The 72,089-nt window shown below is 37.1% G+C and overlaps 2 protein-coding genes across 3 annotated transcripts; one reads left to right on the top strand and one right to left on the bottom strand.

Moving 5' to 3' along the window:
- The first annotated feature begins 14,235 nt into the window (after positions 1-14,235).
- On the top strand, positions 14,236-21,815 carry LOC125806138 (uncharacterized). Its single transcript, XM_049486076.1, has 2 exons — positions 14,236-15,170; positions 21,360-21,815. The coding sequence occupies exons 1-2, from the start codon at positions 14,346-14,348 to the stop codon at positions 21,693-21,695; spliced, it is 1,161 nt and encodes a 386-aa protein (XP_049342033.1). The 5' UTR covers positions 14,236-14,345; the 3' UTR covers positions 21,696-21,815.
- A 34-nt stretch (positions 21,816-21,849) lies between these two features.
- Positions 21,850-38,522, bottom strand: LOC125806136 (uncharacterized). 2 transcript variants are annotated; one of them, XM_049486037.1, is made up of 9 exons: positions 36,997-38,522; positions 29,581-30,370; positions 29,425-29,478; positions 29,283-29,336; positions 29,138-29,182; positions 28,461-28,517; positions 28,267-28,350; positions 26,414-26,497; positions 21,850-24,126 (listed from the first exon to the last, which is right to left on the bottom strand). In XM_049486037.1, the coding sequence occupies exons 1-9, from the start codon at positions 37,120-37,122 to the stop codon at positions 23,111-23,113; spliced, it is 2,310 nt and encodes a 769-aa protein (XP_049341994.1). In that variant the 5' UTR covers positions 37,123-38,522; the 3' UTR covers positions 21,850-23,110. The 2 variants fall into 2 exon arrangements, with proteins under 2 accessions (XP_049341994.1, XP_049341995.1); XM_049486038.1 differs by lacking the exon at positions 28,267-28,350 and having other exon boundaries at positions 36,997-38,521.
- Between the last annotated feature and the right edge of the window lie 33,567 nt (positions 38,523-72,089).

Genomic DNA, 72,089 nt, shown 5'->3' with positions numbered 1-72,089 from the left:
TGTTCTCCTCCACCAGTCTTACACACTGCTTTTGGATAACTTTATGCTGCTTTACTCCTGGTGAAAATTCAAGCAGTTCAGTTTGGTGGTTTGATGGTTTGTGATCATCCATCTTCCTCTTGATTATATTCCAGAGGTTTTCAATTTGGTAAAATCAAAGAAACTCATCATTTTTAAGTGCTTTCTTAATTTTTTTGAGAGAATATATATATATATATATATATATATATAGTCAAAGTCAAAGTCAAAGTCAATATATATTCAATGTGACAATGTCAAAATAACCAGCTAATTTATTTGCACAGGGCAAATACACTGAAGTTAGATGGCTGTAAATATTACATAATACACCATACATAATGGTTTAAATAATGGTTTAAGTAATGGTTTAAATAATGGTTTAAATAGTGGTTTAAATAATGGTTTAAATGGTGGTTTAAATAATGGTTTAAATAGTGGTTTAAATAATGGTTTAAATGGTGTTTTTAGGTTGTTTTTAATGAAATCCTGGGTGTTTTTCTCACACAGCGAGGGCTGCTGACTGCTGGAACGCTGTGTTTAGAGTTAAACATGTCGAGGGTCGTTCTGTCAGAAAACAATTCCATCACTTAGCCCTGCGTTTGAGACCCTGCTCGGGCATAATTAACAGCCCGCCCAGGAGCGGGCATCCATCTTCCTGCGTTAGCGTCCCGCTCATTCCTCATTCATGGAGAGCAGCTCGGCTTCCTGCCCGCTCGTATGGCGGCCGTCTAAAAATACTGCAGAGGTCATTTGCCATGCTTATTGCAATCAATAAGGAGCGTGTTTTTCCTGCGAGCTGCGCCGGCGTGACTTTGAGGCTGGCACAGCGCGAGCCTGGCAGAGATAAGGAGGGTGGATTAGTGTGAATGTGGGGCCTGGATGTTGTGACACAGCAGAATCGGGACGGTGTACCTGATATTAAAACACTGCTTATAGCTATCTATCTATTACTTGCACACAGTAAGAAGTTTACTGACATGCCTGCTTGTTTTTCTGCGCTTGAACTGCACACTCTCTCCGCTTTGAGACTCTTTGGCCCGTTTTTCTGCGCTAAAACTGCGCACCCTCTCCACTTTTAGACTCTTTGGCTCGTTTTTCTGTGTCACAACTGCGCACTCTCTCCGCTTTTAGACTCTTTGGCTTGTTTTTCTGCGCTACAACTGCGCACCCTCTCCGCTTTTAGACTCTTTGGCTCGTTTTTCTGCGCTTCAACTTCAATCTCGCCGCTTTTAGACTCTTTGGCCCGTTTCTGACACCTAGCGTTCAAACTTTGAATCTCACAGTATAATAACTTGCTTAACAGCAGGCCAACTTTTATTCTATTTCTAAAACACCTCGTGGGCCGCTCCAAAAAAGGAAACGGGCCGCAAATGGCCCACGGGCCGTAGTTTGGACACCCCTGATGTACACTGATGGGCGTGGTGTTCTGGAAATGAGGTGTGTTCAGGTACATTTCTCGAGTTTTGCTTGTTTATCTTGGTAACAGAAAACACAGGAGCTCCACTGACTGAATACAACCTAGACAGACGCCAACAGTCAGACGTTCATCGCTATCTCGGTAACACAGGCGCTGTGCCGAGCCGAGCGTACACCCCCACTTATTACACACACATGAACACACAGCAGCACAAACCCAACTTTTACATCAACAATAAACAGAATAGTAAATAAAATAACATTGCTGTTCCCGTAAATGAGCTGCTGGAGCTCCTTCACAGCGTCAACCAGCAGCTCAGTTTCCTCTGCTGAGAAGAGTTTGTTGAACACGTCCAGGTAGCTGCACCGTTACAATAGCAATCCCCTGGTTTCTTAAAGTCAGAGCTTACCTGGTTATACTCTTAAAGGGAATGATGAGCAAGAGACACTCTGGTTGGTTTATTTCACGTTACACCCAAAATTAACCACACCCATGGGAATGACTTGGTACATGACTTTTGCACAAATAGAATGCAAAAGCAGATGAGCGAATACTTTTGCAATATATTGTACCTTGGGTCATTCAAACCTGTGGTTAACCTCCATAAAATCTCAAAAAATGCAATGCAATTCCATTTTTAGAGGTAATGGCAGTGCATAAATCGAGAAGCCACTCCCATATATCTCATATAGATGTACTTTCCAAATACTATACATAAATACACTCTAGTGAGCACACTAATAATACATCTGGTGGTAATTAGGGTTAAGGATCTTGTTAAGAACTGACTGTGGCAGCTGGTCAAACCCAACCCTGTTATCAATAACCTGACCCTGCTTTAACTGCTGAGCCACCAAGGTTTTCATATTTCTCAGCTAAAGCCAGGGTCAGGGTTACAGGTTAAGGGTATTGCTTGAATATTGAACCCACAACCTTGTTATTAATGATCCAAGAACTCTAAAAACTGAATCTTAGCTGCCTTCATCAATACAGATTATATTCTAATAATATATAAGCTTTTATATACATGCATTTATTGTATACTTCGTAGATGTGTCTCCAGTTAATCAGATTAAATTTGGTGTATTGGTGAACATACTAGTATCCATACACACCTTGTAATTAGTGAATTAATCTCCCTGAAGGTGCATGCATTCATTTGTTTTACTCTGTAGAAAAGCGTGAGACTCTCTGAAGAAGCCACACGTGATCTGAAGGTGGTATGAGGGGTATTAAAGCCCCGCAGCACTGGACCGTGGATCAGTAGAGCCACGTTCTCTGGAGGTCAGTTAGAGTTCTGTTTGTAAGAATAGGGAAAAAAGATGACTAAATTAAAGTTTTCAGGTTAAGAAACACAGTTACTGGGGTGAAACCCTCAGGAGTATCCTCTCCAGTACCTTTTCCTGCAATAATTGGACCTTAAAGGCATTGTTGTATTATATTGTATATATATATATGTTCTATGGAAGGCGCTACCTGTTCCTCTGAGGGTGCAGAGGGGTACAATAAAAGCCCTCCTTAGCTTTGGGCAGTGGAGCAGAGTAAAAGCATCCTCTGTAGTGGTAAAGCCATGACCCAGAATCAATTATCCAACCCTGGTTAAAGACCGCGTTCACACCTGATCACTTTGTGCACATTTCGTATCAGGATTATATCTGGATAAGTTCAAACCATGTGCAAGAAAACACACCCAGATTAATTTAAATAGTTAAAATATTGGTAATACATTATTTAATTTCACTACTTCCTTCTCAATATGTAATGTCCATCTGTCCATCTATCTATCTATCTATCTATCTATCTATCTATCTATCTATCTATCTATCTATCTATCTATCTATCTATCTATCTATCTATCTATCTATCTATCTATCTATCTATCTATCTAGGGTAATGAAACAACGCTTTGTAAAGTGGGTAGACCAGACAATGCTCGACAAGGTGGTAGTGGAATTAGAGTGTGTATATATACTGGGGTGAATAGGTGAAATCAATATTCAGGTGATTGACTTCCTGGAAGCGCTGTGTGCAGTGTCATGTGACTTTCTGAAGGAAATTCTGGGTATTGTAGTCTGGAGGCTGGAGATTACAGGTAGAGCTGAGAGTGCTTTCAATACCAGGTGCAACATTTAGTATTGTCCTGTTGCAATATACAAGAGTTTCCCTAAAAAAAAGACATTTTTAGAAGAATTGCTTTAATCAAGTTCATATTTGAATGAAATGGTAAAATGTCTTGCTTTCAACAACGTCTAATATTTGTTTTATGTTCTACTGAGAATAAAATATGAGTCAATGAGGTTCGTCAATCATTTTCAATCTTAAATTTTGTGAACAAATAAAAATATAGAAGCATATATTAATATATACCAAACAAACGTATAGTGATTTTTCATTCTTTTCCTTAATAATTTTATTTTTTATTATTTTTCTACCATCTTTCTCCCAAATTAACTAATCCACCTATTCTGCTACTACTTAGCTGTAGTTGCTCCTCAACACCAGGAGGGTTAAGAAGACTAGCACACACCTCCTCCAATACATGTGAAGTCAGACTCCGCCCCTTTTCAAATATATAAATTGCCGAGTAGCATCACAGCGCTAACACTCTGAGGAAAGTGCAGCGACTTTGGTGGTTCTGATACATCAGCTCACAGACGCAGCCTTGTGCTGATCCACCTGACCCGTGGAGTGATGATGGGAAAGAAAGAGCGCCATCTACTGAACTGTACCCACCCAGAGAAAGCAAGACCTATTGTGCTCTCTCAGGGCTCTGGCAGCTGATTCAAACCAGTGATCACCCAGCTATATTGGCACAGCGCTTTAGACTGCTGGACACAATGCACTCTCTCTGGCTTTACTTATTATGTATTAATTCTGTGGTTGATATTCGGCGTGGGTGTGTTTAAAGAAGTTTGTGAATTTCAGGTGTGTGTATTCTCTCTAAAGCTTCTCTTCTCCTCTGTTCGGTGTCGGCGGCTGAGTGCCGGTCTCTGTCGGAGCTCTGTCCGGGTCTCTGGGGGGAGGCCATGCATTTTTAAACACTGTTCTGTTCCCTTTTCCCCAGAGAAATGAGCGCTAAAGGCGGCAGTGTTCACCACTCACAGCAGAATTAATACCCAGCCGCCAGACTCCAAGCCGAAGCTGCCGTGACCTCCAACAACTTACTCCAACACCTCCATGTAGAACAAGCGCTTACTGTAGATCTGTATTTCTCACTCCGTCGCGGTCATTTAATACTTTAAGCACTTTATTAACGGCGGAGTGTGACCGGGGCTGCTGCAGATTAATCTAAACCAGTTTAGAGAATAAAAAAATAAGTGAGATAAAAAAAGATCTGGAAGATTTGATGAGTTTAGTTGATTTTACCAAATTAAAAACCTCTGAAATATAATCAAGAGGAAGATGGATGATCACAAGACATCAAACCACCAAACTGAACTGCTTGAATTTTGCACCAGGAGTAAAGCAGCATAACGTTATTCAAAAGCAGTGTGTAAGACTGGTGGAGGAGAACATGATGCCAAGATGCATGAAAAAAAAAACTGTGATTAAAAACCACGGTTATTCCACCAAATATTGAACAACTAAACAACTTTACTACATTCTTTCATCGTTACCCTTGTGGGCAGAGTCTCTCTATATCCAACACTGATTGGCTCGTAGCATGTTGTCACTTCAGTTAAATTGCCTTTAAAGGTGTTTTGCCAAATTTTGCCTCTCTGCCAGAATGCAACTCCATTTAAGTGCAGGTGTGATAATCTACAGTTACAGTAGATACAGAATCACCAGCACTGTAATCTGTTGTACCCATACTGCTCTGTAATTAATCTACAGTTACAGTAGATACAGAATCACCAGCACCGTAATCTGTTGTACCCATACTGCTCTGTAATTAATCTACAGTTACAGTAGATACAGAATCACCAGCACTGTAATCTGTTGTACCCGTACTGCTCTGTAATTAATCTACAGTTACAGTAGATACAGAATCACCAGCACCGTAATCTGTTGTACCCATACTGCTCTGTAATTAATCTACAGTTACAGTAGATACAGAATCACCAGCACCGTAATCTGTTGTACCCGTACTGCTCTGTAATTAATCTACAGTTACAGTAGATACAGAATCACCAGCACTGTAATCTGTTGTACCCATACTGCTCTGTAATTAATCTACAGTTACAGTAGATACAGAATCACCAGCACTGTAATCTGTTGTACCCGTACTGCTCTGTAATTAATCTACAGTTACAGTAGATACAGAATCACCAGCAATACTATAATCTGTTGTACCCATATGTAGCTCTTAATTTCTATAATTAATATAGTTAATACATTGAATATATAGGCTTTTATGTGCAAATAAAAGAACTCCGGGTAGCATTATTTTATTTTTATTTTATTTATTATAGCATATTTTCACTCTGTGTGAGGGTGAGGGTGGGTGGGGGGTGGGGTTGGGTGAGGTCTGCTGCATGAATGAATATTTGATGCTTCTCGTGATAAAAGGTCTCGCAGTCTGAATTATACAGGAGTCTCCCTTCAGTCTGACCAGTGACCAAAATGTGTAACGTTAATTATTTACCCCTCGCTTAACTGCAAACAAGCTTAAGGGCTTACAGGAAGGATGAACTCTGACCTTTATAAAGGAGTTCAGCTCTGTGTGGAGGAGGCTGGAGGCTAACCTGCGCTAGCTATGGATTTACATGTATTCATATTCACGTAAAAATACAGTTACAGCTACTGTTTGCTGTGATGTTGCTCGTAGCCTAGCCTTTAGCTCGCTGAGAAAAAAGTGTTTTACATAGTGTGACAAATTACTGTATTATAAAAGTGATATTTTTCTCAGATTTTTCTAAATGGCTGATGCAATTGACAGTTAGTATAATTAAATTATATATATATATATATATATATATATATATATATATATATATATATATATATATATATATATATATATATGTACATGTATGTATGTATGTATGTATATATATGTATGTATGTATGTATATATATGTATGTATGTATGTATATATATATATATATGTATATATATATGTATATATATATATATATATATAAAATATACTTCTACCTACGGAGTAATAAATTGAGATACTTTTCACGACTTTTGCTTCTCACTCATAATAACTAAAAAAACAGTTCATAATTTTTATTTATAATTATGTATATATATATATATATATTTTTTTTTTTTTTTACTGTTTTAAAACTGTGTTCAGTTACATAAATATTTTATAACTTGAACACCATCAATTTGCATGCTCTAAAATCCAACTTTAGCTTAGAAGAAAAAAGCAATGCAGCACAATATCACATAATTTCACATAAAACAAGATCATTTCACTTGGTAAGACCATTAATTGCAGTTTATTTCACCGGACATTCACTCAACCTCTCTTTATAAGATAAAATAATATATAAAAAAGGTACCACTTTAAAATAAGACTACCGTTATAAAGGGTTTATAAATGGTTTACAATTAGTTTATTAACGGCTACTAATTAGGTTGTAAATTCCATTAATAATCAGTTATAACACATACGTAGAAAGGGCAACAATATAGACAGCTGTGTGATATAGTTCACTATTTGGCAAACAACAGGTCATTGTTGCCCATTCTACTGTACGTATGTGTTATAACTGATTATTAATGATTTTTAAGACATTTACAACCTAATTAGTAACCATTAATAAACTAATTGTAAACCATTTATAAACCCTTTATAAAGATAGTCTTATTTTAAAGAGGTACTGTAGTAAAATTTACAAAAGTTACTCAAATAGATACCACAGCATACCAGGGAGACCAGGCTATAACAAAACAATACTACAAAATAAGGAACCAATAAGGAGTCAGTGTAGCTTAAAACAGCATTTTGAGTATTTTCATTTTCTAAAAAAAAGTTAAAGCCAAGTAGATGTACGTGCACGCTCTCTCGAGAGGTGGTGCTTTTCCTGGCGGGGATGCTGAATTCAGCACAACACCGGAATGAAGAATAACCTCTGCAGGATGTAGTAAAGTTTACTAAGTTTATGTTTATTGTGCTCAGTCATTAAAACTGTGTCGTGTTTAGTGTGAAACTGAATCTAACTGGATTAAATTTACAGAATACAATGTAACACACATAAAGCCTTTGATCCAGCCTTTGATCTGGAGATTCAGGTGTGGAAACGACCATAGAAATGGCACAAAAAAACAGCTCTAAAGCCATGACGTGCATTTTCCTGGTACTGTGTGTACTCTGAGAGAGTAAAGAGTGAAGTTTCTGGGGAGGTGTGGGAGGTATATTTAGGCCACAAGCCTCAGTCACTGTGAGACGACTGTAGAACAAGCAATTATTTCTGACCTTTAGGGCAAATACAGGATACAGAAAAGAATAAAGGAGGAGTAATGCGTACCCCTCTGAAAAGAGTCGTTCTCGCTGTTCTACCTCTCTATATCTCTCTCTATCTCTCTCTCTATCTCTCTCATACACACATACAGTGTTCACTTCATTAATTAGACCTGTACCATCTCCAATTCAACAACCGGGATTGATGACATTTAATAACGTAATTATGAAGATACCAGTGAGCTTTTTAACATTTCACAAAGCGCCGCCTCTGGATAAAACCTCTTTAAACCTTTATATAATATAAACATCTTCATAAATCAGACTGTCTGAAAAATATACGCTATAAAAAGAAAACTTAAGAAGTTTAACTTAAGGCGAGTAAGTATAATTAATTATGCACTAATAAACTCCAGGTTTATCCTGTACTTAATATAAGGTTACAGGCAAGTAAAGTACAGATATGCTAATATTTAATCTTTAATATTTAACACAAATTCTAAGTGTAATATTGAGATTATATTGTAGTTAATTTATAACTTCAGCTCATCGTTAGACTTTGAGATGAACAGAACAGAATCAATGATTGGTTTATTGATATCAATTAAAAATATAGTAAAATAGTTCCATCAGAAACTGTACATAAGATATCCTATAAGATACACCTCTGGTATCCACCTGCTATGGACTTTAGATTCTCTAGATGCTCTAAGTTCTCTCAATAAAGACTCCATTTCCCAGGATGCACCTGCACTCAACCTCCCAGACTTGCTGAATCACATGATGCTTCAGCGTTCTGGCTCACCGTAATTTTGAGATTGCTTACACCTGGATTTATGAGTATAAATACCGTAGCCCCTGCTTTCACTTCATCGTCGCACGGTATTGAATCAATTTTTTTAATAAGCTCTACTACCTCGAGTTTCCTTTGTGTTTGGACCGTTTTTTTGTGTTTTCTGACCTATTTTTGTATCTCAACCACCACTTTTGCCTTGCCTTGTTTTGCCTTGTTATGGATTTTCTGTGTATTTCCTCATTTCCTACTCACTCTAGTATGTTGTTTGTTTATGTGGTTTTGGTTATTGACCCTGCCTGTCCCTGACTATTCTTATAAGCCTAATCCCTTATTTAATATATTGTGTGTTTGGTATTCGAGCTTCTCTGTCTTACGTTTGGTCACCATGACATCATTTTTTATAGTTATAGTAATTATTATAATTATATATTATTTATATAGTTTTTTTATAATTTGAATTCAAGTCTTAAATTCCATATATTCTTTTAGTTTTCATTTCTTTTTATTCTTTAGATTTGTTTTTACATTGTCCTCTTTTATGTGTTTAATCTCTCTGTAAAAAAGACTACTTTGAGTAGTTTTGAAACCAGTACTTTTACTCTTTTACTTAAAGAGTAAAAAGCTTGCACTGATTCTTCTTCAACTTCTATAGAAGTATTTTTATTAAACCCTAGTATCTAAAATATACTTCCTCCTACGGAGTAATGAATGGAGATACTTTTCACATACCTTTGCTTCTCACTCATAATAGCCAAAACGCTATTTTAATAAGTTTTATACAATTATTTTTAACTGTCTTTTGCCAATGTTTTAAAACTATGTTCAGTTATCTAAATATTTTATCATTCGAACACCATCAACTTGGATGCTCTAAAATCAATTTTTTAAATCGAATATCACATAATTTCACATAAAACTAGATAATTTCACTGTTTATTTCACCTGAAGTTCACTCAGCCTCTCTCTACTCACCCTTCTCCCTCTCAGGAACCTGTTTCTGAGCTCGGCGTTGGTAAAACGAGCCGCTGTGCCGGTTGTTCTCCTGACTGCATCATAAAGTAAAGACAGTGGCCTAAAGCTGTGCTGTTTTTAGGCCTCTATTTTAGGACTGCAAGGTCAGAAGCTGCCGGCAGCAGCAGCAGAAGGGTAGAGGGGAGATGGAGTCTGGGGGCGAGAGAGAGATGGAGGGATGCTGAAACTGGGCTGGTGGAGTGTGAGGATTAATACAGTGTACGGGTCGAGGGGGGGGACAGATGTCCCTGGGGAGGGACAGTTTGGGGGACCTTGAGTGGTCTGCAGAGTAAAGGTGGGACATTCATTCTGGAGAAGACGCCTCACACAGGTGGGAAGCGTCTCTGAAGACCGGTTGGGTCTCGTGTCCTTGATTTATCGTATTCTCTTTCCAGAATCCAAAAATATTCCCTAATCAATCATATTGAAACAGAAGGTCACTGAATGAATGGTCCCTGGCTTTATACAGGCTTTTAGCTCATCATACTAGAGGTGGGCGGATCAATCCAAATATCGATAATATCGATACCAACGCTGGTATTGGTATTGAGCAATACTCGTGTAAAAATATCGATATTCAAGCTTTTTTCTCTGCCGCACGCACTGACTGCTGCGCACGAGATTCACCACAGTCTACTCTCTGGTCTCTTGTTGCTGCACATGCGTCACATGGCTCAGCAAAGCCAGCCAAACCCAAGCAGGTAGGCTCAGCCTGGCCCCGCCCACTCAGCGCTCTCCTCGAGTGGACACGCCTCTACCTCAGGAGATTAGTGTTGAGTGATATTTTTTTACACTCTGTTTATTTAAGAAAAACTTGCATTTGAATTGCACTGAAAGGAAGACAATTCCTTATTTTTTATTGTTTTTCCAAATGACAATTCTATTTAAAAAAAAACAAAGAAACAAAGAACTAGAAAAGATGTCTAGTGAGGGGAGAATTTTTATTTTATTTTTTTATATTTTTTTACTTTATATTTAAACTTTGTTTTGTTACTGTTCCATTGTTTCTAAACAAAAAATGTTGATTGTGATACTAAAGTATTTTGTTATCACTTACAATGTTTGGTGAAATTATATCCTAGGTTTTTGGATCATTTGGATCTATAAAGCTTAAATATTAAAAAGTATCGGTATCAGTATCGATATCGGCAATACTGGCCCTGCGTTTACTTGGTATCGGATCGATACCAAAATTCCCGGTATCGCCCACCTCTACATCATACTACTACAATACCGTCTGAGTGTTACGTGAATTGGAGTAGGAATTGGGGAGGAAGATACAGCAGAAAAAGCAGGAATTGTTTTAAGATCAACTTTTATGTAGAAAGCGCATCGAAATCTGCACCCCCACCATGAAAAGCACCCTCTCTTGGTAGCATGTTTCTAATTAATGTTAGCTTAAGCAATTATTTCTGCTTTTATCAGGAAGACGGTGCGTATGCGCTGCAGAGAGAGGGTGCTTTTTATGGCGGGGGTGCAGATTTAGGCACTACTATGATGCCAAATTCAGCATCACACCTGCCGGGAAAAGCACCCCCTCTCGGGAGAGGCTGCAGGTGACTTTCTTTTTCCTTATTTCTTAGGAGTCAGCATATCTTAGAACACTATGTCACGGCTGGTTATACCCAACCGGACATATGGACACCCCTTTTTCCCCCGCCCCGCCTCCAGGGAAAAGAACGCCAGCAACCAAAAATATACATAATGTATACTCAATGTTTTATTTTTTTTAAGCAGCATTTTTCTTCAGGGATAAGTTGTTGGCCCAACATAACAAACAAAACGTAAATAACTAGGGCCTAATGCAATACCTAAACTATCAAAGAAAAATATAAATTAAATACAATCCTGACCTACCTCCCTCTCTAACAAAAACAGGAGAAAAAGTGATCAAATAAACAGGGCTTTATCCCCTACACTGCTAATCAGGCTTGTTTTCAAAGTGATGTAAAAATACAATAATAATAAGAGAGCTAGATTAAGTATAACAAGGAAAGATCTTACAACCACATATATATGTATACACAAGCAAACACTCTTGGCGGTTTGTCTGGCTGGCGGTGCGGGAGTGAAAAAGATGTAGCCGTGGGAAATTTCTCTTTCACCAATCCACAACAGCTAAGTATATGTATAAGTATATGTATATGTCTATGTACAATTATAAGTATATCTTTTCTTATAACAGTAAATGTAATGCGGAGTAACATGTTTAGGTTGTAAAGTCACCTTTTGATTTATTTTCTGCAAATGTTGTTATAAGTCACTATAGGTTGGGCTTTGATTTATTTTAGCAAATGTGATCCAGACCAAAATATATAATAAATACATAAATGTGACAAGAACACTGAGTGACAGTGTTGTAATATCGCCATTCCTAATAAAAATATACTTCACTGATACCTATTTTAAGTATTTATTCATTTTATTGTTTATGATTATGAAGCTTACAGCCAATGAAAACCCAAAAATCAGCGTCTCAAATTCAAATCAAATTTGAATATTATATAAGACCAACTGGTACTTTTGGCAGTGTGGGCAGTGTGCCAAGTCCTGCTGGAAAATGAAATCCTCATCTCTATAAAAAGTTTTTTTCTCAGCAGAGGGAAGCTGTAAGATATGAAGTGCTGTAAGATTTTGTGGGAAAACAAAACTGCACTGACTTTAGACTTGATAATAAAACACAGTGGATCAACACCAGCAGATGACAGACATGTCTCTCCAAACCATCACTGATCATCAGTACATTTTACATTTCATTTAAAGGAAATCAAGGGAGCAGAGTCTGGAGGAAGAGTGGAGAGACATACAGTCCAAACTACTCGAGGTCTAGTGTGAAGTTTCCACCAATCAGTGATGGTTTAGAGAGTCATGTCTGTCACCTGCTGGTGTTGATCCACTGTGTTTTATTATCAAGTCTAAAGTCAGTGCAGTTTTATTTTCCCACAAAATCTTACAGCACTTCATATCTTACAGCTTCCCTCTGCTACTGACAACTTTTATATAGAGTGCGGATGTCATTTTCCAGCAGGACTTGGCACACTGCCCACACTGCCAAACAAAAGTACCTTATACAGTATAATATTAAACTTTTCTGAGACACTGATGTCTTTTATTGGCTGTAAGCCATAATCAATCATCAACAATAAAATACATAAACATTTAAGCTACTGGTGTTGGACAATGAAACTGAAACACCTGTCATCATTTTAGTGTGTGATTTTAGGTTTCATGTCTAAATTGGAGCAGCCTGGTGGTCAATCTTCATTAATTGCACATTATTGCAGCAGTAAGAGCAGAGTGTGAAGGTTCAATTAGCAGGGTAAGAGCACAGTTCTGCTCTAAATACTGCAATGCACACAACATTATGGGGGACATACCAGAGTTCAAAAGAGGACAAATTGTTGGTGCACGTCTTGCTGGAGCATCTGTGACCAAGACAGCAAGTCTTTGTGATGCATCAAGAGCCACGGTATCCAGGGTAATGTCAGCATACCACCAAGAAGAACCAACCACATCCAACAGGATTAACTGTGGACGCTGTAAGAGGAAGCTGTCTGAAAGGGATGTTCGGGTGCTAACCCGGATTGTATCCAAAAAACATAAAACCACGGCTGATCAAATCACGCAGAATTCAATGTGCACCTCAACTCTCCTGTTTCCACCAGAACTGTCCGTCACCACAATCAATTATTGTGCTCTAAAACCAGGTGTTTCAGTTTCATTGTCCAACACCTGTAGATCACTCTGTGTGTGTAATATGTAATATAATATACAGTATGAGTTTCACATTTTCAACTGAATTACTGAAACTCTCTCTTTAGCACAGTTTTTTTTTTCTTTAATAAATATGGTTGAAATCAGGACACTTGCCTGCTGTTTACTCACAATACTTCCCTGCTGCTAAGAAAGGCCTCGCTTAATTTTTAATGTTCACTTTGAAAGTGATCTGCAGAAGTGGCTTTGCTTATTAGCCTAATTTGCCTATGCTAATGGAATATGATAAAGGAGGAAACTGACTGTGTTTAAAACCAGAAAACAGCCCGACAGAATCGGCTGCAGCCTTTAAAGTTGGGCTGACTGGGGGCTTAATGCGTGGTGACAGTTTCCAGTTGTGATGGAGGAGAACTTTAAAGTGGATCACAGCACTTTTATTCCTTCACTAGCCCCGCCTCCTTCAGCTACGGCCTGTCAAACGAGTCCTGAAGTTAGAAATTCTGTAGAACTGAAGACTGTAGAACTGGTGATAAGAGCTCACACTCACTTTAACCCCTTGAACTCTCGGCTGTTTTAGTGTGTTTTTTCTCTGTTTTTGTTTTCAGTTCCTCTTTTTCAGGTGTTATAACACAGTAATTATATCAGACAGACACATGCCCTGATCTACGGAGCCCCGGAGGGGCCGTGGATAAAAAAAATAATTAAATCGTGCTCACGATTTGCTATTCGTGCTCACGTTTTCTTTAAATCGTGCTCACGTTTTGCTATTCGTGCTCACGTTTTCTTTAAATCGTGCTCACGATTTGCTATTCGTGCTCTCGTTTTCTCTAAATCGTGCTCACGTTTTGCTATTCGTGCTCACGTTTTATTTTAATTCGAGTGAACGATTTGCTATTCGTGCTCACGTTTTATTTTAATTCGAGCAAACGGTTTGAATGCACATTTTGAAAAAAAAACTTTCCAGACATGCTTTCCTCCTGCACACAAGACGGCTAACTGACCCCTGAATGTGGTCTGTTTTGTTATAATGGACAGAGATTCGCTTATTCGATTTTATTTTGACTTGAATATGCCTTATGATGACATTGTATCTTCGCTTGCACAGCAAGGCATCTCAATCAGCAAACGGCAGCTGAAGCGGTTTCTTCGGGTCAGTGATCTCTATCGACGGCGGTATGACAATATAGAAGAGGTCATTGATTTTATAATTGATCAACTGCAAGGTTCTGGTAGAATGCATGGGTACCGGTGGATGTACACTAAGTGTGTCAGAAGAGGCATACGGGTCAGGAAAGAAGATGTGAGGATTCTTTTGGCTCTTCTCGACCCCGTAAGCTCTCAAGCTCGCCAAAGACGTCGTCTTAGTCGAAGACTGTATTTCTCTGAGGGTCCTAATTTCATATGGCATGTTGATTCATACGACAAACTCAAACCATATGGGATATGCATTAATGGATGTATCGATGGATTCTCTCGAAGGATTATTTGGTTGAAGGCATCCTATACCAACAGCAACTCCAAAGTTATTGGAGGATTTTTTGTGGAGGCAATAGAGCGTTTTGGAGGTTGCCCGCGGCTTGTACGCGCGGATATGGGCACAGAGAACGTGACAATAAAGGATATCCAGATGTATCTGCGGCGAAACAATGAGGATGACAGAGCTGGTAATGCAAGCTACATCACAGGAACAAGCACAGCAAACCAACGAATTGAGAGCTGGTGGGGACAGATGCGGAAGGCGGGCGTAGAGCACTGGATCCAACTGTTCGGGGAACTTAAGGATGAAGGACTGTTCAGCGGGGATTTCTTGGACAAAGCTCTGGTGCAGTTTTGCTTTATGGCAATAATTCAGGTAAGATATTGGATTAAGCCACATTCCGTGTAAAACGTATTTTATGGTAAAGAGTTGTAATGTAAATTTCATGATTCTTTTAGGATATTATGACATCTGTTCTGCACTACGAACATTAGTAATGTACATGCCCAGATAGAAAGTCTCAGGCCACATGGGCAAATACTGATTTGCAAAGACAGATCATTGGTTTAACATCCAAGCTGTTAACATTCAGATTCTTGTTTTTTTTAGTACTGCTTCAGATGTTTATATACTACAGCTAAGGAAATATGATAAAATAAAAAATCACTTAAAAAAATCAAACACCAATAGGCTTAGAACAATTTAAAAACAAAAATAGGCACAACATGGCATAAGGGTATTTTACAAAAAGCTGTAAAACTGTGATGTTTTATATATAACATATAAATCAAATTTGAAGCACCCGCAACACAACCAAAAGTATATGCTTAGATGTATGAAAACTCCTGAAAATCAGATTAAATAAGCTACGTTTTTCAGATATTATTATTATTATTATTATTATTATTATTATTATTATTATTATTATTATTATTATTAAATGTTTGCCACCTATATTTTTGTTCCTATTTGAATTTCATTAATGAAATGGTTCCACAATTAAAACCTAAATGCCAATGGTCAATACAATGTTCAATTGTGTGTGTGTGTGTGTGTGTGTGTGTGTGTGTGTGTGTGTGTGTGTGTGTGTGTGTGTAAAATAAGAAAAGAACGAAATTAATAATAAAAAAAACAAATAACACAATATTATGATACTAATATAATACTTATAATAAGCATGATGATAACGATAATAGTATTATTATTACTAGCGCATAGGCTTAATTGGACATAATGACCTGACTGGGATTTGTAAAATAGGCCAGACAGCGCATTTATTTTATGTATTTTATCTAATTATAAATTATTTTAGTCTATTTCATTTATTAAAGAAGAGTACATTAATAAACGAAATAAAAAACGTAATATATAATAATAATTAAAATATAAAATAAATAAAAATAATTTTATTTTATGCATGAATAATAAATCATTTAAATAATATAAAATAAACAATACAGTGCAATTTGCCCACACTTGCAGCAGTTATAGCCTAGATGGACTCTTTTACAAGGTAATGGATCTGTTTAGACATTTTGGGAAACTCATGAGAAATTTAATTTGAAGCAATGATTGAAAAAAAATAATTTTAATATAAAACTCTCTCTCTCAAAAAATGATGGGATTGCTATGGTACTATGTCACATAGATAATGTACTGCACAAAATCTGCAGTGAGGTGAGTTATTTTAATCCGTTATCTTCTCGTTCTTGGGCTTAATGTATGTCTAAATTAATATAACCGACTGAAACGTGTCGGTCTCCCCCTTCTCTGTGTTTTTCAGCGTGCTCTCCGCCTGCGCTTCTGTTTACCGTAATATCGCGAGTATAGGCGCATCTAAATTTAAAGCGCGGATGACTTGACTGGGAATTTCCGAAGCGCGGATAGCTTGACTCCGGTATAAATTGCGCTGTGCTACTCACCCGCTTGATGTGGATATTGGAGGTCTGATGGACCCAAAAAGATCATAAACTATTATTACAAACCCGAACACGATTTTAACACCACATTTGGTAGTAAGAAGTCTGATAAAATTGGCCCAAGTTCGAGCTGGGCATGGACCAGGATCACGCAGAGAAACTAAACTCCACGGCCATAATTCCAGCTCATGCATGTGCAGATCCCCATTATCTTATAAGAGGAGTTAATTTGTAAAAACGAAACAGCAGGTCAGTTTCCTCTGCTAGACACGACCATTTAACTGCGCTGCGGAAGCGCACCTGGCGCAACATCTGTCAAAATGACCCACATTTTCTATGGACCTTCATGTATGGCTGAGAGTTTTTATGATATATCTTAGCAATAAATTAATTCAGTCATTAATTATCCAAGGTATGCCTCAATTAACTTGTTTTTAATCACAGTACATCCTTATTTTATTTTTTCCTTTCTTAATTTTTGAATAAAAGCCATTCACTATACCCCTCTAATGCACACAAATCAAAATGACCCGCATTCATTTTATTAATTTAAAGAATAAAGTCCTTAAACAAAACAAATAGTAACGTGTTATATAGTACAACAGTTTATATACAACTGATTTTGTAAACAACAGTAGATTCTGATTTTTATACAGAGATTGTGTAAATAATAATAATTAGGGCTGGAACCGAATATTCGGGTATTCGGATATTCGCTTTGAGTAGGTATTCGTTTTTAATTTTGGTATTCTGATATTTGTTTTTTTCCTTTTCTTAGCTCCACCTCCCGCTAAGTCCAAGTCAAGTCTCAAGTTTCTTCTGGCGAAATAAAAGTCAAAGTATTACTCCGTGAGGCAGATAAGGGCCTGCTCTTTAAAATAATGGAAAATTAATAACAAAATAAATAATAAAAATAAATATGAAAATGGAAAATAACTAACCAAAAGCCCAATAAAATGTAATCAAACGAATTTCAAAAGATCAAAAACGAAAAACTCAGCAGAAGAGTAGAACAATAACATAATTAGGGGTGGGAATCTCCAAGCACTTTACGATTCCATTCGATTACGATTCAAAGGTCTGCGATGCCATTATAAAAACAATTATTGATGCATCTTGGTAATACATTCTCTGTAGCAATACAGAATGAATTAACTTCAATTTTATTTCCATTTGAAAACATTCCATTTTATTTTATATTTATATTAAATCAAATGGCAAGGAGAGCACACATTCCAGAGAACCGAACAAAGAAATAAAAACTAAAAAAGTACACCTGTAGCGCCTCTGCCAGCAGCTAATAAAAAAATGTTTGTAAAATATGTATCTAAATTAACATCTGCAGACAGGAGAGTCAAAATGCTGGGTCACTTCTTATTGCTGCATTAGACAAGATATACTCAGTGGAGGGCTTTGCTTCCAGAGTTTTTACAACATACTACAATGTTAAAGCTAAACAATAATTAAAGCATCTATAAAAAATGCAAAATAGACCACAGTGACATCAGGTCAGTGTGTGGCAATGCAAATGTAGCTACTACTGCAAGTTCTTATGAAACAACATACGATTCTGTGGCAATAGAATTTCCCGCGGTGCACGCCGGTCCGGCGAGCGACTGAAGCTAGGCTAATCCGCCGTGACCTCCCCGCGGCGCAGGGCGGCCCAGCCAGCGACTGAAGCGCGGCTGCTCCACCCCGGCGCACTCCGGCCTGACCACTCAGTGCGCCGCGGTGGAGCAGTCGCTTGCCGGGCCGGCGTGCGCCGCGGTGGAGCACGCCGGCGCACGCCGGGCCAACGAGCAATGTTCTCAGATAACGTTTAGAAAATCGATTTTTGTCATTTGTGAATCGATTCAGAATCGTTCATGTTTCGCAAGAATCGAAAATTTCCCGCACCCCTAAACATAATATTACAATATTATTGCGTCTGGACAAGTAAGCAAAGCTATGCGCTTTTTCAAATTTTGTTCTGCTGAACAGAAAGAGTTCTGCATACTAGAGTTTAGATTATCTGCCTGAAATGGAGCCTGAGCCCAAACCTGAACATGAGCATGAACCCAAGCCCGAACTCGAGCCTGAGCCCGAGCTTGAACGCCAGCCTGACTGACCCCCTGCATGCACTCGGACCGGCCGGACTGGCCGAGAAACTGATCCTGTCGGGTCAGAAAATGGTCTTTGTTTTAACGTAACAAATCACTGTGATTTTTGTGATGTTTCACCAGTTACAGCTCAGCAGCACGTTTAAAGCTCAATGCATGAATTAATTGGTGTGCTGAGCACGGCGCGTGCTCGCAGAGGGGAGGGGGGGGGGGGTTTAGGGGGATTTGGCGCATCTGTCAAGCAAGCTAATGGACAGTTTTGGGGGCAGAGATGAATAAGTACAGTAGGTACATCTCAGATTTATAGTTTAATGCTCCACTAAATTAGTGGCTTTAAAATGGGCTGCGGCTGGGGATGGTTGGGCAGACGTGCATGATCCAGTCAGTTCTGGCAGGATTTTTTCTGCCTACAGGCTGCATTTGACGAACATCTAGCAGCTCCTCAGTCAGACAACAGTGTCAGCATATAAATCGCATGTGCTTTCCTACAGGACAAACCATTCAAAAGTGCAGATGAACTCATTATAAAACACACAGTGTCTGTCTGGCTTAAAATACTTAGGTACAGCTTTTAAATTAATAAATCAACATTCATTAAAAAGATCAGTGAGAAGTTATGTATGCTAAATGACAAATAATTTAGCTAGAAGCTCATAAGCTAATAACATTTAATAATAACAGAAAAATAGATATGACATTGGAAAATAACCAACTAAAGTGAGCTCAAAATGCTATGAGAAATATAATCTAACAAATTCAAAAATATAAATTCTAAATATTGAACTGCAGGCAGTAAAAAAAAAAAGAATACTACAAAAAAACGCAAAGAAAATAACCGATAGAACATAACGAACAGAAAAAATAAATATGGAATTGGAAAATAACCAACTAATCTAAGCTCAAAATGCTAAAAGTAATAAAATCTAACGAATTTCAAAATATAAAATCGAAATATTGCACTGCAGCAGTACAAAAGCCTAAGTGCTTAAACAAACTGAATTAAGTGGGCCTTGAGTTGCATTTTGTTTGTATTTTAATCAGTCTTTTTAAAAACGAATATTGGAATATTGGCTGCCAATCAGTGCCGAATATCCGGAGCTCAGCCCTAATAATAATAATAATAATAATAATAATAATAATAATAATAATAATAATAATAATAATAATAATAATAATAAAAAGTTTTTATAAAAAGAACATTCCTGCATCACAAAATGGATTTTATGAGCTACGTAAATAATAAACACCATTGCACTTAGCTAAGTACAGTTCTTATGACTAATTTATTTTTTGTTATAGTTAGCTAACTAATACAGAGCAGTCAACAGCTAGCTTATAATTAAAATAATTACTTTTAACATTTTATTAAAGATGCTTCATTTAAACTCTGCCTATGGTGTCTGCATTTGGGTCTACCCGCTTAACCACCCTGTAAACCACCCTGTGTGTGTGTGTGTGTGTGTGTGTGCGTGCGTGCCTGTGACAAAATAATAAACAATTATAATAAATAAAGTTTCAAAAACTGAATAGGTGTTAACTGTCATCAGATATTTTATAAAGTTATGTTGAAACAATTGAAAGCAATACTGAGTTAGCTGTGTGACGAGTAATTTAGGAATACATTGGATACTGAATAACTGTGTCATGGTGTGCACAGAATACAGACACTCGTAGATGCAGTAAAACGGGTTGTTTATTAATAAACAGGTTAGAAAAAAGGGTAGTCCTACAAACAGGGTTAGAGCACCGGTAAACAGAAGCAACGTAGGAATAACCATACCAGGAGTGAGAGACAGTCCAGAGTTCAAACAGGAGCAAGCCAACATCAGAGGTAATCCAAAATCGAAAAACAGTCCAGGTCATACACAGAAAAATCCACAATCAGAGATAATCCAAAAATCGGCGTCGAGAAAAAAAAAAAACAAGGTCATACACGAAAGTAACAGAGACAAGCGATAAGTAACGCTTAGTAATGAGGAAGATCCAACAATACCCGGCACAGGAGTGTATGAGAGGTGTCCTTAAATAGTGCCTGACTTAATATTCTGGGCTTCCTGGTTGGAGCAGGTGAGGTGACATGTGACTAGGTGTGTGTGTCAGCGGGTGGTGGGTTCTGGGTAATGTAGTTGTTAGACTGAGAACCTCTGTCAGAGCTGGGTGCGTGAGAAACAGAGGAGTTAACAGCACCAGATGTGACAAACTGAATAAATTTATTGCTAAGATATATTATTGAAACACTCAAGGGAATGGCAAGTGAGACAAGTTTAAGCAAATTAGTCTGGAATAGATTTCTGTGAATTTATGTAAACAGAATCCAGAGTGAAAGGTGGTCTGTGCTATTGAATATGTACATGCCCAGCAGAATCAGACATTAATTAGTGCAGAAAAATAAATATCACAAATCAATATTTAACTTTAGCCTGGTTATTGTTACTCAGATCTCAAAGTTCCTTGGTTTTGAAACCTCCTTAAGCAATTGATATGTATTCGGAAAGGGTGTTTAATGTTTAAACCATTCACCATCACTTTCTGAACTGTCTTTACAGGAAGAGCTCGACCAGATTTCTGATGTTTGGAATGCCCACCGTATTCGACCTTCCAGAAACACAAATGTACCAAGTGGGATTCCTAATGTCATGCACCTTGCACCACATCTGTGGAATACTGAAGACCTTCTTGTTCCAGTTTGTGAAGATGAACTGGTCACTTGCAAAGAATGTTGCCAGTTTTTGACCTCAGTTACATGTGATGGAGACGTGTTTGACCTGTGTTCCTTATTTTTAGAGGACTCAAGATTAGCTTTTCCAGTCACGGAATCACAAGCACTGGACTTGTATTTGTCTTTGAAGGACTGGGTACATGCCCAATTACAAGATCCATAACTTCCATATCGTGTTAGTAAAGATCAGTAGATCCTATAACATCCCTACGTAGTGTATATAGGGAGAGACTAGAACACTGACAAGAAACACTTCTGTCATGGTTTTAACTGCTAAAAAATATAAAGAAGTACCATGAGACTATAAATACACAGTGTCAATGTTTTTTGTTAACATTTTGTAACAATTTTTATTTGAGACAAATGATGTCAGTTGACATACAAAGGTACAATACAGATGCAATGAACAATGCAATGAACAATGTTTCACTGAACACAACAAGGTACAACAATTTAAATGTTCTTAGAGAAAACAGACTTAGTATGAATCTCTGGATGTGCAACACTGCAGAGACAAAAATGTCTAAATAAAAAGGTATACCATTCGACTGTAATTTTATAAAATCTTTATTCTCAGTGTATTCTTACTTTTCAACAATACATCAGCTTTCACTATAAACTAAAATCAAAATGTACTGATACAATATGAACTTCATCTTAAAAGGGACACTATGAAGGATTTTCTTGATTATTCATATATTTCTTTTAAGAAGTAAATTTACAACTTCTAAATCTCTGCTCTGCTCCATTGAGGTGTAATACGCAGAATATTATCCATCTCAAAAATTATGAATAATCAAGAAAATCCTACATAGTGTCCCTTTACAAAGAATACACATTAGGCATAAAACAGCCACATAAAATATCTTTGCATAAACAGTATGCATAAACATAAAAAAAAAAAAATAAATAAAACCTGAGATTATTCTGGTGTGGCTTTGCCACCTATCAATACTTTGCATGGATAAAGCATGCCTTAATACCAACAATGTAGATTTTAACCACATTTACTTTGAACAACATTTTAATTACAAAACCTGTTTAATTTAATTGTGTCATTGTGAGGAACTAAGAAAGCAGTCAATTTCCTAAAGATTTTACATACTCTGTGATCAGTGTATTAGAAACTCTTACTTCGTACCTATGGTCCCCAGCCATTTTATAGGTTTTATAGATGGATTTTAATCTTTTACAATTGGTTCATGTAATAATTAGAGGAATGTGGAGGGTAGAGGGTCTTGCAAGACCAGGGTTGAGAATTTGTACACTAGAGCAGTGGTCATGAACTCCACCTGCTCTGCAAACATTTTTTTTTACCTCCTCCTCCAAAGCTGCATCCAATTCCATTAACACAACCAATAAGTGAGTAGGGACACCAATAAAATATGCAGGGCAGAGGGGATTATTTACAAATCGCAAGGCTACAGAGTGATTCAATATGGTAAACCATATGGGTACAATTTCTAGGACCATTTGTGGGAATCTGTAACCCGGCACTTTGTGATTAATTCTGGTCCTGGGAAACCCTCTGCCCTACACATTTTATTGGTGGTGTTGTGTATCTACATGGAACCTGATCTAAACAATGTCCATAACCCACACAGAGCTTGAGAGTATGCTATTAAAATCACTGCGAAGGTCAGGATAATTTTGGTATCCTATTGGCAACTTTAATATCTTGGCACATGTGTGCGACTGTGGTCTTCTTTGGAAGTCGGATGTCTCAATAAACTCCACAGTAATCGGCCCATCAATCAAATTGGAACCAGTACAAAAACGGAGGAATAGTTGAAGTGTATGCAAATCAAGTTCACTTATGTATCTCTTTAGATATCGGGCTACTAATGATTGGGATGCATTCATTTCTTCTGGGAAGAAAAGGAGATCCTTCACTGCCTTTCCTGTTGGAATTTTCTTCTTTAGGATACCGTCCAGAGCATCTGGTGGAACATCATTTGCTAGCTCTTCTACAATTGGACGCCAACACTCAATAATGTACATTGGTGCCTGTATAAGGGCCTTGTGTCCCATTTGTGATAGCAGTGGGACCAAATTTTCTTTGGTAGGAACCTGGTGACACTCATGGGCCTCAAGGGCATCTAACAAAGCATCATTTTCGACAGACTCAAAGTCTTTTAAAGCATTGAGAAGGATCTCTCTTTCTTGTGCAGAGACATACTGCAAAAATGCATCCTTTAGGCTACTTGCACTTGTGCCATACAGAACTACTTCTAGGAATGGAGCGGCCAGTTGTACAGGGAAGTAGCGTGCTTGAAACCATCCTACTACAAAAATTCTGCCAATTGCCTGCCACTCGTCACACTGATAGTCATGCCTAATAAGGGGAACTTTCACATCCATGCCCAAAGTGCATCTCTCATAAAATTCTGTCCAAAATTCTGTTAAGCAATCCCTTAAAACACCACTTCCTTCCCCTTCTTCAAGTTTTCCATTTGGAAGACGCATCTTAATGGAGACCTTGGAGTGTAGAATGGCTGGATTTTTGAAAGCATTAATCAGGTCAAGGAGACAATGTCCTCGACGAATGATTAGGGTTTCAGCTGCAGGTTCAGGATAATCAGGTACCAGTTGTTCTGAGTAAAGAAAAGACAAGGCTGGGTTTGACTAAATTTTACACACAGAGGCACTATAGGGTTAACCCATGATGTGTTTACAATGTACTTGTATACATGTTTCTTCCACAGAATGTCTTTTTGTTCTTGTGTTTAAATTATCCTTTAATGGTCACTTGCTTTAATTTAAAAGAATGGACAACTGTCCCTGCTTCATTCTTTTTATAAATATTTTGTGACCATGTTTCCTATTACCCAAACAATCTACTTTTATCATACTTTATTGTGGTCTATCCACTGTATATATACTTTGTTGAAATGGATAGTTCTGCTACTTTTCAGATTTTAACATCACAAGTAACAAAGCAGAGATGGGTTTCCCAAATCACTCATAATACTTCATAACATTTCATAACCTTGTACTTAAGAACATTCTTAACATTACAAGTGTTTGCTGAAACCCTAACATAGTCCTTCATCTCATTAGTGATTTAAGAGCTCTCTAGGCACATATGCAACTTACTAAGGATTACTTAAACGATACAGGTTGCTGCCTTTTCGTTTCACATAAAAACATACTGTTTCTATTAATGGCATCTTTATATATTCAACTGTTTTTCATCCAGGCTTAAACATTAGAATGATAGAATCAATCTGACCATACTAAAAATACACTGAAAAAAGATAAAGGGAACACTTAAGCAACACAGTATAACTCCAAGTAAATCAAACTCCTGTGAAATCAAACTGTCCGCATAGCAAGCTACACAAATGTGCATGTATCTGCACAAACAGTTAGAAACCAACTCCATGAGGGTGGACGTGCACAGATGGAGGTTATGCTCACAACCCAACACTGTGCAGGGCGATTGGCATTTTCCAGAGAACACCTGGATTGACAAATATGCAATTGGCGGCCTGTGCTCTTCACAGATGAGAGCAGGTTCACACTGAGCACATGACAGACGTGACAGAGTCTGGAGACGCCGTGGAGAGCGGTCTGCTGCCTGCAACATCCTTCAGCATGACCGGTTTGGCAGTGGGTCAGTAATGGTGTGGGGTGGCATTTCTTTGGAGGGCCGCACAGCCCTCTATGTGATCTCCAGAGGTATCCTGATGAGATCATCAGACCCATTGTGAGACCATATGCTGGTGCAGTGGGTCCTGGGTTCCTCCTAATGCAGGACAATGCTAGACCTCATGTGGCTGAAGTGTGTCAGTGTGGCCCCGCCCGTTCCCTAGACCTGAATCCAATCCAGCACATCTGGGACATCATGTCTCGTTACATCCAACAACGTAGCACTGCACCACAGACTGTCCAGGAGTTGGCAGATGCTTTAGTCCAGGTCAGGAGATCATCCGCCGCCTCATCAGGAGCATGCCCAGGCATTTTAGGGAAATTGGATCAGCCTGTAGTGTGTTTTTCCACTTTTATTTTGTGTGTGACTCCAAATCCAGGCCTCCATTGGTTAATAAATATGATTTCCATAGATGATTTTTTGTGTGATTTTGTTGTCAGCACATTCAACTTTGTACAGAACAAAGTATTCAATGAGAATATTTCATTCATTCAGATCTAGGATGTGTTATTTAAGTGTTCCCTTTTTTTTTGAGCAGTGTATTTAGTTTTGACATAGTAACCCATTCATGTCAACTGATCATCAATATTTGCGTTTGCATCATGGTGAAAATGTTCTGAAATGGACTCAAAACCATGAGCATGGTAGTGTGGGAATAGTGGACCTGACTACCCAGGGCCCGAGTAGGGGGCACATGAAAATCCAGATTTTTTTCCCGCTCACGTTCCTTGTGTATGTTCATGGATAGGGGCCCACGGACATTGACAGTAATCTAGACAGAAGCGGAGTTATTTATACAGAAATAAATCCTCTTTCCCCATGCTGGACTATGGTGATGTTATCTATAAAAATGCCCAGTTCCCTCAAATTACTGGACCCAGCACATCACTCTGCCCTTACTGCCATTACTGGGAACCCATATAGAACTCACCATTGAAAGCTGTAGGTAAAAAGATATGCTTTATAGACTTGAAATGCAACATAATTTCAAGAGCTTTTTTCTTCTGTTTTTAGTATCAGTAATTTAAATATCTGCTACTTATTTTAACTATTTATTTGCAACGTGTATGTAAATAGTTGGCTTTGTTTTTAAAGTAAAAAGGGTATTGTGAAATGCTTGTAATTTTATGAATGTTCTTGAGCAGGCTACTGTCGCAAACATTTCGGAATGTGGTGGAAGCCCTTAAAGTATCATTTTCATACAAGACAAAAAAGTTCACAGTACTCACCTGGCGTATGTAGCAGCTCAGTCATTGTAAGTTCTGGAGTTCCAAGAACATGAACAGGATGCAGCACTGTAGTGTCCAAAGCAGCTAGATAATGCAAAAAAAAAAGGTCTCAATAACCATATTTCTCAGTGCAATTTGACAATACCCTTCATGTACCCCTCCACCATTACAAGATAAAAACTAAGGCTGTCAGTTAACCAGATTAATTTAAATGAATTAATAACAGAAAAATAAATACGCTACAAAATAATGCTGATTATTGGCCTTTCTTGATGCCCTTTGACCCAGCGCATCCTTAACCATTCTGGACACTATGTTGTGACAGAGGCACAATGTAAAAGGGCTCCACAGGGGGCAATACTCACCCCTTTTTCTGACATCATTTCATCATTCAGTACAATTCAGAAATACCTCAATTTAATATTTTACTGCAATTGGAAGAAACTGTTAATAAATAACTTATTTGGAGTTATAATTGTGATTTAAAGATGTCTGGAATAAAAAGATGTGGAATTATAAGTGCATGCCTGTTATTCATTCATAAATTTACTTCTCTGATAAAAAATATTTTTAATTGTGCAATTTAAAATTCTTTTACAGCAAAATGTGATATGTGAATAATTTAAACTAGTAAATTACTGAGTATGTGATTAAGTCAATTATTTTTCTAATTGCCTGACAGAACTAATACAAAAAAAAATAATGAAACAGCTTTAAATGAGAGTCTTTACAGTTGTTAAATGTGTCATACTGCCACCATCAAAACTAAAATTTAAACTCCTGAAGAAAACTGATTTTCTATTAATTAAATTGCTGTACCTGCATAGTGCACATAGTAACAAATATCTAGTAACAATATCTAATAGCAACCAAAATGGGCACAGCTTCTGTCATCATGTATGTACCAGTGGTGTGCAGTGAGGCCCTTCTAACCCTTCAGAGAAGGGGTGACAAAAAGTGCATGTAAATAATGACATATTTTTTTTCAGGAAGTATATAATATAATTATTGTAAGTGTAAGCATTTATTTGATAAATTAACTAAAATAAAAAACAGCAAATAATTCAAAGCATTAGTTTTTCAGTTGCTACAGGACTCTTATCTGACTGACTGATTGGTACTGACCAATCAAAAATGCTTTTAAAAATGGCTTCTGCTCAGGTGCCTGTGTGGACCCTTCTCCTGATTTTGAGAAGGGTGTAGTAAAAGTCATAGGACAATCTAACCAATCAGATTCATGATTTTCACTCAGGGGGCCATGGCTGTCTAACCCCTTCTCTGTGCTTGGATGAAGGGGTTACGCTATGTACATTAATTAGTCATAAAGCGCATGCTGGAATAATTAAATATTTAGCTAACTATCATGGAAATGAGATAGATATTGTGTCATATTATATTAAAAAGCATTTTTAAAGGCTGCACTTTAACGTGAAAATAAGTAATAGGCTGCCTGACTGGTGAGTTTTATGTGTACTTAATGTTTTGGTTGCTCTGGCGTCCTGTAGGCATACAAATGAGTGATATTTGTTGAACGCCTGTACTTGTACAAAAATTAAGCATTGATTGCAGGGTCTATTGTATACTTTTGTGGTTTGTAGCTGTATTTGAGGGCTGTTTATGTGAATTAAGTTCATATAACTCAGTCAAGACAGAGAATATGTAGTTATTGTAGTATTCATTAATGGTTGGGGGGGATGGGGGGCGTGGGCAGGGCAGGGCAGGGCGGGTGGTTACAGAAGGGGTACCCACTATATTCACTGCACGCCACAGGTATGTACCATCCTGCACACTGGTAGCAGCCACATTGCTTCCAATTTTGCACAGCAATATTAATGTACAGCTAATGTATTCACCTTGCACCAATGGCTCCTGGATCCTAATGACATCTGGTATTGCAGACACATGAACTAGATTCATCACTGTGGTGTTTGAAGCATCTAGATAATACAGTCCAATACAAATAGATTCCAATAACCAACACAGCTTGCATTGCTGCAAGGGTGTCATTGTGTCATACAGTAGAATATTAACACTCAATCATTTTTACCTTGCAGTTGTGGCTCCTGAATCATTGTGACTTCTGACATTGCAGGAACATGGTCACCTACGAAAATATGTATTATAGAATACATAGAAGTCCAACATGTGTGTGAATAGCACATCTATTATAAAATAAAATACAGACAAAAAGGTAGTCTGCATTTAAGCTTTTTGAAAAACACTTCAAAAGAAACAATTACAGGGAATGGGCTATAATTACCTGTAAATCCTACCAATTAATCAATGCTTTCTTATCAAGGAAACAAGGTATAAACAGAAAAATCTCTTCCCCATTGAGCATAGATGTTTTATTTTGAGCACCATTTAAAGGATATTAAATCCCTTGTGCAAAAAACAGTTGTGACCAAATATAAATGTTCACTACTAATACAAAGTAATGTTTAATAGATGAATCTGCTTCTGCTAAATGGCAAAATAATAATTTTAATTCCTTAAGTATGTAAAAAATGAATAATTGTCATAGATAAAAGTATACTTGAGAAGAAAGCTTATAAAAGTGAAGATTTTAGTCTACATGAATGTTTTTCCCAACAGAATTTCGCAGTTTGTTATGGGCAACAGCCAAGAAATTTTTCTGTAAATATCTGCAAATTTGCAATATTGCACTGACGAACATAAAAATTTAATGTGGAGACATTCTGATGAATCACAAGGTGTACTAACCTGGCTGGTTCACTTCAAGTTCTGGCATTATAGGAACAGGGTCCACTATTAAAAGAGAGATAATACAATTCTAGTACCAAAATTAAAATAATGTTTTAAAAAAAAAATTCAAAATAGTTTTCAAATAGTCCACAGTTGTACTCACCTGGCATCTGTGACTGGAAGACTTCAAGTTCTAGTATAACAGGAACAGTGGCCACTATGATAAAGATACAAAAAAAAAAATAAATACTAGCGCCAAAACTGAAGTACATCAAAAAATAATAATGGTTCACAGCTGTACTCACTTGGCATCTGTGGTTGGTTTATTTCATGGCCTTGTATTACAGGAACAGGACCCTCTGTGAGTAGATAATGATATATGATATCAGATATATGTTTGATGAGCACCAAGATATGTGCATTTACAGACATTTAACATGACCAATAACAACTGTACTCACCTGACGTCTGTGACAGGATTATCTGGAGTTCTGGGACTGTAGGAGGCTCAACTGGAGTTTCACATGGTATGGTGTCATCTAATGATACACCATCATTCTCGCCTGCTCCAAAAATTACTTCCAGATCAAGATCTTCCTCACATCCATCACCAATTTGTTGTTCATCTTCACTGCCTGTAAGGTCAACGGTTGGCTGGGAATGTTGGTCTTCTGGGTCTTCAGTGGGTGTATCTCTCCTTACTTTTGTACAGAGATACAGTCTCAGCAGCCTTACTCCACTTTTCTCATATAACTGAATGACAGTATCTGAGCTGTTGACCTCAATTTGAGATGATTGTATTTCTGTGATGAAGGAAGCCAGCTTTTTCTTCTTGGACACCCCATTCGGGAAAAACAAACTCTCAGCACGTTCTCTAATTTCTTCCACAGTTGTCCCTTTGTCTACTGTGAGCTGTCTTGTCCCACCACCATTTATTGATTTTACTTGCTTGTATCTTTGATCTTTTGCATCAAAATCCATCCATCCAACTTCTATTCGTCTTTGCTGCTTTTGTGCACTTTTATTACCCGTCCAGAGATTTCTTTTTTTGCTGGATGGAGTGCCAGTGTCTTCATCTCTTGGGGACAGTCTACGTCGCAACCGTGCTAAAATAGACTCCTTTCTGAGTTTGGGGTCAACTGACGTGTCTGTTTGTCGACAGAATGCAACAACAGACACTCTGTCTCCAGCTTTTGGAAAGTATTTTGCAAGGTCTTTGTCAGCCATCAAAGGGATTACAGACGTATCGATCTACAGGAGAAAAAAAAACACACACACACAACAATATACCTCTTAGACCTTGACCACAGTAGTAAAATATACTCTGGACAACCAATAAAGTGACATTCAAACAGCCTGTCTAAGGCCCAGTCCCATTTCTCCCCTTTGCCCTACCCCTCAGTTTTGCACGTTCACCCCAATGGGTAGGGTGTTCCAATTCTTGTTAGGCTCAAGGGGTAGGGTGAAGTGTAAGGGATATATAGCCCGACAAAAAGAGATTTTTCTGAGGTACACTTCAAAGAGCTAGGAGAAATTGGCAAGTGTTACTTAGGATAACTGTTATATTACCATAATCTAATGCAGGGGTATTTAATTAGAATTCAGTGCCTTCCAGTTTTCCAAAAAATTTTGTCAGGCCGAAGTCTGGACCGTTGTCATTTTTAACTTGTGTTATGATTCAGAGCTATATCCTGTATACTGAAGAAGCCTAGTACTTATGTCAGTGTTTTATGTCATCAACAAATCAAATAAAAAATTATATTTAGTATATTTTAACAATATTTATTGTTTTAAATAGGCCTGTCACCAGTGTTTGGAATAACGGCGTTATAAGTAACGGCGTTAGGTAACGACGTCATTTTGTCAGTAACGGGATAAAATAATTAATTACTTTTCCTGTCGTTACAACGTCGTTACCGTTACTGGTGATTAAAAGCGGTGCGTTACTATATATTGATATACTAACAGTAATCGGAGCGGAACCCTGCACAGGCTAGTGAGGAGTAACAGGTGTTACACCAAGAACTGTGACCTTTAGAGATCTGTGACTCCAGGTGTAAACAGGTAACAGTTCTCGGTGTAACACCTGTTTAACTTAACCTCTTAATACACCCTGGCCCGCCGGCGTTACTACAGGACACCCCTCACACACAAACAGAGCATATCAGCGCGTACCTCAGAGTCCGGGCTTCAGAACCCCTCCAAACATCAGAACATCCATCAGTCCAGTCTCCAGTAATCCTCATTATATACGAAAAAATATTATAACGTTAAACTTTAACGGTTTATTTTAGGAGTTTCGCTTTGTTCTACAGCGATAAACTGCTTCAGCCGGAGAAAAAAAAAATTGGTCTGGGCTCGGCCAATCAGGTGGCGAGTTATGCGGGACAGAGGTGGTAGCCAATCAGAGCCAATGTTTTTACACGTGTGCCGAAGCACACCAGTGACACTCCACACAAACGGAGAAGAGACAGAAATGCCGAATCAGGAGTAAGATAATTTAATTTAATAGATGTAAAGCACTTTATATAGTGTAACTGTTTACTTTTGCTTTATTTTTTTTTTTTATACAAAATTTTGTTTTTTTTAAGGATTTTATTTTGCTCTGCTCTGATGTGCAATAAATATAAAAAGTTATGTACAAACACTTTTCTGATCTACTCATTTCAACTGACTGTGAAAACTGTTTTTTTTTTAAAATCCTTATTCTTTTTTTTTAACAGTAACGCAAATAGTTACTTTCCCTGGTAACGAGTTACTTTTATTATAGAGTAATTCAGTTACTAAATCAGTTACTTTTTTTAACAAGTAGTGAGAAACTATAACTAATTACTTTTTTTAAGTAACGTTCCCAACACTGCCTGTCACAATAATTACATTATCGACTTATCAAACAATAAATGGAAATACCCTCAATAATTTAACTTATCGAGTCTATTACTGTAAATCTGGATGTCAACTTTGATTAAAAATGCTATATTTATTCTATTTTATTTTAATTATATTAGATTAATGCCTGCCTGTCATGATAATTACATGAATGATAAATCATACAATTTAAGGAGAAATGTTTGCTGAACTTGGCCAAAATATCAGCTTTGTTTAAAAACAGCAGTTGTTTTTTTTAAATATATTATTACTGTTAGTATGTTTTATAAATATAGTACTTTAATTTCTTTTTCTGGTGCGCACCATCTGAATCAGCCTTTCTCGCTTTATTCTCCTGCAGCTTCTTACTGTGTACTAGTAGAGTGTGCTCCGCTCTCCCGCATCTGCACAGATCTGGGGTGCGTTTCCCGTACAACGACGGAGCCTAGCATTGAACTAACGTGGTACGATGCATCGTTCAACTAACCAACATCTGAAGTACGACCGTTTCCCGAAACCACCGTACTTTGTTAGTACAACAGAAGTCTGAACTATGTTGGCTTGAACGACAGTGGCCATAATTATTAATTGTAACATACAGTGTTACTTTTAAAAACCACACACATTTGCAATTACAATATTTTTTTACATTAAAAATGTATATACATCACCATACTGAGTGAGTCTTATTCATATTAGACCTGAGACTTGTTTTACTCAGTGGCTCAGCAGAGTAAGCACTTGCGACGGTGCAGCGGCCGGTGTTCCTAGCATTGAACTAACGTGGCACGATGCATCGTTAAACTAACTAAGATCTGAAGTACGAAACCATCGTACTTTGTTGGTACCACAGTCTGAACTATGTTGGTTTGAACCACCGTGGTCTTAACTAAGGTGTTAACAGACATGTTCGACCATACTTTCCCAGCAGGAAACAGGCAAAACTCACAATCTTTAAAATATTATGCCACAAATATGTTACTAATGTATCATTTAGGCTATTTATATTGTAATTATGCCCACAACATAAACGGACAACAATACAATTAATAAAATAACAATGAACTGCAAGTAAAATCTACACAATAATTATATATTAATTATTATTTGTAACAGACAGTGTTACTTAAAAAAACATACACATATTTGCTATTGCAATTTTTTTTAAATAAAATATACACATCACCATTCTGAATGAGTTTTATTAATATGAGACCTGAGAAATGTGTGTTACTCAGTGGTTCAGCAGAGCACCTACGACGGTGGAGCGGGCGGTGTTCTGTCGAATTGTGCAACCCATCGAGATGTGCTACTCAACACATTTTTTATTTATTTATTATTTTTTTATGGTAATTCTGTTCTTCTTGGGTGCATTAAACAACCAAAAACCCCTTGCCATTATTTGTCTCAGTATTAGAACTGCGTAAATGACAGCTGATAATAATTAACGTAATAATAAGTGAGCAATGAAAATATATACGGGTTATAATCCCCCCTAATAACTCTAAACTGTCTCCTGATGTTTTGATTCAGGCTGTTCAAATATCCTACCGAAAGCATGTTTAAATATGGGGCTTTTTCTAGCAATTTTAAGTTTAAATATGCACAAGGGTAGCACGGTTTGACAGGGTAGCAAAACTCGTCAGAACACCGGATGGAAGCCTAGTTCGAATCACAGTCGTGGCATACATATTTCTACTTAATTCCTGTGATATATATTATTTAACAAAGATATCATTTGTTTAGGTCTAGAGACTCACATGTTGTAATGGGTAAATGATACATTTTCTTTATTCACACTCTGCCTGGCCCTGTTACCTCCAGAGGAGTAATTAGCTAATTCAAAACACCTGCTTATTACATGTCTCTATATTTTTCACTTTTATTTTAAGACACATTTTACTTAGTTTTTTCTTGTTATGAATATATTATTAAAAGACACATTTTTGCCTACTGTATGGATACATTTGTTTCCTGGTTACAAACAATGTAAATATACCCTCAAAGGTCCTTAAGGTACAGGTGTTTACGTTAAAGCCATTTTAGAGTATCATCCCAGTGACAGTTTGGTACCCTTATTCAGAGAGTGCACATAGCACATTGCTTAAAAAAATACATAAAATTCATAAACGTTCACAGCACAAGTTATCTTTACTCAAGAGATGCCTGCTTGAATAATTGACATACATCTTTCCAAGACTGTACAATACATTTTAGCTAAAGAGCACTTCAATGCACTTTGTTCACTACACTGAATTCATGTTTGCCAAATAAAGCTAAATGTTAAAGACATACATTAAAAATGGGCTTTATCTTACATTTTCAAAATACATTTGAGTACTAAATTTGATTATTTTCCCTGGGCGCACATGGGTAAAAGTGAAGTGGCTCAATAAATGTAATAAACATAAACATTAAAAAAATTATTAGGTACACTTGACATCTTAAATCCTCGTGCAGCAATATTAATGTGATTTATCAGCATTTTGACTCCTACCGTCCATCGTCTGCTCTAATCACCAGGAACTAAACTCCTAACGACAGGTCTAGAGCTGTAGTTGGAACGACGCAGCTGAACCAGGATAGTTGCGAGCATTCGCTGGAACTTGGGTCGCACTATGTAAATTACTAACGTGGTTACCTCCATAGTTCCAGTTAAGCTTTTGGGAAACACCTGCGTCGCAGCTGCATCGTCCAGACTATGTAAGTTGCTAACGTACTTAGCAACGCTTTTGGGAAACGGACCCCTGATTGGCTGAGGAGAGCGTTTGGTGATCTTACAACACACATGATTAGTATGTGAGTTTACTGCGCTGCAAAGCACGTAAACCGTAAAGACAATAAAAGTTCCGCCGCTTTAAATGAACACGGTCAGAATGAAATCCTTGTCTGTACTTTATCGGTTTGGGTCTGCATTGGACAACGTCTGGGTTCTGACCCGGGCCGCGGTCAACCTATTACTGACCTCTGAAAATGTGTAGCTTCAATGTTTATGGCCATTTTATTCAAAACCAGTGTTGGGAACCTTACTTTAAAAAAGTAATTAGTTATAGTTACTCACTACTTGTTAAAAAAAGTAACTGAGTTAGTAACTGAATTACTCTATAATAAAAGTAACTCGTTACCAGGGAAAGTAACTATTTGCGTTACAGTAAAAAAAAGTGAAAAAGCATTTTTACAGTCAGTTGAAATAAGTAGATCAGAAAGGTGTTTGTACATAACTTTTTTATATTTATTGCACATCAGAACAGAGCAGAATAAAATCCTTTAAAAAAAAATTTTGTATTAAAAAATAAATAAAGCAAAAGTAAACAGTTACAGAGAGTGTCACTGGTGTGCTTCGGCACACGTGTAAAAACACTGATTGGCTACCACCTCTGTCCCGCATAACTCGCCACCTGATTGGCTGAGCCCAGACCTTTTTTTCTCTGGCTGAAGCCCATGTTTATCGTTCTAGAACAAAGCGAAACTCCTAAAATAAACCGTTAAAGTTTATAATATTTCTTTTCTAAAAGCACTGCTCGGATATGAGGATTACTGGAGACTGGACTGATGGATGTTGTGATGTTTGGAGGGGTTCTGAAGCCCGGACTCTGAGGTACGCGCTGATATGCTCTGTTTGTGTGTGAGGGGTGTCCTGTAGTAACCCCAGGCGGATCAAAGAGCGTGTTCACAGACCGAACCGTCTAACAGCTCTAATTCAGCTCTAATTCAGGAACCGTACATCCGACAGTAAAACGGGTTGCAGCTCCGTAATCCTGAGAGTCAGCAGGCTGTCATTGATATATTGAGCCTATAATTATTCATAAACACAGCCAGATATTAATTATGATATTTTTCTGGCCCGCCAGCGGCCAGGGCGTGTTAAGAGGTTAAGTTAAACGGGTGTTACACCGAGAACTGTTACATGTTTAGACCTGGAGTCACAGATCTCTATAGGTCACAGTTCTTGGTGAAACACCTGTTACTCCTCACTAGCTTGGGCAGGGGTCCGCTCGGATTACTGTTAGTATATCAATATATAATAACTCACCGCTTTTAATCACAGTAACGTCAACGGCGTTGTAACGACAGGAAAAGTAATTAATTATTTTATTCCGTTACTGACAAAATGACGTCGTTACCTAACGCCGTTACTTATAACGCCGTTATTCCCAACACTGTTCATAACAAACATAAAGAAATCGCTAGTAGCACGTCTTGGTAGGTAGGTAGCTAGCTAAACATCCCATTTCACCTTATATAGTGCAACAAAAAAGCTTAGCTCCCCATCACAGACGAATTAAGGGTAGGACAATACTAATTTAACTGCTGCATTACCTGACCCTCCTTTTAAAGATATGCACTAAATTTAGGATATGAACTAAAGCCCTGTAGTTAGGTCACTAAACTCCACTGCTATCACATCAGCCCGGCAGGGTCGCCTACAGGTTCTTAACCCTCCTGTTTTGTTCTGGGTCAGATTGACCCAGAATATCTAGGAGTCTGAATATCTAGGAAAAGCAGTTAAAAGTATTTTCAGTATGAATCTTCTTCTGCTTGTCTTAATTAGTGTAATCAACATATAATATGGAAATGGTTAATCTCAAACATTTGAAACCACCCCCTGCAAAATTGCAGTGTTGTGTAAAACTATTGTGCTTTATATATTGGTCACTCAAAAGTAATAAAGTAGTGAAACATTAAAAAGTTTGAACATATATTTTTAAATGATAAATAAGTGAATATACAGAGGTAAGGAACACCATTGCACTAAATATTGATAGAATAATTAGTAATGGAGTTATTAATAAAACATTCACACTGCTTGTTAGGATTTTTTTTTTGTTTGTTTCTTTTGGATAATTGAACATGCACCGGGTTAAACTGAGCTGGGAACACCATTGCTGTTCCTGAGAAATTCACATAACAGGAGGGTTAAATAGTTGTCCCAATTCTTAGGGAGAGGGTTCCTTTGAAAAACAAAGGGGGTACAAAAGAGAAATGGTATTTACTTTGAAACTACTGACCTTTTCTTTCTCAAGTTGTTGTATGCATTCCTCTTCAATGTTTCTTTTTCTTAAGAAGCTCTTCATCCATTCTATAAACACAAGTAGACTGTTACTGCCAAAATAAAATATCCAATACATTACCATTGTTTACTGATACTGATATGGTTTCAGTAACTGTTTGCACACAACATTCATTGAAAGATTACAGGAAGCACACTTTTCTGCACATTTTGTAATTTTTTTAAAGAAAGCTGGTATTGCCATACTTTTTTTTAGGTGTCAGCAAAAAACAGATTGTTCAACAAACAGTATTTTACAAATAATTTAAGAGAAGTGCAGTTTTATATGTTTGTGAATATCTGGAAGAAAAACGTTGGTAAAAAAAGAAAAAAAGCTGGTTAGAAGTCAGCAAGAAATGCTGACTTGATATGCTGTTGTCTACACTGTCTCACATAGATGGCAGTGTAGTTTTGAAGGTCTTTGTATACCTGTCCTAGTACTGCCAGTAATAGTTTTTAGCTGTGTTGTCATTAGCTGTTAGCATTTTCTACCAATAAAATGGAATGCTAAATTACTAAACTTCACATTGTTGCTTTCCTGCCTCAGGCTCCTTGTGTCCTTCTTTGAAATAAAAGCCTGCGTCCCAAAACATTTGCAATTAATAGGGGTGAAAACTTGTTTATTAAAACAATATAAAACATGAATATTTTCTATTCTGTATTTCAGATATATGAAAATAATTAACCCAAAATATGACATTTAATCGAATAAAGAAAGTTAATACTGTAAGATTTATGCCCGGCATGGTCAAGTATTATCAAATTTAAATAAAACATGCTGATGAAATGGGTAACCAGCTAGCTTGCCAGTATAGGGTATGTTTTTACCTGGCTGGCCAGCTTTTTAACTACATAGACCATCTAAACCAGTTAGCAAAAGTGGATAGTTAAGCGTCAAAATACAGAACTTACCTTGAAATTAGGGTTAACTTGAACGCTAACCGTCTTTGTGGACAAATAGGAATTATATATTCGCTAGCTAGCTAATGAAATTCACAATTGGAAGCATTTGGCTTCTGGCTAGCCACAAGTTTCTAGCAAACGCTACCTGATGTGGGGCTCGGCTCGGCTCGAGCTTGAACCTTCTCAAACCACGAGCGGACGCCAGTTGGTCACAAAACACTCAGCACAGCATAAACATAAAATATGAGCAGGCGTGCTTCAAAGCATTTGATAAAATAAACGTCTTTAACTTACTTTCATCATTGTATGTTGCCCGGTCTGGAGAGAACAACGCCTGTGTTGCGAATGAACTGGAAAAAAAAGGCTGGGGGAACTTTTTTATTTTTGCATGCTTTCAAATCGTGAGCACGAACTGAAAAATCGTTCACTCGAATTAAAGTAAATCGTGAGCACGATTTAAATAAAACGTGAGCACGAATAGCAAAACGTGAGCACGATTTAGAGAAAACGTGAGCACGAATAGCAAAACGTGAGCACGATTTAAAGAAAACGTGAGCACGAATAGCAAATCGTGAGCACGATTTAATTATTTTTTTTATCCACGGCCCCTCCGGGGCTCCGTACTGATCTCTTTTACTCCAGAAGACATACGGCTGCTCAAAAATATCATAATTTAAAATGTAAAAGGAAGCAGAATTGTTCTATTTTCCTGGAACTGATCATGTTTTGCTCTAAATTTTACTTATTATTGAATAAATAGACTTTAAATATATTCACACCTAAGATCTCATCTTTTCAAAAATGGTTAGACTAGAGTGTTTATGAGTTAAAAAACATAAGAATATTGATGATTTGAGTTCATTACATGGATTATTAATTATTACTTTGAGAAAATACATGGAGAAACAGCATCAGGCGGAGTTATTTATTTATCTTGATAATCAATAATCACACCTCTAGGATACATGTAGATACTAAAAACCTGACACTCAGAGCAGCCTATACCTTTCAGTATTTTAATCAGAACACACAAAGAAAACATATATATATATGCAAAAATGTCATTTTTTTAGTCAAAAAATATCCTAAAAAAATGTTACTACTTAGTAAAAATGTTCAAGTAAAATAAAAACTATATAAAGTAGTGCGCACACCATAACTAGCTTTAGTTTGAGTAAAGCAGGTAGTTTCACACTTTTTCTGTGAACACTTTTGAGTCTTTATTTACTGATATTATTTGCTTTTAAACATCATATAAAGGTAAATAATATTGGTTGGGGAAAAAGCAAAATGCAAGTATTTTTTAATTGTGATAAAAGTCCCTTTTTTCATGTGGTCATGTGGTTTACTCAGAGACCCGAGAGTGAATAGAGTAAATACAGCTGATTCTGTGTTTTGAGCAAATAATTAAAGTTATAATGGAAGAATAAAACAAGGAACTTTGAAGGAGATCTTCACTCTTTTTTAGGTGTATTTCTTAATGGGTTTCTTGTAGATTTAGCTTTACTGCACTGGGATATAACCATTATCTTTAGAAAGAGTAAGCTACGCCCTTTCTAACCTTTCTTAATTTTTTTCAGAGCTGTTCACACTAAGAAAAGTAAGAGTATAAAGGTTGTCTCTGGGGCTGTACCTTATATTGAGGTACAAAAAAAGTACCTTTCAGTAAAAGTCCTTTTTTGTACCCATGGTTTTTGTGCCAGTAAAGATTATAAAGATTATAAAACATTATCATCAACTAAATATGGCTCAAAAACTTGATGATACAAAATTGTCTGGCTTTCAAAAAAAATGTGCAATTAATATATATATATATATATATATATATATATAGGTTAAATGGTACGAATTTGTACTTATTGCTGTTAGGAAAGACTTTGTACTTCAGAGGGAACACATCTGACCCTGTAAAGACCAGTATTATACCTTTGAGGGTACAATTATGAAGAGTTTACCTTTGAGTACAAAAAAGTACTTATATCGTACCTCTTTTTTAGAGTGTAGTATTACAGTGTTTTCCCCCAAATACTACGACGAATGAGAGTGTAAAAATGTTTCTTAATACTCTGAATAAAAGAAATCTGCTGCTGCCGTGTTGGTAGAAAGTTACTGGGACGTTCCTTTAGGGTAAATCTAATTTTAAAATAAGTTTCTAAAGGCAGTTAGCAGTATCAGTGTGTGATTGAGCAGCTCCAGCGTGGCTCTGCCGTCATTAACAGCTGAAGTAATGCTTCCGTGCACTTAATTATCGGAAATGAAGTAAGTCACAGTCTTCAGGACTGATATGCAGAGATGTCATTCAGAGTCGAGCAGATTTCTGATAAACCCGTCCTCTGCGGTTCTGCCGTTCCATGTTCCGGTTCTGTGTTCTGTAGCGTTGGTGAGGTTGTACAACTGGCTCTGACTGATGGGCGAGAAGAAGAGGAATTACACGCTGACTGACGTGTGAAACGGCACACTCCAATCACGAGCCGCGTGACCAATGGGTCACGCTTTATAATACAGCCCGCGTTTTAGAAGGTAACTCACCTACAGTCCTACAGGTACTCTAACTGTACACATACAGTACAGGCCAAAAGTTTGGACTCACCTTCTCTTTTTCAATGCGTTTTCTTTATTTTCATGACTATTTACATTGTAGATTCTCACTGAAGCATCAAAACTATGAATGAACACATGTGGAGTTTTATGTACTTAACAAAAAATGAGCTGAACCTCCACAGTCACCGGACCTGAACCCAATCCAGATGGTTTGGGGTGAGCTGGAGCACAGAGTGAAGAAGACAAAGGAGCAACAAGTGCTAATAAACACCTCTGGGAACTCCTTCCTTCCTTCCTTCCAGACTGTTGGAAAACTTTTCATTTCAGGTGGCCACCTCTTAAATGAAGCTCATTGAGAGAATGATGCCAAGAGTGTGCAAAGCAGTAATCAGAGCAAAGAGGGCTATTTTGAAGAAACTAGAATATAAAACATGTTTTTTTTTTCAGTTAAGTACATAAAACTCCACATGTGTTCATTCATAGTTTTGATGCTTCAGTGAGAATCTACAATGTAAATAGTCATGAAAATAAAGAAAACGCATTGAAAAAGAGAAGGTGTGTCCAAACTTTTGGCCTGTACTGTGAATAAAGTACAACCAGGAACAAGAGTTTAACAACTAAATAACTTTCTGGAACTTACCTTACCTACATACTTTCCCAACAATTATATATAAATCAGTAAATACTAAATACAAACTAAATACAATTAAATATAGATAAAAGCACCAGAGATCCTGCAATGTCCCTAAACTTGTGGTGCAATTTCCATCTAAAATAATATATAATCATTTTTTCCTTTGTTCATGGCAGTTCAAAAGCTTCATTCCAGTGTAAACTCCAGACAAAAAGGGGGCAGGCTTTATTATGTAGCATACAGTGTTTTACCATTGTTACTTTAAAAGTACACAGTACTTACTCTCTTAGTACACAGTACTTATTAAGTAATTACTCAGAAACAACAGGGAGCGGGCTGTATTATGTAGCATACAGTGTTTTACCTTTCTAAAAGTACACAGTATTTACCCTCTGAAATGCGGGCTGTATTATAAAACGTTATTGACGCATTATATGAGAAATAATTATAAATAAACTAACTTTAACCCCCCTTATCCCCCCGTACCCCGCGTTTTCCCTCTCGTATCTGAAATGTAAAGTGAATGGCGTTCAGAGCAGCGTGGAGGAAGTAGAGGAAGTGAGCTCTGACCTGAATAGATGCGGCGCTGCAGCAGCACTTCAGTGTATAATGGTAGGTTATGGCCCTGAGCGCAGGACGCGTTTGCTGAAGAGGCATCTTTGATGTTTGCTCTCCAATTTGTTACAAATGCGTTTCTTGTTTGAGTTCGGCTCTGCTCTCCTAAAGGGGCTCTGTCAGCAAACAGATTAATAAATTAGGAATATCATTATCATTTTTACCCTCTTCGCTACAAAAATACACAACATGGAAGTGTTCCACCGGCTCCGGCTAAACAACCACTCAGCAGTTTACTGAAGCCTGAGAGATGCAGGCTAATGTGCTCACCAGCGCCAGTTAGAGAATTGGGTTTAGGAGTTACAGTTAATACAGTAAATTAATGAGCACGACTTTTACTGGAATTACTGGAAGTACAAACAATAATCTAATAATCAAACGAATAAAAGACGTAACAATAGAAAGGGTGCCCCTGTTGCTTCCTGTATCCTGGATATAAGATGATATAAGATTGAGAGGGTTGGGTTTGGTGGAGGTTCTACAGGTTCTGTATGGATCCTGCAGCACATTTAACCACAGATGTTGCTACAGCTGGGCCTGTAGATCCTGTAGCTCTACACTCGTAGGTTGAAGCTGAAGCTGCAGAGTCCCAGCTGCTCCATAAATGCTGGATTGGTGATAAATCAATAATCTGGAGATCTGCAGGACGAGGAAAAACAGATACAATATCTCAGCACAATATCTCAGAACCTCTAGAACTCCAATAGATAGATAGACAGACAGACAGACAGATATAGAGAAGGAAAAGCAGCTAAGAATATAGTAGAACCTCTAGAACTCCGACAGACAGGCAGGCAGACAGACAGACAGATATACAGAAGGAAAAGCAGTTAACAAGATCTCAGAACCTCTAGAACTCCGACAGACAGGCAGGCAGACAGACAGACAGATATACAGAAGGAAAAGCAGTTAACAATATCTCAGAACCTCTAGAACTCCAATAGATAGATGGACAGACAGTCAGGCAGAGAGACAGACAGAAGGAAAAGCAGTTATCCAGATCTTAAAACCTTTATAAATCCGACAGACAGACAGAAAATCAGGCAAACAGACAGACAGACAGGCAGACAGTTATAGGGAAGGAAAAGCCGTTAACAAGATCTCAAAACCTCTAAAACTCTGACAGACAGACAGACAGACAGATATAGAGAAGGAAAAGGCTTTAACAAGATCTCAAAACCTCTAAAACTCTGACAGACAGACAGACAGACAGATATAGAAAAGGAAAAGACATTAACAAGATCTCAGAACCTCTAGAACTCCGAGAGACAGACAGACAGACAGACAGATATAGAAAAGGAAAAGACATTAACAAGATTTCAGAACCTCTAGAACTCCAAGAGACAGACAGACAGACAGACAGACAGAGAGAAGGAAAAGGCTTTAACAAGATCTCAAAACCTCTAAAACTCTGACAGACAGACAGACAGACAGATATAGAAAAGGAAAAGACATTAACAAGATCTCAGAACCTCTAGAACTCCAAGAGACAGACAGACAGACATACAGACAGATACAAGGAAAAGCAACTAACAAGATCTCAGAACCTCTAGAACTCCAATAGATAGATGGACAGACAGTCAGGCAGAGAGACAGACATGAGGAAAAGCAGTTATCCAGATCTTAAAACCTTTAGAAATCCGACAGACAGACAGAAAATCAGGCAAACAGACAGACAGACAGGCAGACAGGTATAGAGAAGGAAAAGCCGTTAACAAGATCTCAGAACCTCTAGAACTCCGACAGACAGACAGACAGATATAGAGAAGGAAAAGGCTTTAACAAGATCTCAAAACCTCTAAAACTCTGACAGACAGACAGACAGACAGACAGATATAGAAAAGGAAAAGACATTAACAAGATCTCAGAACCTCTAGAACTCCAAGAGACAGACAGACAGACAGACATACAGACAGACAGATAGAAGGAAAAGCAACTAACAAGATCTCAAACCTCTAGAACTTCGACAGACAGACAGCTATTTGGCAGGCAGGAGGAAGGAGTGAAATTAGACAGTTGGTGTGGTGTAAGATAGCAATGAGCATCACAACACGCTTTGCGCAGGGTGTAAAATAAGATCCTGAGCGTGTAAGAGAATGGGTTTTATTGAGATTTATATATATATATATGCTCTTTTTCCAACTCATTCTCCCTCTATTCCTCTTCCTGTCTCTCTCTCTCTCTCTCTCTGTTTTTAATGTAGGAAGGTTTAGGGGTTCAATAAAAATCCTCTCTGGTTCTGGAACACTCTCTGCTGCTCTGTGGATGCGGTGGGTACGTATACGAGCGCTCAGGGAGACGTAGCATCGCTTATTTTCATGAAATAAAGCTGAGTTGAGTCTCAGAGACAGGAGCTCTAAAGAAGCCGGCTCGCGGGATGCTGCAGAAATACCGCTTTGTTTTCATTTTGTTTTCCGTGACATTTTACAGCTGAATAAGTTCGTACTACGGTACTGTGATGGTACTCTACTGAACGAGGAGGAGGAGGGGAGCTGGGTTTAGCCAGTTCAGATCTGGAGTTATCGCTCTCACTATATATAAAACATTTTCAGGAGTAATGTCCCGTCCCTCCTGCGCTCTAGGAGCGGGACCCGGGCGAGGGGCAGGGAGGGGGTAGTAATTCTGTTGGAGGTGAAGAATAGCAGCGTTGATAGTTTGACACTTCAAAGTAGTAAATGATGATTCTGGAGCTTTTCAAATGCAGCGCATTCATTTTACATGCTCCTGTAGATACTTCAACACACACATAGTATACACACAAAGATTCAGTAGAGGGGAAACCCCAGAGATTACCTGTAGTGAAGTCAAACTCTTAACTCTGATTCAAACTGAATCAATTCATTTGAATCACAAAGTTTCAACTCACTGCTTTGAAGTTTGTATGAAAGCGTAAGAACTAGTGGTGTCAATCGATTAAAATTTTGTCTAAAAACATTTTATCTTGCAATTTGTTGATGCAAAAGTTGCTATGACATCTGGATGGATGGATGGATGGATGGATGGATGGATGGATGGATGGATGGATGGAAAAGCCATTAACAAGATCTCAGAATGTCTAGATAGATAGATAGATACCAGTTCTTTACCATAGATAGATAAGCCATTAACAACATCTCAGAACCTCTAGAACTCCAATGGATGGATGGATGGATGGATGGATGGATGGATGGATGGAAAAGCCATTAACAAGATCTCAGAATGTCTAGATAGATAGATAGATACCAGTTCTTTACCATAGATAGATAAGCCATTAACAACATCTCAGAACCTCTAGAACTCCGATGGATGGATGGAAGCAAAAGTCGTTAACAAGATTAGGACCTCTAGAACTCCGATTGATAGATGGATGTATAGAAAGATCTCACAAGATCTCAAAACCTCTAGAACTCGGATGGATGGATGGATGGATGGATGGAAAAGTCATTTGCAAGCTCTCAGAACATCTAGAACTCCGATGGATGGATGGATGGGTGAATGGGTGGATGGATGGAAGCAAAAGTCGTTAACAAGATTAGGCCCTCTAGAACTCCGATTGATAGATGGATAGATAGATGGATGGATAGACAGATAGATAGATACCAGTTCTTTACCATAGATAGATAAGCCATTAACAACATCTCAGAACCTCTAGAACTCGGATGGATGGATGGATGGATGGATGGATGGAAAAGCCATTAACAAGATCTCAGAACCTCTAGAACTCCGATGGATGGATAGATGGATGGATGAATGGATGGATGGAAAAGCCGTTAACAAGATCTCAGAACCTCTAGAACTCCGATGGATGGATGGATGGATAGATGGATGGATGGATGGATGGATGGATGAATGGATGGATGGAAAAGCCGTTAACAAGATCTCAGAACCTCTAGAACTCCGATGGATGGATGGATGGATAGATGGATGGATGGATGGATGGATGGATGGATGGATGGATGGATGGATGGATGGATGGAAAATCCGTTAACTAGATCTTAGAACCTCTAGAACTCCGATAGATGGATGGATGGATGGATGGATGGAAGAAAAAGCCATTAACAAGATCTCAGCACATCTCTGATAGATTTATACAAAAAGCCTTATATACAGTCATTACTGTCAAGACATTATAGTGAGGCATAATAAAATTTACTTCATGTTTAAAAAGCATATGAAAACTCACTTCACTTAAAGTCATATCAGTAATGACAGTATATAAGGCTTTATGTGTTACACACTTACATAAAAACTTAATTTGAGAAATCATAGCTGTATATTATAATACAGTATACCAAAATATACCAAATATGTGTTATAGTGCATTACAACACTATTTTGTACAATGTCCTTATACACATATATTATAAGGCATTATAAGCCCTTCCTTTATAAACCCTTATACTTGTAGTTTATAATGTGTTATGAATGTCGCTGTAAGTGCTTATGAGCAATTATACAGACTTATTACAGTCATTATAAGGTATTATGCATGTCATATTATGATTACAGGGTTCATAGCAAGTGTTACCAAGACTTTTAGCACATTATTGTCTAAAAGAAAGAGTCTGAAAGAATGCTTAAGCTTTAAAAAAACTGAAATTACCACTGCTGATAATAATCCACTGCTGATGCAACATGAAAATGTGGGATTAGATCCATAATATTTATTGTTATTTGACAGAATTACAGGTTTTAAAGCCACATAAAATCAGACAGTTACAGTCTACATGCTTTCCTCATATCTGTACAGACTCTAAAGAAGCTAAAGGCTGCCCTGGGTATACTGGGTATATTGTATGTTTGATAGGAAAAGCTTATAGTTTGTGTGGAAAAAAGCCAGTATCTCCGTTTATAATCTTTAGAAAACAAAGAAAGGGGTGTTTTGGATGGTCTGTGATTATTCTGAGAGGCCAGAACTATTCAATTCATTTTCTTTGTGCAGTATTGTCCCAGGATGCTTTTTATTATTCAGATTTTTTAATATCGCGAGGAGGCAGATGGGACTGGAATACGCAATGTTCTGGTGCGGTTGCGCAAACGCCTGCAATAAAAACATGTCTTCTGGTCACAATCAAAAAATCTATTACATCAGTTTAACATTTAGCCAAAGCAGGCCGGTAATTTGTCAAGAGAGAGTCTTTTCCCAGTGGTGATTAAAAATTATGATCAGAAATGACAGCGAGTGGGAGGGAGAGTGGTGAGAGAGAGAGAGAAAAGAGAGAGAGAGAGAAAACTGATAGGATACGAGATTTAAAAAGGAAAAGAGAGAGAGAGAGAATGTACAACCTTAAATCACAAAACAATATACTTTATTTTTCACACTATAAGGCGCACTATCAATAAACGTCTGTTTTCTGGTCTATTTTCTTACATAGGGCACACCAGATTATGATACGCAATATGCAACACTAGTAAGGAACAGCGGTCTCACCATGTTTTCCTTCTAATTCAGTGGTGAGGCCTGTAAAGCTAAGCTAAGTAAACAAAACTGTACGTAATTCTGCCCTAATCTACACAGATTTCTCTCCTGAAAATGGTTTATTTGTGTGAGTAAAGCACTTAGATTCCTGAATTTCTCCAGCAATAATCACTAAAGGCTGGAGCATTGGCATTAGCCACTAACCACTAGCAATTAGCTGCTAATGCTACCCAAGAGAGTTACACTGAGGAACCCTGAGTGTTCCGGTAAGCCAGGGTGATATTACTGTAGCTAGTGGTTCGTCCTACAAAGGCTTGTTTTAACACGGTAAACGTGCAAAATACAATCTGAAATACTCACCTCTGAATGAAGAAAGCACTCAGTGTGTTAGCGGCTAATGCTTATGCTGCTCCAGCACTGATAGCCGGGGTTAGCAGCAGGCTACAGTCAGATAATAGTCTCCTCTGGACGGCCATAGAGCTAGCTCTTAGCATAGCATGGTTAGCGGCTAATGCTTATGTTGCTCCCGCAGTGCTAGCCAGGGTTAGCAGCAGGCTACAGTCTACTACTACTATCTAATACAGTCTAATACTAATCTCCTTTGGACGGCCAAAGAGCTAGCGCTTAGCACGGTTAGCAGCTAATGCTAATACAGCTGTATAACTCTGTACTTCAGAGGAATGGCTTTACTGCTACTTAATACCTGACTGATAGAATTCATAAAATTAAGAAGCACTGATGATTTTTGGGAAAATTAAGAGTTATAAAATTAATCTTATAGTTTTATAGAATACAAAAAATATTTAAATGTTTAAAAACAATGTTCCTCAAAGAAAGACTGGAAAAAATTGCATATTTCTCCCTCTACATCCCATAATATCATTAAAACTATCAGTTAATGTGGAGGAGTTTCACTGTGTAAAAAAAAGGTACACAATCGATCAATCAATCGATCAATCAATCACTCAATTAATCAATCAATTAATCAATCAACCTTTATTTTCACTCAGGAAAAACATTGAGGGTGGCCCTCATTTACAATGTAGCCGAGGGATTGAAACATTTAATAATAAATTAGAAATAATAAGGAATAAAATAGTAAAAAAATAAAAGTACTAATTTTAAATCAATGTATATATATAAATAATATCTATATGTAAAACAGAAAATTCTAATATACCATAAAAAAACTAATTTGACAGATTAAAAGCAAAAAATGTATAAAATGTAAAATAAGTAAAAAGATAAAAGTAAAAGTAAAGTAAAATGTTAAGAATGATAAGAAATGATTAAATGAATGATGGAACTTAGAACAAGAATGAAAATATTAAACATTAGAATAATAAAATAAATAAATAAAAGTCATTTTAAATAAATTAAAATAAATAAAATAACTTAAAAATTATATAAAAAAAAAAAATAGATAAACTAATAAAAAAAAATTCAAAACAATCCCAGGCTTTCTGATCCCAGCGAGCTGAGCTTTAATGATTCCTAAGATAAATTCTAAGCTGAAACCTCGTATCTCCGATCCCTCAGACGCACTGCATTAAGAATCGCCTTTCAACAAGAGCTGATTTAATTCATCCTTTTCTGCAAATTTCTGCAAACCTGATCTGATCTGGACTGAGATTGAGGATCTCTTTGATCTGACCAAATTTTAGGCTAAAAAAACAAAAAATCCTAAAAGTCCGAACCAAAGTTCGTACAGGAGTCTCTTTTTTTCTGAAACTTTTTCTTTCATTTCTGATCAGGGTTCAGCAGCTTTTCAAAAGCAGGCGTATATATATTCATGTTTTTATTGTTTCTTGTCCCAAAAGTAAATAAATTAGCCTTTTTTTGGAAAGTGCTCTTGTTTGTCCTAATATTAATATTACACTTGTTTTTGCACATTAAAGTGCAGCTCTGCTGTTTTGGCAGCTAATTTGCAGATTGTTTCCCAAAGCAGTTTATAACAGCCAAGAAAACCCAGCGTTTGTTCCAGAACAGCGAGCGCAGAAACAAATCAGTGTACACAGTAGAATCTCGCTCAGTGTTTGAGGGAGTACCATTGTTTGGACGCTGCAATTGGTCCATTCTGTCTGATTTTAGGTTGCATTACAAAAACTTGTATGGGAAGACTTTCTATAAAATATAATCTCTATTAGACTCTGTAAACACATTCATAACATATTATAATGCATTCATAAGGCATTATAAACATGACTGTAAATATTTATAAAAATGCATAACCCATTATAGCCATGTTTATTATGCACTAAGAATTGTGATCGTAATACATTATAAGCTGTGCTTATAATATGTATGTTAAAATAGTATATTTACATCTCTGAAAAAAATAAGAGAGCACTCCAGTTTCTGAATCAGTTTCTCTGATTTTGCTAGTTATAGGTTTATGTTTGAGTAAAATGAACATTGTTGTTTTATTCTATAAACTACAGACAACATTTCTCCCAAATTCCAAATAAAAATATTCTCATTTAGAGCATTTATTTACAGAAAATGAGAAAAAGATGCAGAGCTTTCAGACCTCAAATAATGCAAAGAAAATATTTATATTCATAAAGTTTTAATATTTGGTGGAATAACCCTGGTTGGTTTTTAATCACAGTTTTTTTCATGTATCTTGGCATCATGTTCTCCTCCACCAGTCTTACACACTGCTTTTGGATAACTTTATGCTGCTTTACTCCTGGTGCAAAAATTCAAGCAGTTCAGTTTGGTGGTTTGATGGTTTGTGATCATCCATCTTCCTCTTGATTATATTCCAGAGGTTTTTAATTTGGTAAAATCAAAGAAATTGATCATTTTTAAGAGCTGTATCTCTATTTTTTACACTGGATCGATGAACTTGGATGAATTTATCCTGTGAAGCAAAAAAACTCTTTTTTATGTTTTTTTTTTTTTTTTTTTTTACCTCATAAAGCTGACTGAGAAAATCCAGCAGAGATGTGTAAAACTGTCGTGTCTAAACTAGAGTTGTAACTTGGAAGAATCTACACATACATATTGTGGTATATTTAACACATTTTTGTTTACTGCATAATTTATTTAAAACATTTAAAAATGATGAATAAACACTGAAATTAAGATATGTCTAAACTTTTGACTGATGTTGTACATTTCTAAAACATTAGTCAAGCTTAGTTCTAGACAGTATAGAATATTATTGTCACGGAGACCCAGGCAGGGAGACGAGGAGACGGACACAAGTGCAGGTAGGGCGAAATAAATAAATAATTTATTAAATAAATAACAAAGAAACAAGTAAACATGTAACAAGGATAATAAACCAAAATAAACGAGGGAGACTAGAGAACATAAACAAACAAGAGATAATAAGAATAAACAAACAGGGAATAACAACAAGGAACTAAACTTGATAAAAATAATAACTAACAAACAAACCGTGAGTAAATAAACAAAGAATCAAGCGAGAGACTTAATAAATACAAAACAAAACTGGGCAGGGATAAATACACAAATAACCAATAACCAGAACAAATCAGAGAACCTAAACTAAACCAACTAGAGAATAAAATAATAAACAGGGAATATATACAAGAGAAGAACTAGAAATAAACAAGGAAATAAACAAGAAGCTAAACTAGACAAGGTAAAACTAAACTAAGCAGGGCAAGGGAAACAAACAAGGAATAAACACAGAACTAGGGCTTTAGCAACACAGAAACGCGGAGAGACAGACAACAGTGGAAGGTGCAAAGACCGACGGAGACAAAGTGGCAGAGGAGGGCTATTTAAAGAAACAGGAAACACTATAATTAGAAACACCTGGGGAAGGGGCGGAGCAACAAATGAGAAACAGGTGGAAAAGTACTGAGACGGGAGACACAGGGGAGCACAGGTCACGTGGGGAAGACACACAGACACGAGACGAGACCAGGATGTGACAATTATTTTGTTTAAGTTTGATTGTTTAGCTGGTCTACAATCAGAATTAACCTTCAACAAGCTAAACTATGAGTTTCCAACATGGACAAAAATGACCAAAAATAGAATTCAGCCAAATTAACCATCAAAAACCAGCTTAGACCATCTGAAACCAGTTATCAGCAGATACTGGTCTTGAGTGTTCAACTAATGTGGAAGTTGAAACCATAACTTCATAATACAGACTTTAAATGTAGACTAATTATTATGATAATGTGATGGTTAGATAAGAATAGAAATAATTGCTCTAATAACAGAACAAGAGATTAAAACTGAGGTTGGGGTCATTCTCAGGTCTGCTGTTATTATTTTTTATATGTATTTTATTGTGGATTTCTGCAGCTTAATTAAAGAAATTGGCTCTATCTGCTTAATTAATGATAATCTCCTCCTGCTACATCTTTAACATATGGTAGATTTATTTCTACTGAAAAAGAATAATTAACCTATTGACATAAAAGAGTCAAAGGACAGTGCTGCAGCAGTTTCCAATCATGTTTCTATTGTTAGAGTGTTATAAATAAGTAGATATTCTGTTCATTTAATAAGTACAGGAGACTGTGGTTCATTTATTGTTCTGAGAAATATATTTTTAGCACCACCTCTGCTTCAAAATCTTATGAAGCATCTTATGAAGGTTCTAAACCAATGCAGAGTGCCCTGCGCTGATCCTCATACTATACTTGGCAACCAGGGTGCTGGAACAAGTGACTAGAGCTGATCCCTGTATTGTACTTGGCAACCAAGGTGCTGACACAAGTGAGTAGAGCTGATCCCTGTATTATACTTGGCAACCAAGGTGCTGACACAAGTGACTAGGGCTGATTCCCATATTATACTTGGCAACCATGGTGCGGACACAAGTGACTAGGGTTGATTACCTTATTATACTTGGCAACCGGGGTGCTGACACAAGTGACTAAGGCTGATTCCCTTATAATACTTGGCAACCAGGGTGCTGACACAAGTGACTAGGGCCAGTCCCCATATTATACTCAGCAACCCGAGTGCTGGCACAAGTAACTAGGCCAATCCCTGTATTATACTTGGCAACCTGGGTGCTTGCACAAATGACTTGGGCCAATCCATGTATTATACTCAGCAACCAGGGTGCTGGAGCAAATGACTAGGGCAAATCCCCACAGTATACTTGGCAACCAGGGTGCTGACACAAGTGACTTGACTGATCTTCATATATTACCTGGCAACAGGGTTGCTGGAACAAGTGACTAGGGCTGATTCCCATATTATACTTTATAACCAGAGTGCTGGCACAATTGACAATGGCGAATCCCCACAATATACTTGGCAACCATGGTGCTGACACAAGTGACTAGGGCTGATTACCATATTATACTTGGCAACCGGGGTGCTGAGACAAGTGACTAGGGCTGATTCCCATATTATACTCGGCAACTGGGGAGCTGGTACAAGTGATTAGGGCTGATTCCTGTATTATACTTGGCAACCGCGGTGCTGGCACAAGTGAATAAAGCTAATCACTGTATTATACTTGGCAACCGGAGTGCTGACACAAAAAACAGGGCAAATCCCTATATTATATTCAGCAACCGGGGTGCTGGCACAAGTGACTAGGGCTGATTCCCATATTATACTCGGCAACCGGGGTGCTGGCACAAGTGAATAAGGCTAATCACTGTATGATACTTGGCAACCGGAGTGCTGACACAAGTGACTAGGGTCTGAGTGCTGGCCAAATATAATATAGGGCAAATCCCTATATTATATTTGGCAACCGGGGTGCTGAGACAAGTGACTAGGGCTGATTCCCATATTATACTCGGCAACTGGGGAGCTGGTACAAGTGATTAGAGCTGATCCCTGTATTATACTTGGCAACCGGGGTGCTGGCAGAAGTGAATAAGGCTAATCACTGTATTGTACTTGGCAACCGGAGTGCTGACACAAAACACTAGGATAAATCCCTATATTATATTCAGCAGCCGGGGTGCTGGCACAAGTGACTAGGGCTGATTCTCAAATTATACTCAGCAACTGGGGAGCAACTGGTACAAGTGATCAGGGCTGATCCCTGTTATTACACTTGGCAACCGGAGTGCTGGAACATGTGACTAGGGCCGATCCCTTAATTATACTCTGCAACCAGGGTGCTGGAACTTGTGAATAGGACCAATCCCCATATTATACTTGGCAACCAGGGTGCTGAAACAAGTGACTAGGGCTGATCCCCATATTATACTCAACAACTGGGGTGCTGAAACAAGTAACTGGGGCCAATCTCTGTATTGTACTCAGCAAACGGGGTGCTGGCACAAGCGATTAGGGCTGATCCCCATATTATACTTGGCAACCATGGTGCTGGCACAAGGATTCAACCAATCCTCACATTATACTTTGATAACGAGGATGCTGGCACAGCAGACGAGCCAATCCCGATATTATACTCGGCAACCAGGGTGCTGACAGAAGTGACTAGGAACAGTCATCATATTATTCTTGTTAACTGGCACAAATACGTAAATAGGGTTGATCCCCATATTATACTCGGCAAATGGGGTATTGGCACAATTGACAAGGGTTAATTGCCATATTATACCTGGCAACCGGGGTGCTGGCACAACGGACTTGAGCCAATCCCAATATAATACTCTGCAATCAAATGACCAGGACCGATCTCCATATTATACTTGGCATCCGGGGCGCTGATATAAGTGATTTGAATAATACCCATATTATATTCAGCAATTGACTACGGCTGATTCACATATTATACCTGGCAACCGAGGTGGTGACACAAGTAATTAGGGCTGATCCCAATATTATGCTCTGCAATCAAATGACTAGGACTTGGCATATGGGGTGCTGGAACAAGTGACTTGAGCCAATTCTTATATTATATTCTGCAATTTAATTGCTGGCACAAACAACTAGGGCTGATCCCCATATTATACTCAGCAGCCGGAGCTGGAAAGATTATATACGATATTTGCTCTGGTAATGGCCAAAGAGATTTTGAGGCAGTCTGGGGCAAAACACTGGTAATTTGCACAGGACTTTTAATTTAAAAAGAGGCACAAGATGTAGAGAGAAATAAAAGGATTGTACAGATTTTATTTTGTACACAGCAGGTAATAAAGTAAAACATTTGCCACGATTTAGAAATGTCAGTAAATCACAGGAAACTTAAAAAAAAAACAGCAAATTAAACACACTTACACTAAAATCTCTCGATGTTCACTACTGTTGTGTAAGAATAAAGCTGTTTTAATTGGAACAGAGCTCGACCTTTGCCTAAAGCCATTCATTACTCTCCATGACAGACACAGGAATCGATTAGGAACATCACACAGGGTTTACATCCAGCACTTAAACGCCGGCGGGGGTCTCAGCGTGAGACCGCCGCTCTGTACTGACGGACGGCTCGGCCTCACTTCTCCGATCGATGAAGCTGATACAGATCTACAGACGGCACGGTGGAGGGACGAACCGAGCCGAACAGGGGGGACGGGGGGACGGCGGTCCGGCAGAGACGGGGAAATCATTACCCAAATACACTCCAAACAGCGTTAACACTGCACAGAGACGGAGCTCTCGGGAAACGGATATCGGAAACTGCAGCGAGGCTAACGCTAATGCTAAAGCTACTATCAGGATTTTAATGTGCAGAGAGGGAACACGATAATTCAGTCATAATGCTTCTTAATTTCCCTAAAAAGACCAACTGCTTTAATTCTGCAGGAGTTCAGTTTAGTTACGTTTAATTCACTTTAATTCACTTTAATTCACGTTCCATGTACACATCCATAAACAAGTGTATAACATAATAATAATGCAATGCATTCTAATATATGATAATAAAAATAAATATGATATGCAATGCACAACTGCAATTATTGTGAACAAAACAAATGTAGTATAATAAAAGCAAGAGATAAAGTTGCTTTCCAGAAGAAAATACAGTACTTGTTGCTTTGGTACTGGACATGGTAACGCAGGTGGTTGCTAAGGTTTCTAGTTATTTGCTATAGTGTTGTAATAGTAGTTGCTTTGATGTAGCTACAGTAACTGATTCTTATGTTTTTTATGGCAACTGTGTTGCTAGGGGGATGCTTTGGTATCCCAGATCAGTTTGCTATGGTATTGCTAGGGTGTTGCTAAGCAATTTCTAGTTCTTTGCATTGTTGTTGTAATAGTGGTTGCTCTGGTGTAGCTATAACAAGTGATCCCTAAGAGGTTGCTAGCTGATAGGCATGCTGCTAGGTGGTTGCTTTGGTATCCTAGATGAGTTCACCATATTGTTGCTAAGGGGTTGCTAGCTCATATCTAAGGTCTTGCTATAGGTGGTTGCCAAGGTGTTGCTAAGTGATTTCTAGTTCTTTGCTATGGTGTTGTAATGGTGGTTGCTGTAGTGTAGCTACAGTAACTGATTCTTAGTTTTGTGTAACTGTGTTGTATCATAGATGAGTTTGCTATGGGGTTGCTTGCTCATAGCTATGGTCTTGCTAGGTGGTTGCTAAGGTGTTGATAAATGGTTTCTAGTTATTTGCTATAGTTATTTATATATCTTGTTATGGTGATTGCTATGGTGTAGCTACAGTAACAGATTCTCAGGTTGTGTTGCTAGGTGGTTGCTTTGGTATGCCAGATGAGTTTATTATAGGGTTGCTAGCTGATAGGCATGATGCTAGGTGGTTGCTAAGAAGTTGCAACAACTACAGTTGCTAGGTGATTGCTACTGCAGTGTGTTAGTTGCCGTGGTGTTGTTAGGAGGCTGCCATGGTGTACCAGGTGTTACTGAGTGGGTCCAGGTGTGTTCCAAGTGGTTGTCTCTGACTTTCCTTTATCTACAGCTATAGGTATGTTATATATATATATATATATATATATATATATATATATATATATATATATATATATATATATATTGCATTAGATATGTATCTATAATAAATTATATATACTGGATTTATAAGAAGTGTTACTGTAAAATGTAGTTTTACCTGTGATTATAATCAGATTAATACAGATGTGGATAAGTCTGGACGCTCTTCTCTCTGTAATTGAGATAGAAACCCATCATCTGAATATCGACTCTGTTTCAGGACAGTTTGCTTTTTTATATCGAGCTCCTCCACCTCCTCCTGAGCTGCTGATAATTACTGCAATTACAGACAGGCTAATTAAGACTTCAGTCCTGCTTCCTGCTCCACCTGACAATACAGCCACAGAAAACACACAGCGATACCAGCTAAACCCACCGTCACACCAAACAAACCACCAGACAATATACCATCACCCCCCTGCCCATCTAGACCCAACCCTGAGATCTCTGAGCTTCTATTCCACCTTAAGCCACTTTTACACCAAACAATTTTCAAGCGATTTGGTATAAAATCTTTTGAGTCTTGTTAGAGTTGAGTTGTGGTGGCGATACATCTCGATGGTTCAGTGTAAGGTGGTTTAAGTCTTTTTTTCTCATCCTGGTGTTCAGATAAAATCAACTATGTTTAATATTATCTTAAGTAATGCAAAAAGTGATGTGAACAATGCCAACAACCAATAGGAGAGCTACGGGACGCAGCAAGGCAATAAAAACAAGTGAACTGTTTCCGTTCACTCAAACAGGGTCGTGTCCACATTCTGCAGTGTCTTGTTTTTTTTATTTTTGTCTGTATTTTCTTAATAAATCACTCCACACACAAAGGCAGCTGTGGCTTTTCTTCCTGTTTAACTCCAACAGAAGCATGATGGGAAATAATCTTAGAAATCATCTAGTTTTAGTCTTGCAAATAGTGACCCTGCAAGATCCCCAGTCTTTGCAAAATCTTAATCTGTGAGTAAAAAGTCTATGAGGAGTCTTTAGATGTGAGAATTTGTCAGACTTTAGTCTTTTAAAAGTCTTTTCAAAGTCGTATCATCTATGTTTAGCATTAAATTGCAGTTCGACTAGCAGTTCCAGAACTCATAGTCATAGTTTTATAAAAGCTAACGTTAGCAACTTTAGTTTGTTACGAAAGCCTTTTAAATTGATTGTATTTGTGTCTCTGTTTGTGATGGGATTTCCCACATTATTTCTGCTGGAGGCGGGGCTAGAGGTGGGGCCAGTAACAATAAGAGTCTTCCATTGTCTGTGGGCGGAGTCCTCAGCCCAAATCCAGATGAGCAGCAAGTTTGGCTCATTCTCCAGCCACGAGTATCACCAAGAATGGGTGATTACTAAGTAATTACTAATAATGAGTAGCTCATTCTTAGTATTTCAAATATAGCTAGCAAATATAGCTAGCATTTGCAATGGCAGTTTCAGTGAAGTGTGAGAATCACAGCCATGTGTATGATTACAGGAGTTCCCAGGGACGTAAATCTGACTAATCTGACTAATGTGTTTATAGCAACCCCAATATACAGTAACAGCCAATTAAAGTGAGAGAACCAGAAGGTAACATAGATATTAGAGGTGGGCGGATCGATCCAAATATCGATAATATCGATACCAACGCTGGTATTGGTATTGAGCAATACTCGTGTAAAAATATCGATATTCAAGCTTTTTTCTCTGCCGCACGCACTGACTGCTGCGCACGAGATTCACCACAGTCTACTCTCTGGTCTCTTGTTGTTGCACATGGTCACATGGCTCAGCAAAGCCAGCCAAACCCAAGCAGGTAGGCTCAGCCTGGCCCCGCCCACTCAGCGCTCTCCTCGAGTCGACACGCCTCTACCTCAGGAGATTAGTGTTGAGTGATATTTTTTTACACTCTGTTTATTTAAGAAAAAACTTGCATTTGAATTGCACTGAAAGGAAGACAAGTCCTTATTTTTTATTGTTTTTTTCCAAATGACAATTCTATTAAAAAAAAGAAACAAAGAACTAGAAAAGATATCTAGTGAGGGGAGAATTTTTATTTTATTTTTTAATATTTTTTTACTTTATATTTAAACTTTGTTTTGTTACTGTTCCATTGTTTCTAAACAAAAAATGTTGATTGTGATACTAAAGTATTTTGTTATCACTTACAATGTTTGGTGAAATTATATCCTAGGTTTTTGGATCATTTGGATATATAAAGCTTAAATATTAAAAAGTATCGGTATCAGTATCGATATCGGCAATACTGGCCCTGCGTTTACTTGGTATCGGATCGATACCAAAATTCCCGGTATCGCCCACCTCTAATAGATATTAACCTAAATGACTACCTTTTTTCGGTTTTGTTCTATTAACTCCACTTTGTATAAGTATTTCTCCTAAAGCTTGAAAGTTGAAACGGTAACACTTTCTATGAATGTCATCTTTATTAGACTCTATAACTACATTCATAATATATTATAATGCATTCATAAGGCATAATAAACATGGCTATAAACAGTGTTGGGAAGGTTACTTTTAAAATGTAATCCCTTACAGATTACTGATTACATTACTCAAAATGTAATTTGTAACGTAATCAGTTACATTACTTCAAGTGAGTAACGTAATCTGATTACTTTGGATTACTCACAATATTGTCGTTTTTTTAAGCCTGAATGAATGTAGCAACCACATATTGCATATTATTCTTTTATTTTTCTTTCCAGTTAACAAATAGATAAACAAATAAAACAGCCTTTTCAATCACTCTATAAAAATACTTATGAAACCATTTCATCAAACAATTTTATGAAACACTTCTATAAATTGATGATAAAACAATTTAAAACCAAACAATGTAACAACAACTGTAAGCTATCTACTTGCAGGTTTGCCACCAGTGTTAATTTTGACAACAAATTTTGATTTAGTCTTAGTTATAGTCTTGTGACGAAAATAGCATTTAGTTTTAGTCGACTTAATGTCATAAGAATATAGTCTTCTAAAATTACAGTAAATGTAGTTGACTAAAATGTAAAGGGTGTAAATGTAAATGCTTTTTCATCAGTTCCCTTGAATTATTAACTATACACTTATACGAAATGAAACGTTTAATAACCACTTGAGTAATATTGTTAATTTTTGAATGTGAAATATATTTATATATGATTTAATGTATATTATTATTATTATAGGTGTGTGACTATATATTTTACATTTAATATTTTGCTCTAGAAATCAGGTCATAAAACAACTGAATAGTTAAATTATAGTTTAAACAGAGCTGTAGATGCAAAAACAGCTTTTAAATGATCTAGTTTTATCTCCAGCAGTAACCCAGCACACCTACTGTAGCTGCAGTCTATAAATGAGATCAAAAACACACCTTCACACACTGTCCTGTAGAGATGCTCTCAGGATGTACTGAGAGACTTCATGAGTTAAAGTGAGAAACTTATGAGAAAGTGCTGTAAGAAACTTTACACAGACTTTTGGGTTCAGAGATTCACTTATTTTATTGTTTTATTTTGGTTATATTATTGAGTTCCTTTCTGACCTGCTGCTGATTTAACACTAGCTATATCTTTCCCACTGTGAGACTAAACAGATGATCTGATCTTAATGAGTTAGGGTTCTGTATCAGTTCTGTGTTTTAGTGCACTGCTGAGTTAAACACATCAGCTCATGAAATAACATCAGTATTACAACGCTGATCTCTGCATGGAGGAGATCTGTGTGACTCTGGTCTGCAGAAGCTGAAAGATTAGTGGTGTTTTTACCGGAGATGGAGTCGCTCCACACGGTTTACACGTTATCTTGTTTTTCGCGACGTCAAAGGAGAAATATATCGCCTCTCCTCTCTCTCTCCCTGCTGAACACTGTCGAGTTAACTTCCAGTCGAGCTCCGTAACGACAGTTTAATTCCCGGGTTTGTAACTGAGCGCGCAGCGTTACTGCAGGAAAAACAGGTACTGATTGGATGACTACCCCGCTTGTCCCGCCTCTCCACCTTCGCTAAAGTAGCAGTGATTGGATCTCTTCCTAACTGGTCCCTACCTTTCACAGAACTAAATCAGTTCTGATTGGATTTCGTCCCTGCCAAACATTTTCGTCTCGTTTTTATTCGTTGACCAAAATGTCAGTTAATTTCGTCTCGTTGTGTGTGCGGAGCCGCTGTCTGCCCCTCCTCCCTGTGTGTGTGTGTGTGTGCAGCGAGATGGGACGAGGGGCAGACAGTTCCCTTTCATATCAGAGCGATTTCACCGCAAAATGTTATTTGCGTTTTGTCAGTGTTGGAAGAGCAAAAATAGGAAAGTACCGCAATGTAATCCTTTTATTTTAGCAGAGTAACTGTAATCTGATTACCACTTACTGAAGCAGTAACTGTAACGGATTACAGTTACTTATAATTTGTAATCTGATTACGTAACGCCGTTACATGTAATCCGTTACTTCCCAACACTGGCTATAAATATTTATAAAAATGCATAACCCACTATAGCTATGTTTATCAAGCATTATGACTTGTGATCATAATACATTATAAGCTGTGCTTATAATATACATGTTAAAATAGTATATATCTATCGTTAAAAGTCTAGTCCCACAATGAAAGTCTGTCACTTTACTTAGAGCGCACAAAGACCTGTTATAATACATTATAATTTACTATAACTAATACTAAATTCAAGACAAGTATAATTCATGAGTGGTTAAAATATATTTATAGGATTATTGAGGGTGTGTTTATAAGTTGGAAGCTTTTTTAGTCATGATACAGTCTACAAGCTGGGACTGAGTTTCTTGGTATTGACGTATAACATGTTATGAACACAGCTATTAATGCATTATGATCACAAGTCATGATGCATAATAAACATGGCTATGATGAATTATAGAGTTTTATAAATATGTATAGCCATGTTTATAATGCCTTATGAATGCATTATAATGTGTTATGAATATGTTTATAGAGTCTTATAGAGATGACATTCATAGAAAGTGTTACTGTTAAAACGAGAAACAATCATTTCTAATTGTGTTTATCCAACAGATTATCAGAGTGTGACTATAGCGACTCCAGCAAATCTGAACACACAGTATCAGCCAACAAAAGAGAGAGAGCCAGAAGGTAACATAGACATGAGACTCCATAAATGACTAATATGCTTTTCTCCTAAATATTGAATGTTGAAAAGGGAAGGAATAAGGTCTAATTGGATTTCTGAACCAAATTATTAAAGTGTGGCTATAGCAAATCTGAATATATAGTAATAGCCTAAAACTAAAGAGAGAGAACCAGAAGGTAACACAGACCTCAATAAATTACTAATTAAAAATGTTTTATCCTTTTGTTCTATAAACTCCATATTCTATAAGCTTTTCTCCTAAATGTTGAAGGCTGAAAAGAGATTTAATTAGTTCTAATTCTGCTATTTTAAGCATTTTTTAGAGTGTGACTAGTGACTCCAACAGATCTGACAGCATCATAACAGCATGCTGTAACTGAAAGAGGAGAGCCAGAAGGTAACATAGACATTCTCCTCAATATGTTACTTTTTGTTTGATTTATTATCTCTGCAATGGAATTAGTTCTAATTGGACCACACTAATTTATGGACCACATTCATGCTCATATAAAAAAAAAACCTTCTCGATTTGCAGTTATTGTATTATTGCATTACACTAGAGGAACTAGAGGAAATATATAGCTCACAGGTTATAAACTCTTTATAACTGAGCTTTATAAACCTTGGCCTAGATCAGTCCTGCTCTCTGTAACCTCTCTCAGATTTCTCCAGCCCTGTGGACCCTGAGCTCTGTCCAATTCCAGCTACTTCCCACTGCCTGCACACTCCAACTCGCTCACTAACAAGCCCTTCAGAAACTAAATCAGCCGCGGCACAGTTAAAAACTGTTCAAACTGCGCTCAGGATCCTTCACTGCAGATACAGAGCCCTGTATAAAAATACTTTATACTGCTAACCCTGATATCTCTGATATTTCACTTCATCTGATTTTGTTATTTATAGGTTTATGTTTGAGTAAAATGACCATTGTTGTTTTATTCTATAAACTACAAACAACATTTCTCCCAAATTCCAAATAAAAATATTCTCATTTAGAGCATTTATTTACAGAAAATGAAAAATGGCTGAAATAACAAAAAAGATGCAGAGCTTTCAGACCTCAAATAATGCAAAGAAAGTAAGAAGTTCATATTCATAAAATTTTAATAGTTCAGAAATAATCAATATTTGGTGGAATAACCCTGGTTGGTTTTTAATCACAGTTTTTTTCATGCATCTTGGCATCATGTTCTCCTCCACCAGTCTTACACACTGCTTTTGGATAACTTTATGCTGCTTTACTCCTGGTGCAAAAATTCAAGCAGTTCAGTTTGGTGGTTTGATGGTTTGTGATCATCCATCTTCCTCTTGATTATATTATATATCCAGAGATTTTCTAATTGGTTAAAATCAAGAAAAAACATCATCATTAAATGGTCTCTTATTTTTTCCAGCCATTTCCAGCTTGTAAATAGGTCTGGAAAAAAAAAACATATTTTTCTAATTTTGCTATTTATAGGTTTATGTTTAAGTTAAATGAACATTGTTGTTTTATTCTATAAACTACAGACAACATTTCTCCCAAATTACAAATAAAAATATTCTCATTTAGAGCATTTATTGGCAGAAATTGAGAAATTGGTCCAAAAAAAAAGAGAGATACAGAGCTTTTAGGCCTCAAATAATGCAAAGAAAATCAATATTTGGTGGAGTAATCGTGATGTTTAATCCTAGCTTTCCTGTCTCTGGGCATGCTCTCCTCCACCAGTCTTACACACTGCTATCTACAGTATCTATCTATTACTACTAGCTGCTATAACATAGCTGTTCGATGTTTGGGGTTTAAATGGTTAAAATTCTGGTTATTATATATCAATAACTGTACTGTTATAACTGCTGTACTTTTTTGCTTACTTTTGTTGATTTATTCACACATTATTTTTTTAAGCACTATTAAAATTATTTTAATTTAAGTGGCCTCTGTTGCTTGAAGACCAAATCTGCATGATTAATTATATTATGAAATGAATATTTATGAACAAAAATATAATTATTTCAAGTTTATATTTACTTTAAGGAAGATTATAAATGGATGCAGAGATCAGAAAGTTCCAAGAAGACGTTTTTTTTGTCCTAGCTTTCATGCATCTTGGCATCATGTTCTCCTCCACCAGTCTTACACACTGCTTTTGGATAACTTTATGCTGCTTTACTCCTGGTGCAAAAATTCAAGCAGTTCAGTTTGGTGGTTTGATGGTTTGTGATCATCCATCTTCCTCTTGATTATATTCCAGAGGATTTTAATTTGGTCAAATCAAAGAAACTCATCATTTTTAAGTGGTCTGTTATTTTTTTTGAAAGCTGTATATCTTTGTTTAAGATAATTGTAGAAGATCATTTTAAAATAAGGAGATGGGAGAACAAGCGCTGAGTGATAACCTGGAGTTACAGTAAAAGAATGGAGAAAATTATGTATATGGTGGTATATACAGTGCTGTTTCAGACAGCTTCCTCTCACAGCATCCACAGTTAATCCTGTTGGATGTGGTTGGTCCTGAATCAGTTTCTGAATCAGTTTCTCTGATTTTGCTATTTATAGGTTTATGCTTGAGTAAAATTAACATTGTTGTTTAATTCTATAAACTACAGACATTCATAATATTTATGAATATAAATGGTATTCATCTCAAGCTTATAGTCACAGCAGAGAGAAATTTAGTTAGATTATAAATGAATGCAGAGATCAGAAAGTTCCAATAAGATGTTTTTCAGAACTGCTGATATTCAGAAAGTCTTTCTTTTACTGCGATCTATACGGCGAGAGCTAATTTGATTTGGTGAATTGGCAAATGCCCCATGCTTATTGACTGAATCATTTCTGCCGTGCAGATTCCAATTTAGTCGCCCAATTAACGTTAGAGGGATGTAGATGAAACTGACTCCAGCCCTGAACTACACCATACATCAAACCGAGCGGAGGAATAAAAGCCGTTACAGCTAATACTCAGCACTCCTTTACTAATTAAAGCTGATCTATGGAAGATAGGCGCCTTAAAAGTGCCTTTTCTGCGCTTGTTGGAATCCTGTAACAGTCAGATATAAAATACAGATCATTTCTCATCACAATTTTATTCTCATCATCAATAAAATACTGTAGCTGCACCCAGGAGGAGGTGTGAGGGGTTACAGTGCTGTTCAGAAAGAGGATAAAAGTCACCAGGGACAATAAATTATTATAAATTATTATAAATTCAGTCAGATTTGGGTAATATTTATAGTATTTGGCATATTCTGCTGAATGTGTGCCATTTCTGTCCTCAGGAAATTACATGTAAAAATATATGCACACAAAATAACTTTAAAATACATTTTATTATTAAGCATATCGTCGCTGTCCGCTGAAAAACATTCATCTCCAAAACAGCAACTTTACAGGAGAGCGAAAAAAGAAATTTGGTAACACTTTCTAAAAATGTCTTCTCTATTAGGCTCTATAACCACATTTATAACATATTATAATGCATTCATAAGGCATTATTAACATGACTATAAATATTTATTTAAAAAAAAAAGGAAAACAAGCTATAATATATATATATATATATATATATATATATATATATATATAATTTAAGAGTTGTTTAAATATACTTATAGGATTATTGAGGGTGTGTTTATAGGTTGGAAGCTTTTTTTAGTAGTAATAAAGTCCGCAAGCTGGGACTGAGTTTTTTGGTATTGACATATAACATGTTATAAACACTACAGCTATTAGTGCATTAAAATCACAGTTCATGATGCATAATAAACATGCCTATAATGAATTATACATTTTTATAAATATGTATAGCCATGCTTGTAATGCCTTATGAATGCATTATAATAGTTATGAGTATGCTTATAGCATCTAATAGAGATGACATTCATAGAAAGTGTCACCAAACTTTTTAACTTTCAATGGAAGGCAATGAAAACAGTTTATTTACTTTCATTTTGAAGTAGTTCTATTGAAATGTTGACAGTGTAAGGAACAGTTTGTGTAATTATGGAGTAAACTTAAAATCAACAAAAATGGAGATGATTTTCATTGGACAGTGACGATATTTTCTTGTACATTGACCTAATTGCAAAAGTAAGATATGTATTTAAAATCATTAATGAAAACTTAGAACAGAGTGCCAGTAACAGGAGAGATTTCCAGTAACAGGAGTGAGTGCCAGTAACAGGAGTGAGTGCCAGTATCAGGACTGAGTGCCAGTAACAGGACTGAGTGCCAGTAACAGGACTGAGTGCCAGTAACAGGAATGAGTGCCAGTAACAGGACTGAGTGCCAGTAACAGGACTGAGTGCCAGTAACAGGAATGAGTGCCAGTAACAGGACTCAGTGCTAGTAACAGGAATGGGTGCCAGTATCAGGACTGAGTGCCTTCAATAAGTGTGAGTGATAGTAACAGGAATGAGTGATAGTTTAGGAGTGAGTGCCAGTAACAGGACTGAGTGCCAGTAACTGGAGTGAGTTCCAGTAAATAAATATTTATTAAATATGTAATTATATATAATTTAAGAGTTGTTTAAATATACTTATAGGATTATTGAGGGTGTGTTTATAGGTTGGAAGCTTTTTTTAGTAGTAATAAAGTCCGCAAGCTGGGACTGAGTTTTTTTTTGTTATTGACAGCTAATAATGCATTATAATCACATTTCATGATGCATAATAAACATGGCTATGATGAAATATACATTTCTTCAGGTTAGAGCAACTGCCCTCAGATTCCTGTGCACGTCCCTGTCTAGTATACTTTATTGGGTATAAAACTATATTTTAATATATTGTACTACAATTTTTTGCGTGTTACAAATTTACTTTACATTTTTTTAAATTAGCAGTAGTAATTTAAATTACTTTCTAAAAAGTTACATAAGGCATCGCTCTTTAAGTGAAATACTGTAATAGTTGTTTTTGACACACTTTGCTAAAAATGTACAAAAACATATATTTTGAAATAACACTAAAAGTGGACTTCATTGTAGTCTATTGTAGTCTATTTAACTTTTGATGAAAGCATAGTATTTATGTATTTTTAATATATGTTAAGTAAGTACATAAATCTGTTAATGTGTTAGTCTGATTAAAGCATACTTAGACATTTCTCACTATATTTTAAGTACAATTAAGTATATTGTTTTTCACCAGGGTAAAAAATAAAATCTGTAACACTTTCTAATAACTTTCATTAATATCATTAACTAATGATTAATAACTGTTATTTTTCACATTTTTAGACGCTTTGTCAGGCTTCGAGCAGGGAAGAGGAGGAGGCGGACGCAAATGCAAACAAAAGGGATTTATTAAAGAAAACAAATACAAACTACACCGGGATTATCAACTGAAAACAGGACTGAGGTAAACATGGAGCACTGACAGACGTAAAACATACAAGGATCGACACCGGGGAAATGGAACACGGACCTTAAATAGAGGTGCACACACACAGGAAACAGGCAACACCTGGGACAAAGGGGCGGAGCTACAAACGAACACAGGTACATGGAAAATAACTGAGGAACAGAGGAGCACGGGTCATGTGGGAGACACAGACACGAGGAACAGGTAAATAAACATGACCTTACACGCTTTGTAAATTTGTACATACTAATGAACGCATTGGCAACATGAACTGCGATTGATAAACATTTGCCAAGTTTAAAATTTGTATTTATTGGCGATTTATTAATGTTCAAATACTGATGAGTTCATGATTTGCGAACATTTTTAATATGAATATCCATGCTGATAAATACTGTAAGTGTTGTGTGTGAGCATTTATTAATATTCAAATTCTGTTGAACTACTGCTTTGTTCACATCTACTGATCATTAGTTTAAATATATATATTAATAAGATAAGATAAGATGATCCTTTATTAATCCCACAATGGGGAAATTTACAATGTTACAGCAATACAGAGGAAAGAACAGAGAAACAGGTCAGGAAAAAATATATAAACAAATAATGATAAATTTATATATATAAAAGATATATAAAAGGTACTTAAAACATTATATATAGTATAGAAAAAATATATACATCTAGTGCATATATATATATGATTATGGTAGGGTGTGACCAGGATTATTGAACAAAGAGTAACAGTGAATAAACATCAAATAAATAGTAGATAAAAAGGTGAGAATAATATTGCACGTTAAACATATTGCACAAATGGTGATAAGGTGATCACAGTGCATGTAGTGAGATGGATATTGCACACGGTGAGCATTACAGCTATACTGAGTAGTAGTATGTAAGTTTGTATGAAGTACTGAGATAGTAAACTAGTGTTTAATGAGAGCGTGGTGTGTTGTAATGAAAGTTATTATAAAGTGTTACTGAAAAATCTGTAATTTGCTCATATTTTTGCAGGATTTATTTACAGTGTATTTGTTTGAGCATGCATGCATTTATTATGTGCATGATTGTTAAAGAAATGTAAAAATGCTGTATATTTACAGTGAAATGAGGCTCTAATTGCTGCAGCATTAGTGAAATTGTATTCAGGCTGAGGTGTAGATGTGTGTGAGTGTGTACCTGTGTGCAGTAATTACTGGCTGGTGAGGCTGAGAGTGTGGAGTGTTGTTCTTCAGACTTATTGACTTCTGCATGGAGTGCTTCTCTTCAAGCACTGCTGGTTTATGTGTCAAGTGTTTGGCACAGAGAGAAAGAGAGGGAGAGAGAGAATAAAGGATAGAAAGAGAGAGAGAGAGAGAGAGAACAACTGATATATTGAACAATTGAGTCTGCAAAACATGGCCTCTAACAGCGGCTAGACATGCCTCTATGATGCACTCATTGGGCCCTATCTAACATCCTCTAAAACTCTGTCCAAACTTTTTAACAAATAATGAAATATACCACTTTAAATAATACATTTTCCTGATTACTTTCATTTACACACCATTTTACTTGACTCACTATCTTAATTTATCTTTGACAGTTTTGTGTAAACTAAGATTTTTCAAATTGATGTTTAATTTCATGATGTCTCTTAATATTAAACTCCTTAATTACGACAACTTTTAGACTCTTTTGCCCTTTTTCAGCGCTAAAACTGCGCACCCTCTCCGCTTTTAGACTCTTTGGCCCGTTTTTCTGCGCTACAACTGAACACCCTCTCCGCTTTTAGACTCTTTGGCCTGTTTTTCTGTGCTAGAAATGTGCACTCTCTCCGCTTTTAGACTCTTTGGCCCGTTTTTCTGTGCTAGAAATGCGCACTCTCTCCGCTTTTAGACTCTTTGGCCCGTTTTTCTGTGCTAGAAATGCGCACCCTCTCCGCTTTTAGACTCTTTGGCCCGTTTTTCTGCGCTACAACTGAACACCCTCTCCGCTTTTAGACTCTTTGGCCTGTTTTTCTGTGCTAGAAATGCGCACTCTCTCCGCTTTTAGACTCTTTGGCCTGTTTTTCTGTGCTAGAAATGTGCACTCTCTCCGCTTTTAGACTCTTTGGCCCGTTTTTCTGCGCTACAACTGAACACCCTCTCCGCTTTTAGACTCTTTGGCCTGTTTTTCTGTGCTAGAAATGCGCACTCTCTCCGCTTTTAGACTCTTTGGCCTGTTTTTCTGTGCTAGAAATGTGCACTCTCTCCGCTTTTAGACTCTTTGGCCCGTTTCTGACACCTAGTGTTCAAACTTTGAATCTCATATTATAAAAATCTGATTAACAGCGGGCCAACTTTCATTCTATTTCTAAAATACCTCGTGGGCCGCTCCAAAAAAGGAAACTGCAAATGGCCCACAAACCGTAGTTTGGACACCCCTGCTCTAAAAGGTGCATTGTGATGCTCATTACTGTTTTACACCCCTCCAATACAGTTGCAGGAAAAAGTATGTGAACCCTTTGGGATTATACTTGGATTTCTGCATAAATTGGTCATTAAATGTGATCTTTATCTAAGTCACAACAATAGACAAACACAGTCTGTTTAAACTAAAACCACACACAAAAAAACATTATATCATTGCATGGTTTTATTGAACACGACATGTGAACATTCACAGTGAGGGTGGGAAAAAGTATATGAACCCCTCGACTAATGATAATCTTTTCTAAGAGCTAATTGGAGGCATGATGTGATGGAGAAATGGAGAAAGTTGTGACAAATGGAGAAAGTTCAGCACTTTCTGTTGCTGCCAATCTCCCTAGGCGTGGTAAAGTCCTGTAAAGATGACTGTAAGAGCACAGCGCAGAATGATCAATGATCAATGAGGTGAGGAAGAATCCTAGAGTGTCAGCTGAAGACTGCAGACTTATAAAGGGTTTATAAATAGTTTATAAAGGACAATTACTTGTTTAACCTATGTAGTAAAATAATATAGAAAGTTAGTTTAATTCTTTAATATGTGATTATAGTTAATGATGACTGATACAGACAAAGTAAGATAAGCATCTAGTTTTAGATCTGAGGTTTAACAAAATAAATGATCCTAGAATCACTATTTGGGACACGACAGCCACTGTTGCCCTTCCTATTAATAAGCATTAATAATCTCCTCTATAAACTATTTATAAACCCTTTATAAAGGAGCCTTATTTTGAAGTGGTACCGTATTTTTATTAATATAAATTAAATTAAAATTGAATATGTGATTATAGTTAAATTAATAAAGTTATTATCAGAAATGCTAATGATAACTGATAGAACAGACAAATATAAGTATCTAGTTTTAGATCTGAGGTTTAACAGTATAAATGAATGTAGAAACACTATTTGAGACACGACAGGCCGCTGTTGCCCTTTCTACTGATGTGTAACTGCTTTTTTTTATTAATTAATAAACATTAATAAACTCCTCTATAAACTATTCATAAACCCTTTATAAAGGAGCCTTATTTTGAAGTGGTAATAATGTAAGTTAAATAAATTCAGTTGAGTTTACAGACGGCGGATATTCACCTTGCTGAAGCAGCATTGAGGATCAGAAGGTCAGGGCGGTGCTCTGAAGCTTGTGCTGATGCCTCGTTACCTCTGGCTTTCAGCCCGACTACATCTGTCCTTTAACTCCAAATAACACGTCAGGTTCAGCCCGGCTCAGTCAGGCGATGTGCCTCCATATCATTCAGCTGAGTGATCATTTCCTGCCTCAGCCTCAACACCCCTCACATGATCCCTAACCAGCCCAGAGAACATCTGCAGCCGACGCCGCCACCCGCCATTCACCACCCACCACCCGCCACCCGACCGCGTCACTTACAGACCGAGAATTCAGGCCGGGCGCGTGATTCGGTCAGTGTGACCTTTTAAATGATCAGATTTGGCACCAAATTAGCCGAGTGTCCCTGTTCCCCCTCTCCAGATCACAGACATGTTTACTCCCCTACCCTTCAGAACAAAAACTACAGCAACACAGCAACCATTTACTGCTGCACACCTTTTATAAGGCCCCACAAGTCTTCATATCTGATAAATCTACATTTACATTAATTGTGGTTTATTACAGTACGTTAATAATCCAGTATCTCTGTTTTATCAGTTGAGCTTATCAATTGAAGTAAAGCGTCAATTATTTGTTTAATGTTGAAAAGTTGTCTGAACATGGAAGAGAAAAGAAACGAAAAAGAGGGAAGAGAAGAGAAAAGAGAAAAATTAAAAGATGGGAAACGAGAAGAGAAGAGAGAGAGAGAAATTAAGAGAAGAGAAGAGGAGAGAAGAGACAAAGAGGGGAAATAAGATAAGAGAATAGAAACAAAAAGAGAGAAGAGAAGAGAGAAATGAAAAAGAGGGAAAATAAGAGAAGAGATGAGAAGAGAAGTACAGAGAAAAATAAAAAGAGGATAAACAGGAGAGTAAGGAATAGGAGAGGAGAAAGAAACAACAGGAGAGGAGAGAAGAGAAGAGAGAAACACAAAGAGGAGAAGACAAGAGGAAATGGAAATGAGAAGAGGAGAAACAAGAAGAGAAGAGAGAGAGAGAAATTAAGAAAAGAGAAGAGATGGAAAGAGGGGAAACAAAGAGAAGAGAGAAATTATAAAGAAGAGAAGGGAAGAGAGAAACACAAAGAGGGGAAACAAGAGAAGAGAGAGAAATTATAAAAGAGAGAAGAGAAGAGAAGAGGGAGCACAAGAAAAGAGAAGATAGAGAGAAATTAAAAAAGAAGGAAGAAAAGAGCAGAGGAGAGAAAAGATGAGAAGAGAGGGGAAACAAGATAAGAGAAAAAAGAAGAGAAGAGAAGAGAGAACACTAGAAAAGAGAAGATAGAGAGAAATGTAAAAAGAAGGAAGAAAGGAGCAGAGGATAGAAAAGACGAGAAGAGAGGGGAAACAAGAGAACAGAAAAAAGAAGAGATACACAAAAGAAGAGAAGAGAAGCGGGAACACAAGAAAAGAGAAGATAGAGATAAATTAAAAAAGAAGGAAGAAAAGAGCAGAGGAGAGAAAAGACGAGAAGAGAGGGGAAACAAGAGAAGGGAAAAAAAGAACAGAAGAGAATGTATTGTAAATTATATCTCCCAATAATTTCATATCTTGAAATTGTTTTTCTTCTTTGTTTCCCCAAAAACTTCATCACCTGATATCATCAGCGCTAAAACCTCTTTAAAGTATCTTAAGTGAGAAAAGCATGAAACATTACAGGGTGGTAATGCATTAAATGCTGCACTTATGCCCCTGGCTGCAGTACGACGCCGAAGCATCACAGATGTTTAAGGTTGGTAGGGGTTTCTTTTCATGAACTGCTTCTCTTTAAGTTTTCTACATCACTTCTTGACCTCAGATTCCCTTCAGTCAGTGTAGAATCTGCTGAAATGCTAGACTTTGTTCTATAGGCCTCTCCTGCCTCATGGGCATCGATTTCCCTCATTTTCAGATCTTTAGACAGCAGCTGCCCGAGGAGCCTGAGGTTGATGAGTGTTAGCACAAGGTTTGAAGAGTCAGAGAATTTATAAAGCTGACAGATCCTAATTACAGCTGCTGATCTGCCGTAGGCCTGATTTGCTAATCAAGGTCTGAGACCTTTTAAAATAAAAGCCTCGTTTTTCCTTTAAAGCCCTTGAAGAACCTCTAGATTTAAGGGGACTTTTACAGCTAGCTTGTTTGGTCCAGACTTTCAAGATTTA

The sequence above is a fragment of the Astyanax mexicanus genome, chromosome 12 (assembly GCF_023375975.1).
Source record: "Astyanax mexicanus isolate ESR-SI-001 chromosome 12, AstMex3_surface, whole genome shotgun sequence".
In the NCBI taxonomy this organism is placed as follows: domain Eukaryota; kingdom Metazoa; phylum Chordata; class Actinopteri; order Characiformes; family Acestrorhamphidae; genus Astyanax; species Astyanax mexicanus.
This window is presented reverse-complemented; position numbering and strand designations above follow the sequence as displayed.

Coding starts and splice junctions, on each gene's coding strand:
- LOC125806138 (XM_049486076.1), top strand. CDS start 14,346: ATGGACAGAGATTCGCTTATTCGATTTTATTTTGACTTGAATATGCCT. Junction 15,171..21,359: donor GCTTTATGGCAATAATTCAG/GTAAGATATTGG, acceptor CTGTCTTTACAG/GAAGAGCTCGACCAGATTTC.
- LOC125806136 (XM_049486037.1), bottom strand. CDS start 37,122: ATGGTAATGTATTGGATATTTTATTTTGGCAGTAACAGTCTACTTGTG. Junction 29,479..29,580: donor AATCCTGTCACAGACGTCAG/GTGAGTACAGTT, acceptor ATCTACTCACAG/AGGGTCCTGTTCCTGTAATA. Junction 28,518..29,137: donor ACTTGAAGTGAACCAGCCAG/GTTAGTACACCT, acceptor ATATTTTCGTAG/GTGACCATGTTCCTGCAATG.